Raw genomic sequence first — 60,948 nt, forward strand, 5'->3', positions numbered from 1 at the left:
TTGCATGCATAGTGCATAGAAATCTTGGTGTTCACATAGACATTAATCTTAATAACCAGGTACCATTCCATGGCATAAAGAACACAATCTAATTTTTATCTTTGTCTTTCAATGTATAATAATTACATAAATGTACAGAGTACAGTGTGATAACTTGATACATATATAGATACAATGTGTAATGAGCAAACCAGAGTAATTAGAACATCTCTTTTTTGTTAGAAAATGTATTCATTTTTATTAGTAGTATGTTTATAAATATGAAAATAATAGATTTGTGTGTGTGTGTTCCAAAGGTACATTTCCTAATGGACAGCCACACTTACGCTCGCCTTCTCCCAGCATAATGATACTTCCCTTTCCTATCTTTAACGGCATTTAAACTAATTTAATTTTAATCTATTCTATAGTCACGGGCTTAATTTATCAATAATAATACTATTACTGATAATAGTACTATTATCACTAATTATTCAACATATAAAAGTAAGAAGACCACATTTCCACTGGAATATGAGCACAATCATATCCCAAAATGGCCATTTCGTTACTGCACTTTTTGTTTCATATTAGGTGCCACATAACAGTCTTCTGGAGACTGGTTTGTTTCACTAAGCATGACAGTTTCTAAGTTGTATACATTTTATAGAAAGATAAGTTCTCATTCTTTCTCATGGCATCATTTGGTGGACATCTGTGTTGTTTTCATATCTTAGCTATTGTGAACTAACCTAAAATAAACATGGAGATATAAATAATGCTTTCATATGCCAATTTCTTTTCATTTAGGTGAATTTCTATGAGATCTCTTTTCTGATACCTGCAGAATCTCCATACTGTCTTCCAAAATAATTGTACTAATTCACATTCCCACATCCTCGCCAGCATTTATTATTTATGATTCTCAGATGATAACCATTCTGATTAAGTGAGTTGAAATTTCATTAAAGCACAATCCACTATTTCAACTTCCTTTTTTGAAGTGATTAGGTTGTTTTAACTTTGTATTTTACAATAATTACTCCAAAGAATCAATCCATTTTTAATCCTTCTTTGTGTAGATATGAAATAGGATCTTAGAATAAGTACTTTGCACTAAAACAGGGCCTGGCACAATGGCTCAATGGCTGAAAGTCCTCAACTTACAAAAGCTGGGATCCCATATGCCTGCCAGTTCATGTCCTGCCTATTCCATTTCCTATCCAACTTCCTGCTTGTGGTCTGGGAAAGCAGTAGAGAATGGCCCAAGGCCTTGGGACTTGCATTCACAGGAGAGACCCGAAAAAATCTCCTGGCTCCTGGCTTCAGATTGGCTCAGCTCTGGCTATTGTGTCCTTTAGGGGCTGAACCAGCGGAAGATCTTTCTCTGTCTCTCCTTCTCTCAGTAAATCTGATCTGCCATTCCGATAAAAAATAAATCTTTAGACATTTGATAAATAAAGCATCAAAACATGTTTCACAAGTTTATTTTCTATTAGTAGCACTTTATGAAAGTGTTTACTTAGCTCACAGTTAAGTGATTTTTGTTTGTATCTGAGATTTAATATTGTTAGCCTTGGACTGGTCATATCAGCTGTCTCAATTCTTGCCTAGAATCAATCTATGGATGATGTGGTAGCATACGAACTGCCTAAATCAGGCTTGCATGATGGAGACAATCAGTAAAGGAGAACTCTGGTGACATAGTGGGAAAGGACCAGGACTGTCTGGTGTGTATCTAATGTGAAGACAAAATACTGGGGAGAATTATCCTAAAATACTAACAGCAGATGTCTCTGGCAGGTGAAATACTAACAATTTGTTTTTTAAAAACTTGTTTACCTTTTCATAAATGAATGTATACTTTAATGATCTACATAAAATACTACTTTCAATAGCCCACTCTCTGCTGATAGGCTCTGTTTATTAACCTCAGCCAACTTTGATTCCTCTGGTTTTCCTTAGATCTGTCCTTCATTCTAACAATGTAGCTGGACATTCATCTATGACCTTTTTCTCTGAAGCGTCTAAAGTTACATTCATAAAATACATAGACAAAGGTGATGATTGTAAATATTGCTAAAGTACAAAAAGGCCCCGGAGTAGAAAAAAATAGAATGTTATCTATAAAGTATATCTTAAAAGTGAAAATCTATTAGATTTTTGAAAATAATTTTGATTGTGAGTTGACGGGACGATAAAGCAAAAACAGGCGGAAAACAGCCTCATTTTCTTTAGAAAGAAAATAAGAAAATGCCACCAGAGAAATGAACTTTTGCTAGTTTAAGGTGCAAAAGGGAGACATATGTTTAGTGCAATGGTGAAGCTACCCATTGGGATACCCAAATCTCATATTGGAGTGCCCAGGGTTCGAATCCCAGGTCTTCTGATCCCAGATTCTTGCTAACATTTACATCCTTGGAAACCGCAGGTAGTGGCACAACAGTTCAGGTGCTTGTCATCTGTCTGGGAGACATGGATTAAGTTCTTGACTCCTGGATGTTATGTGCATTTAGGGAGTAAAGCCATCAGATGGGAGATTTTTTTCTGTTTGTTTTAAAGTATAATATATAGTTAATAAAAAGCCTTTATAAGGAGGTAGAAGAGAATGTAGTAAATACTATTGCCAGAAATGGCAGTCTATATGGGCATTTGCTGAAGTACCTCTCAGTGAAAACCAAGATAATAATGAAACCCAGCTGAGAGAATTTAGAGGCCAATAAAACAATTTCACAAGTGTGTGGTTTTTCAGACATATTCAGAGTTGCAATTTATAATAAAATGGGGACATTGGGTTGTCCTTCAAAGAAACCCACTGCTGTGCTTTGGCTAGTTTGAGAGTGTTCACCAAAGGTTCAGAGGATGGACAATCTGTCCTGTGTGGGATTGCTGAGAGGACCGTGGAATCTTGAAGAGCTGAGGCCTTCTGGGAGGTGGTAGGGTCACTGGGGATGATGTTCTTGGAAGAGGTTAAGGTAGACTTTGCAGGATCACAATTCCCAAGAGTAGATTGTTACAGAATTAGCACATCTGACCTCTAAATGTGCTTGACTTCCTATCTCATTTATTTTTTTCCTCTTGTGTGTGCTCCTACCATGATACCATCTCCATGTTCTGATACAGCTCAGGGAGCTCCTCACAAAAGGCAAAAATAGATGGGACTGCTCAATCCTGGATGTTAAGTCTCCACATCTGTGACTAAACCTCTTTTCTTTATACACTACTCAGCACCAATATTTTGTTATAGCAGCAGAAAACAGAATAATATACCCACTTGATTAATATTTTGCAACTCCTACTTGCATCTTTATACTTCTTTAAGGTATAAAGTTTAATTATAAATTTTATGGATGGGTAAATGATCTTAAGATTAAGGATCATATTTGCTACTTAAACTTTTATATACACATACATAATACAGACAGTACATTTTCTTATTACCTGGTTTAATCCGGTGCCACATTTTTATTCCTTTTCATTTTTACCTGTCAATATATGAATTTCAAATGCAATTTGCTTTTAAATTTAGTTTGGACAAAATTAGCTTGCTGGTTTTAATTATAGAAGGCTTTATGAGAAAACATTAAAGTTAATATTCTGTTATTGCATGAAATTCAGAAATGCTTTACTGTTTGAAATTGAAATATCCCTTTAACTTATGTCTTCAAATTTCTGCATATTTAGTAAATACTTAAAATTAATGAGGTGCTGTATTCATCAGAATGTTTCATGGTAAAATTTAGTTGTTTCTCTGATTTCCCTACAATGTGAGATTTAAATCTGAAATTTAAAATCAATTTCAAGTTTATTTAGGTATGGATAAAAATACACAAATATCATTGTTAAAATGTGACTGGATAATATAACAATCCTGAAACATGACTACTTTGCTAATGCAATGCAATGCAAAAATGAGCATTACAGTATTTTTTAAATATATTCTTCCCCCCAAAATGCCAAAGCTGGAAAAAATGATTTCTCAAGGATAATCTTATTTCTTTATCTTGTTAGTATAAATCTGATGAAAACTACAACTTATAGAAGAATCAATCATTTGAGATTTTTGACATACTTTTCATCTCTGATATAATTATATAACTTTTAAAATATTTACTTTATTGCTTCCACTCATCTCTTGATTCAAATGATAGAGTCTTTTTATGCCATGAATTGTTTCATCACATTTGATCTTGATATGGGAAGCTACTCCACTGTCAAATTACAATCTGTAAATAATTGGGTCTGTATTTTTGTTGATAGCTCATTTAATTTTTTTAGCACATAGAAACTGAAGTAAATTATGATGCAGTATCAAATAAGAGATAAGTAAAAAATAATAAAATCTTTTTTTACACTAATAGGAGTTCTTTTTTGTACTGAACCCTTGCTTGGTGTAACTCCTTCTGAGAATAACAGAAGGACCTCCTTAGAGTGAGCCTTGTTGAATGAGGATTTTCTGCCTCTCTGGTTGCAGGCAAATCAATGTGGAGCCCCATAGCACCAATCTTCAACACAGTGGTAAATTGTGTGGTCTAAATATTTAATTCACAAGATGACTAATGCGATTCAGAATTTTTTTTTTTAACTAAGGCATGCATAGATTTAGGCTTTCATTGACACCTATTTTAAATATAGTTGAATATAGCGTTCTTAATATAAGAAACCCTTACAATTTTCCCTAAAGCAGGTCTGAAACAAGAAAATAAAGACAAAGTGAAGGCATTCCTAAGTCGGATTGTTGTGATTTAGAGAAGAAGCAAGGGGCTAGTGTTGTGATGCAGTGGGTTGAGTGCTGGTTCAAGTCCTGGCAGTTGTGCTTTTGGTTTTGTTTTTTTAAAGATTTATTTATTTTTATTACAAAGTCAGATATACAGAGAGGAGGAAAGACAGAGAGGAAGATCTTCCGTCCGATGGTTCACTCCCCAAGTGACCGCAATGACCGGTGCTGCGCCGATCCAAAGCCAGGAACCAGGAACCTCTTCCGGGTCTCCCACGCGGGTGCAGGGTCCCAAAGCTTTGGGCCGTCCTCGACTGCTTTCCCAGGCCACAAGCAGGGAGCTGGATGGGAAGTGGAGCTGCAGGGATTAGAACCTGGCCATTTATATATCTTTTTTAGAGAAATATCTATTAGAATCTTTCCTCATTTCTTAATTGGGTTACCTCAGATTTTCTGTTGTCAGATTTCTTATGTCCTTATGTTTTCTGGATATTGATCTGTGGTCAGAACAATAGTGTGAAAATATTGTCCCCATTCTGTTAACAACCTGTCTTTCCCTCTGTTGATTGTTACATAAGCTTCTAAGTTTGGTGTAAAACAATTTGTTTACTTTTGAGTTTGTTGCCTATGGGATCCTGGAGCATTCAAGGCGAGGACTTTAGCCGCTAGGCCATGTCGCCAGGCCCGCAGTTGTGCTTTTGATTCAGCTACTTGTCACGCTGCTGGGAAGGTAGCAGATGATGGCCTAACCTGTCATCCTTGTGGAAGATCCAGAAGGAGTTCTTTGCACCTGCCTCAGCCGTGGCTATTATGGAATCACATCCAGTAGATTAATTGGGATGGCAGAAGCCTATCGAACCTGTGAAGAAGAGGCTCCAGGAAGCAGAAGTTAGAGGGCCTCCTTGCCCACTGGGACCCTGTTGAGAAGAGGTTGAAAAAGGAAGAGGAAGAGGAGGAGGTGGAGGTGGAGGCCCCACTTGCTCAGAGTGCACCCAGGGACTCCTTGGACATGCTTTTGTACTTTTCCTATAAGCATTGGTGCTCTTTTTTTTTTTTTTTTTGAAAGTGGTAATACCATTGTTTCCACACTAATATTATCATTTTTCCCTGTATCTGGGGTCAGTGGAGAAACAAAGGGAAAAGCCCCACCCAACCTCCCACCCATCCCAGGACCCCAATGGGAGGCGCATTCCGAGGGTCCTGCTCAAACTGTTTTGATGGTTCATCAGTTCTGGATTGCTGCCAATCTCGCAGTTCCAATCACAATGAAACCTATTCAGAGTCCACTGGCTGACAGTCTCTTCATGGTTGGGGTTCTAAGATCAGCAGTTCAGTTGGAGGGATCCCCAAAGAAACTTCATCTGATGATCCCAGACCTGATTCTTGCATGAGTTTGCTAGTACAGAGTCCAACACCGTCCGTCACACCAATGCATTGGTGGTCTTGTTGATAGACAAGCCAAGAACAAAATAATACCCCATATCAAAATAGCTTTGTTAGATTTCCGGGAACTCCCCAACCATACAAGAAATGTGAATTACTAACCAATTAAATCTTGTGACAGTATCCTGAATTTAAACTGTTTCGAGTAATCCTAGTGATGTAGCCTAAGTTTGGACTAACATAATTAAGCCTGGTGATGGTAACTAAGGTTTTGCTGCAGTATAACCTGTTTAAGTTTGAACTGTTGCTCTGCCAAATGTACAAAAACTGAAACCATGGAAAGAATCTCTTGTCAGCTGCCCATGAGAGCTCTGTCTACTCCATTCATGTGGATCCCCTTGCTAGGTACCCAAAAGGAAAACTTGCAGCTATTGCAGCCATATGGGGAATAGGCAATAGGTGGAAGATCTGTGTGCTACCATGTCTTCCTAAATAAGTAAAAAAAAATAATGAAAGAAGAAAAGAAAAAGAATTGAAGTACATTTAACCATGAAGGATTAAAAACAAATCATTCCTGCTAGTGAAGATACCAAACTAGGCTAAATAGTGCTCAAATAGATATGACAAAAACCTTAACGCTACACTAATAGCATTGAAAGGGCTCACATAACACATTTCCAGTGCACCATGGTAAGCATGTATTTTATTTATTTATTTATTTTTATTGGAAAGGTAGACTTACAGAGAGGAAAGACTGATGGTTCACTCCCCAATGACTTCAATGGCCAAAGCTGAGCCAATCTGAAGCCAGCAGCCAAGAGCTTCTTCCAGGTCTCCCATGCAAGTGCAAGGTCCCAAGACTTTGGACCATCCTCCTCTGCTTTCCCAAGCCACAAGAAGGGAGTAGGATGGGAACTGGAGCAGCTGGGACATGAACTGGCACCCATATAAAATGCAGTGGCTTGTAGTTGGTTAACCAGTTGAGCCAACTTGCCGACCCTTGGATGTCCTACTGTTGACAACTTACATTTGTGGGTTTTTGCCATATGTCAAGTGAGAACTCTATCTAATTCTTGAGAGAACTCCTAAAGGTAGGTATGATTTTTCTTTATGCTTTACAGATGAAAAATCTGACGCACAGAGAGGTTAAGTAAATTTCTCACAGCTATGTAGTCATTAAGTGGGATTTGAAACTGTAGACAACCTCCATAGTCAAATATTTTAGCCACCACACTGGCTCAGTTAGCCAACATCTATATTTCATTAGTGGCACTGGCTTGTATAATTTAAGTTATTATAAATTAAGGCTCTGCAGTACAGAAAGCTGAAGGAAGTCACCCCAAATCACTTGGTGAGTTAGTTGCAAAGCCAAGAATTCTTGGTTTCCCATCCAATGCACTTCTCAAAACTATGCTGTCTCCCATTATGTAATATTATAAGAAAGCCAAAAAGTAAACATAGAAAAATAATCAGTGGTAAAAATGACCAGACTGTTTAAACATGACCAAAGTGATTTGATTGTTTTGATTTACGTCATCTGCCTAGAGCCCCTCCTTCCCTGCTCCCCACTGAAGTTTTCTGCTCATTTGGGATGTGTAAAATTCCTCTTTAAATTGGTCTTCTTGAATTTCTCAGACATACCTAATTCTATCATGGTCCAGAATTGTGGGCCTGAGGTTCCCAAGCTGGGTATTTGTGAATGATGTTAGAAGCGTACTTTTGTATGGGTCAGAGATGAAGGAGGTAGCAGACTTCTGATCTATTCATTTGGTGCTGTCTATTAATTATCAGTTAACACAGAATTTACACTGAGTTACCGGGGAGACAGATATGCTTGGAAATAATATGAACAGTCAGTAGTCTCTGTTTTCTTCTTAAGTCATGCTTTAATTTGCTTACATAACCTTAAGAAAGTTGATAAATCTCTTGCTTTAAGATAGAAATGTCAGAGTTCGACCTTGGCTGCTCCAGTGACAGCAGCCTCTGCAGTGGTGGCAACCCGCTTGTGGAGAGTACTCAAGCCAGGTTGGACCCAATGCCCAGGACTCAGCCCATGGGCACTGTCGCCACATGGTGAGAGAGTCCTGGCTGCTGGGAGCCCAGAGAGAAAGATTTCTTCCCCCATGGTGGTACACCATGAGGAAATCTTGGGATGGGATTAAGGCCTCTAGCCCTGCCCTGCAACCACCATCTTATGGCAGCAGAAACTAGGAATGGGAGTTCGACCTTGGCGGCTCAGGACGCAGCAGCCCTCCACAGTGGTGACGAACTGGCTTGTGGAGAGTACCCGAGCCAGGTCAGACCCAATACCCAGGAGTCTGCCATGGGCACCATCACTACACGGTGAGCGAGTCCTAGGCTTTGAGCAGCCAGTGTGTCTATTTGGCACCAAGCTCTGCCTGCTGGCTGCCCTGCAGTGACCTCTGGGGTTCTTAGGGTAGGTAATTGCTGCCTGGGGACATCCATGGAAAAGCCCAGTGTGAGTATAGGTGAGGGATGAATCCTGGGTGATTTCCAGCAATGGGGGTCACAGAACTTTTTGTCAAGTGTGGGGACTGAGACCTGGTGGTTTGGAGGGGCAAGGCCATAAGATCTATTTGGGCCAGACTGATTCACCAGCCCAAATGGAAATGCTGAAATGGGCTGTCAGCATAGAATATCGCTGGCTGCCACACACCAGTCCACACAAAAGCTATGGATGGGGGCCTGTCTGGCAGGGCTAGGTACCAGTACCTGACTGAGTGGTGGAACAGTGGACAGGTCACACTTGGCAGGGTGAAAACACTAACCAGCATGTGAGAGAACCAGGTCCAAGGATAGATTCTGTGGGGGAAGTATGGGCCCAACCATGTGGAAATACAAGTCTCACTGGTTAGCTCATGAGTTGGGATGGTGTTGGGCTGAGCTAGGCGTGTCCATGGACCCTACCATCACTTATGGGTAAAGGAACCGACAACAGTCTGGGCAGGTAAAGGCAGTAGCACCCAAAAGTGCATCCTAAAATTGGATGTGGGGTGGGCCCAGCTGTAACTGGAAGGGATGGACTGGGCAGGGCTGAGCTAACCTTAACTCACAAGGAAGAACAGAAATCAGGATGGAGCACAGATCATGCCAAGCTAGACTCTTACACTGGCTGGTCTGCATGAGCCAGGGATACTAGGCCATAGCATCGAAGGCAATAGCTGAGACAGGTGAGGGACTAAGCCAACTGGGTCAGATCAAACACTGGCATGTGCGTAATTTAGGTCTGGGAATAAACCCAGACGGGGAACTGCGAAAGTAGACCCTTGCTAGGTTCAGGTTCCACCTGATGAATGCGGGGGCCGGAGTGGGGTTGTGTTCTCGTCTGGATATGGCTACAATCTCCTTTGGCACAAGCGTAAACTGGAGCTAGTTACACTTAACTGGGCTAGCGCCAGTACCATATGGTGCTCTGGAGAACCTGGGTAGATGAAGGACTTAGTAAGCTGAATCTCTGCCCCTACTGAGCCATGTGTGAGCAGTGTCTGAGTATGGACAAGACTTGGCTGGGCTGAAACATCCAACAGTAAGAACTGGAATGGATTGAAGGCCAGCAAGGATAGGCCACTGTTCCTGCCAGGACAGGAGGTGGACTAAGTAGGGCTGGCCCATGGACCCACTGGTATGCATGAAATCTGGCACTGGGAGAGGTTCTGATGGAGGAGCCTGGGCAATTCTTCTGACAGGACTTAGTCCCTACAGATGATTGCAAGAATCACAATAGGGAGCAACCCAGACCAGGCCAGGGAAAGGCACCCACTGGCATACATTTGGCACAGCTCGGGGCAGACCAAGCTGAACCAGTTCACATCACCTGTTGGTGAATCCGAGCACCAGAATAGAGTGTGAGTCGGGCCAGGTTCGGTCACAACACATACCAGTGCACATTACGGAAAGCCAAGGTAAGGTGAGCCGGACCAGAAGTGGTCACAGAGCCCAACCAGCACATGTGAGAACCAGGGAAGGAGGGGGCAATTACGGTAGAGAAAATGTGGACTCCCCTGCTGGTCAGCCACTCTCACTGGAAAGCGTGAGTCAGGATGGAGGAAGACCAGTCCGGGCAGGGCTACAACACCTGTGAGAGGCAGGGCCTCATGAATTAGATCAGGGAAAATCCAGGTTGGGCTGACTGTTCTGACTGGTGCAAGCATAAATTTGAGTGGGTAAGTGTTGGTTGAGGCTTTGCTGCAGCATCAGCTGGCAGAGGCTGGCACAGGGGCTAAATCTGTCAAGTTACACTCCAGAACCTCCTGGAGAGTGCATGATCAGGGAGTGGGAATGGCCTAGTAGGGAAATAGTGGGCACCTGCCTGTTGGGTTATCACTCCCTCTGCAGAGTATGAAAACCAGGACAGGGGCAGGGGTGGCTAGATAGAAAGGCACCCACTAGCTTGTGTGTGGACTGGATACTAGGGCTGATTGGGTTGTATCAGGCTTCAATGACCATTCACATGTATGAGAACTAAATGGGATGTGGGACAGACTGAACCAGTCTGAGGTACATACTGGCAAGCATGGGAACCAAGGTAAGGGACAGGTCTGGTGGGGGTTATGGGGAGTCACCTCAACTAGGCTGCAGCTCCCACTGATCTGCTTAAGGCCAGAGAATGAAGTGGGCAGGATCGGGCTGGACTGCAACAACCATTCGTTCGCGTCAAAGACAGGGCTTGAAACAAAACTGACCCAGCAATTGCAACGACCAGCATGTGCTTAAGCTGATTAGGGAGATAGACTGTGCTGGACCCTGTACAAGCAAGCACACACAAGAATCAGGTCTGGGATCACCTCCGACAAAGTTTCTTTGGGGATCCCTCCAAATAAACTGCTGATCTCAGAACCCCAAGCATGAAGAGACTATGTCAGCCAGTGGATTCTGAACTGGAACGGCAAGATTGGCAGCAATTCAGACCTGCTGAACTATCAAAGCTTCTTGAGCAGGACCCTCGGAGCATGCCCCACGTCGGGGATCTGCGATGGGTGGGAGGCAGGGTGGGGCTTCTGCCTTTGTTTCTCCCCTGACCCCAGATACAGAAAAAAAAATTAGTGTGGAAACAATGGTCTTACCCACTTTCCTGTAACCCTTGACCCTTTGTGCCCTAATGAACTATGTAAGATTATCAAAACAAAAATATATTTTAAAAAGCAAAAAAAAAGAAATGTTGGGGAGGCAGGGGCAGCTCAGTGGCACAGCCAGTTAATCTTCCAACCTGTGATGCTGGCATCCCATGCAGGTGGCAATTTGTGTCCCTGCCACTCCACTTCTGATCCACCTCCCTGTATATGACCAGGAAAGCAGAAGAGCTCAAGCCCTTGGGATCCTGCACCCACATGAGAGACTCTCTTTCTAGGCCTTTAAGATTTAGGTGTCATTCAAGGGCTGGAAGTGATGCCTTAACAAGAGCCTCCTCACCTTCTTATACTTCAGGTTGGCAATCTGTATTACCTTTTAGAGGAACTTGATATTTTGATTTGATTTGACTTGAAAGTCAGACAGAAAAACCAGATAGAAACCTTCCAATCTTCTGAATCAAAAGTCTGCAAGAATCAGGGCTGAGTCAGGCAAAATTCAGGAGCCCGTAAGCCAATTCAGGCTCCCCACCTGGGAAGTAGAGCCCCAAGAGCTAAGGCCATGTACCTGCAACTTCCCATAATGTGCATCATCAGGAATCTGGATCTGAAACAAAGAAGCTGGGCACACAAGGCAGGCATTTTGACTGGATCCCGGCATCCCAAGCAGCATCCTAACCATTGCACCAAACATCTGCCCCAAAGCAATATTTCTCCATATTCAACAAACCCACAGAAATGTTCAGGTTCCCTAACCATTTCATTTTAATAATTCATCTTATTCAGGAACTTATATCACAACATCACTTTTTCTTTATATTGATTTCATTTATTTGAAAGGCAGTGTTACAGACCATGCAAAAGACAGAGAGAGAGATCATGTGTGTTTTGGTTCACTCCTCAAATGGCTGCATTGGTTGGCATTGAGCCAAGCTGATGCTAGCAGTTTCTTCCAAATCTCCCATGTGGATGCAAGAGCACTAGTACTTGGGTCACCTTATGCTGCTTCCCTAGACAAATTATCAGGAAGCTGGATGGGCAGTGGGCAGGCAGTGTTCTGGTATTGATATGGCAAGCCAGCACTGAAGGTGTTGGCCTAACCCACACCCCACAGTGCCAACCCAACAGCATCATTTAAAAAAAAGTAGTAACACTAAAATACAACCCTACATATGGTAAAAATCAAATCAACCAGTAAATTTATTTTGATAAATGAAATGACACTTTCATGCCACATAAATGTTCACTAGCCATTCCACATACAGAATAGTTACTGTTGCATAGAAATGTCAATTATAAGGTTTAAAAATGATGATTCCTGGTAGAAGGAAATAGCAAAAGACACAATTCCAAATCTGAAACTTTGTAAGGGTTAAATCTGGAGAATGAAATTTTGTGTAGATTATAATTCCTTTGTGAATTTCCACATTCCTCCAATTTTCATAAATGAACATGAATCACTTCCTGATTTTTCCTCTTTCTGAAAACTGACTTTGGATCACCAATAAATGCAGTTTACTTTTATCTGGAAGAATACCTGATGCTGCCTCTATTGTGTCCATTCCAGACAATCATAGCCCATCTGTCTCTTTGCTGGTATCAACTCTGTTTTCTCAATGTGCTGTTGGGAAGGTCAAGGGCAAGGCCTGATAGGAATCCTTGAACATCTTACTCATCACTCTGTGCAGCACGATTAATTTATTCAATGTAATGCTTTGTCAGTAGAACTGACAATGGGGGGAAACTTTTTCAAATATAACTACCACCACTATTCATGTCAGAATAATTAATGCTTAGGGACAACCAGGCTTCTGAATGGACAGTTACATAAACACTGACAAAAAAGAATGATATCTATACAAATAAGACAAAAAAAGTGATTTTTTTTAAAACTGAAAATAGAAGGAACACAAAGCTTTCATCAGGAAATATTCACCGTTTAAGTTTTATAATGGGTAATTATAAGCCTCACACACAGCACTGAGTATGTAACATCTTAGAGAAGGTCATGGCAAAGAAAGAGAAAGCTGTTTATCAGGGAAGCTTCAGCTTTGCGTGGGTTCAGTTTCATGCAATTAAGTTTCACTTCCTGTAACAGATCTTTTTTTTTAATCCTATCATGAAGAAACTGTCAGTTTATTTCATGATAACTTGTTCAAACTAGGTTAATTTAGTTAATATTATCAGAGCTTATCTCACACAGGAGCTTTGTGCAAAACCTTAAGGAATGTCTAAGCATGCCACTGCTATATGGAAGCATAAATATTTTGTGTTGGCACAAAAACTTAATATGTAAATTTCTACACATTCAACCATGCTCAGCTGAGTTGCTAAACTCAAAGGCTATTATGCTGAATTTTACAGGAACACATGGCTGGAAATGCAAATACGGAGCATATAGACTATTTACAGAACACCTGTCTGCATCAGGCATTCTGTAACGGTAAAGATAAATGGTTCTTTTCACAAATTTTGCATATTCTCAGTTATGCTAGCTTGGGTTCATTTATTTCCAGGTACTTTTAAAATATTTCAGGTTAGGTAAAACTCAGAAGGGTTTCACCAAACATCCTCCTAGCCCAGTCCCTCCTGTTTACATCTGTGTGCTCCAAGCTGAAAGGGGCACCAGAAACCTCCCAGAGATGTGCCAGGTGAACAACATAGGTCCTTTAGACATGTTGTTTAACCTACACTCTGTATTTTCTAGGAGGGTGCAGAAGTTGTCACAAATTGTTGTCGTTCGTTTTGTTCCTCCTTCTTCTCCTCCTCTTTTTAAGTGACCGGAAAGATCTACTCCCTAGTGCTAAGCAAAGCAAAACCCAGAAAGATTAGGAAAGTTTCATTTATTCTAAAGTTAGAGTGCACAAGGTTTTGAATGAGTCTACATTGGATAAGACGTGCCTTCTCAGTCTTACCGTTAGCTTTCTTGGAGAGAGAGTAGAGGGAGAGGAATCATCTGGACTTGATTTTCAAGCAGAAACTCAAGATCAAACTTCAGCTGCAAAAAGTATTGCCAACCCAAATCTGTAGAGGCATGCGCATGTGTTGATGGGGGGAGTGGGGAATGCACACATGCATATGTAGTCAGACATGTGTCTTTAAACAAAAACAAGCTATACATCATACCTAGTGATTATTCAACTCAATTTTTTAGGCTCTCACCCACATCCCTGGTGCAGACTGTGGCTTTGCCCTGGAAGGAATCGTGGAGAACTCAGGAAGTCAGTCTAAACATTACAGAACTTTTTTTTTGGAATTACTTTTTTTTTAACGCCGAAATCTATGCAGAGTTGTTCCTTTCTTACTCAATGTACCTTATCTTAATTGACCCAAATAGACCAGCAAAAGATTAAAAAAATCTTTTTTCACAATTGGTTTAATACAGCCATGTATGTAGCAATTATTCGGTGCATTGAATGAAATGGATGTTTGCGTGAGTAAATGAAAAGATGAATGATTCTGTTTATAAAGATGCGTGGAATGTTTTATGATTAAAACAGTTTTTTCTTAGGTATGCTATAATTATGCATTTTTATTTGAAAATACACTCATATGTTACTGGTTGCCAGAACCTATTCATTTGTCATTCATTAAAGAACGATCTTCGCTTGGTTCTTGAGCATCCTCTAGTGATATTATTTCCCAAATGCCAATGTTTTATGGTGTTAGCATTAGTTTGCCACCGTAATGGTCCCCAATGATTCATGCCCCTTGATACTGACACCCTTAGGGATTCCCTTGCAACATTGAACCAGGACTGGTTCTATATGCCCAGGAAACCATAGAAGTGACCCTATGCGGTCCTTAAGATGCAAAATAGCATTGCATCTTGTACCCTGCTTTCCTGGAGCTCCCTCTCTGGGAAAAGCAAGCTGCCATGATGTGAGGATTCAGGCCCTGGGGAGACCCACAGGGAGAGGAAGTGAGGCAACAGGGTAGCTGTGATATGAAGTTGCCATGGAAGTTCATCTGCAAGCTCTACTCAAACCTGCCAGGGAAATTCAACTGTGACTACAAGAGAGCGGCTTAAGAGAACTAACCAGCAGTGTCCTTCAATTGCTGACTTAAAACTGATGAGCATAACACATTTTATATCAATTCTTGGGTTCATTTGTTACACATCTATATGCAACTGGAATTACATATATATATATAATTCTATAATATATAATTCTGTAATATATATTTTAGCAATTCTAGATTTAATTATCTCCCTTTTTGAGTTTTGGGAATCAATACTGGACTTAAGATCAAACACATAATTAATATTCCAATAAGTTTCTTCCAAAATTTCCCTAGATAATCTTAAATTGTTCTGCGTGTATTCCATGCTGGGTCGTATATATTCCTAGTTGGCTTTGTTATTACTGAGCATTGGAAAGCAGTTATATAGTTAGTGATTAGTCCTGCTTTGCCAGTCATTAGGTGCTTGGTGGATTTCCCTCTTCCCTCTCACTCTCTGGAGTTGTGCTGCTTTCATTCTCCATATCTACCAGTGGCCCCCTAGATTTGGTGGAGTAGTGAATTCATCTAGTAGCATCATATTATATGATGTTTTTGTAAACAGTATGATCATTTTGGTGTTTGTAAAGAAAATCCAAGAGTTTCTACTTCCCCTAAGAGACACAGGGTCCCTGGGATTAAACAGCTTCATTCAAACAAACAAAAAGATAAAATTACTAAGGAGTAATAAGTTCTCTGTAGAGAGACAAATTAGGTGACAAGCTAGAGTCACTGAGTGCCTGCTTTAGAGAACAGACATCCATAGCTCTGGGAAGAAATGAAGGGCAAGACAGGAAGATTAGTGCGGACGGGAGCAGAGCAAGGTCACACGGTGGGGAAGGGCTCTGTGTACGTGGGCCCAAAAGAAAGCCAACAGGCAGGATGGGTGCAAAAAAAGTCGGCGGATCCTGGCAGAAGGCCCTGATCCAACAGGTAGGCTTCTCAGAAATACAAGACGAAACCAGGAGCCGCTGCAAACGAGCAATGAGAAGTCAACAAGCGTTTTAAACTGGTGCTTTGACATGTTTTTAAATGATGCTTTGGCTGCTGGGTGGTCAATGGGGGCAAACAGAAACTTGGAAGTTGTTGGAAGACAGGTTGAATAGTATAGGGTGGGCTATTCCTGGCCAATACTACGGAGATGGCCACTGAAAATACAAACAGCAAGTAAAGGCAAAATATCTTTGGAGGAAGAGCCAGAGGAACATGAGGCAATGCACGTGGGGAGCTTCCTGTCAGGCACGGGCTGCCTTAACACCGTCACTTTCTGGCTTGTGCAGCACTGCTTTAACAAACATCTTAATCCTCAATGGCCTTTGCCCTCTTATTTTGCAAAACAGTAAAAATCAGAAAAAATGAAAATGTTAGTATCAATGATGAAAAGCATGGATCTCCTAAATGTGCTGCTTAAGGACAATGATGTTCATCATTAGACACTAGACTTGTTGAAAGCTATGTTTTATCTTCAGTTGGTTTCTCTATTTGATCTAAAGTGTTAACAATAAATTCAGTGCTAAGTAGTAGAATACAATTAAAGAGTGTTCACAAGGTATGAATATATTGCTGAAAATTGTTTCTGAAAGGAGAGCTTAAAATGAATTTGTTTTGGCGGGCAAGCTTTTGAGTCAGTGGTTTAGACACTCTCATGCGTGGCAGAGTGCTTGGTTTCAAGTTCCTGCTCTACTTCCCATCCCAGCTTTCTGCTGATGTGCACGTGGAGAGGAAGGAGCTGACGGCGCCCTTGCTCGGGTCCATGCCCCAAATGGGAGAGATGTGGGTTCAACTGAGAATTTCAGCTTGGCCAAGCTCTGTTTGTTGTGGGCATTTTGAGGAGTCAGCCCATAGATGGAAGCTCTTTCTATCTCCCCTCCTTTTTCCCTCTCTTTCTGTCTTTGTCCCTTACGCCGTCTTACTTCATTTGAAATAATTGGAATAATTTTTAAATTTGCAGGGGGGTATGAGGGAGGCAATCCCAGTCTCTCAGAAATTGTACCACAAAAATTAAAAATTAAAAATACAAATAAAAAAATTCTCTACCATATTTAAGTCCATGTTCAGCTTTGGGGCATTATTTTTATTAGTTAAAGTATTTCTTGTTATTGTTTCTTTATTTTAAACTGCTAACAAGTTTCCAACTCTGTTTACAAAAAATTTGTTTTATTTATTTGAAAGTCAGAGAAAGAGGCCTTGGTTCACTCCCCGGATGACTGCTACAGTCAGAGCCCAGAACTCCAGCTTGATCTCCAAGATGAGTGGCAGAGGCCCAGGTGTTTGGGCATCTTCGACTGTTTTTCCAAGTGCTTTTAACAAGGAGCTGTCAGAGTACTGAGACTCCAACTGACACTCCAACATGGGATACCAGAATTGCAAGCAGCAGTGTAACACTACCTCCTATTTATTTATTTAAAAGACAAGGGGAGAGACTCATGGAGAGATGTGCCATCCACTGGGTCACTCACCAAAAGCCTGCAATGACTAAAGAAAGCTGAGTTGGTGCTGAGCCTGAGCTAGGAGCTGGGAATTCAATCCAGCAGGAGCAGAGGAAGCCAGTTACTTAAGCTATCACTACTACCTTCCATGACCAGCATTTGAAGGAAGCTGGAATCAGTAACAGGGCCCATGCATTGAATCCACGCACTCTGATATGAATGTCATGACTGGAATCTGAAGCACAAGGCTTAACACTTGCCTGTGCACATTCTTGATACTCTCCCTGCTTTCAAATACATGTAGCCTTTTAATAGCTTCACAGTCTACTAAAGGCTATACACAACCATATATATATGTACACATATCTACATCATCTTATATATATCTATGCATGCAATACAGTATATATTTAGTCATGTATTAATACTTTGATGGCTACTGCTATCTTTTGGGTATTTTTTGTAAGTTCTTCTTTTGTAAAATTAATAAACTGGGTCAAACAGAATTCTTGCCTTACGATCTAGTGAATATGAAAATAAGTAAGGAAATCACCCCAAGAAAAGTGACAAGAGCTGTGACAGGCAACAGGTAGCACACAATTGGATCCTACAGGAAGGTGGGTGAGCTGGGCTGAGATAATCTTGAGTTGCACCAAGGCGGGGCTAACAGTCATGCTGAAGGCCACATGCCAACTGTACATACCAAAATCTTGTTCTGAAGATATCATCACCTTGCTAGGTTGTGAGCCCATACATTCATTCATTCAGCAGGCATAATTTAATACAGCATCTTTTCACTTGCCAATGTGATATGCACAGTAAATCTAATAAAAAATTTAAAAAGACTTTTTTTTTAGATTTTATTTACTTTTCTTGGAAAGGTGAATATACAGAGAGGAGGAGAGACAGAGAGGAAGAGCTTCCGTCCAATGGTTCACTCCCCAAGTGACCGCAACCGGCCGGAGCCTAGCCAACCCAATGCCAGGAGCCAGGAGCTCCTCCAGGTCTCCCACGCAGGTGCTGGGTTCCAAGGCCTTGCGCCATCCTCAACTGCTTTCCCAGGCCACGAGCAGGGAGCTGGATGGGAAGTGGGGTCACTGGGATTAGAACTGGCGACCATACGGGATCCTGGCGCATGCAAGGTGAGGATTTTAACCACTATGCGATCAGGCCAGGCCCAAAATACTTTTATTTATTTTGTAAAAATATAGGTCTGGAAAAAACTGTAAGTGAAAGAAGGAAATGCTGATGAAGCAACCATTATAAGACAGATAAGCAGACAGATATGGTATTTAGACGTTCCAGTAGCTCTGCTCTTGAAGAAAACTGAGTTCCCCTGTATATTCCTTATGGGAACAAGTAAAAGCTGAGTATTAAGCTGATTCAGCAAGTACTAGAGACAATACAAATTCCCTTGTTAAATTAAAAAGATAAATCATTATGTGAATTTAAGAGCTCCTTATTTATTTGAAAATCAGAGTTACAGAAGGGGAGAGGAAGAGACACCTACTATCCTTTGTTTTGCTCCCCAGGCAGCTGCAGCAGGCAGAGCTGGACTACTCCGAAACCACCAGTCAGGTGTTTCTTCTGGGTGCATGGGAGAGCCCAAGTCCTTGGGCCATCTTCCACTGTTGATCAGACATGGAGCAGCCCAGACCTGAGCCAGTGCTTCTACGGGATACTAGTAGACAGTGGCCTAACCCCCTGCACCACAAATAAGCCTCATCCTTGTATATCTTAACAGGTGCATAGATGCTCACCTTGCATCATTGCTTGGATTTATAGAAAAAAGCACATTATGGTGGCATTTATAAATTTCAGGTCCCTTATTAAGGACTATAGAGATTATCATGCTTTCTGATTTCTAGTCTTATGTAAAATTTTTCATCATGTATTTTGCTCCTCTTCTGTATCTCTTTAGCTTTTTTTCCACTCAACAGTGACTTCTTTAAACTTGTCTGTCTTTATATAGCCACTTTATTTTTTATTCAGCTTTATTTTTCATGATATGGTTCCATAGGCAGAGATATGTCCCCTTCCTCCCAACCCACTGTTTTCTCCTATGATATTACAGTAGTACAGTCCTTCAGCAACAAGCACATGTCCATCATTCTGCTATTTAAGTGTATCACGACATTGTAGACATTTAAAAAGCAGAGAGAAACAGAGTTCCTGACTGCTGGTTCTTTCCCTAAATGCCTGCCATGGTCAGGGCTGCTGCAGAGCTGGAGCCAGGAGCTGGTAACTCAATCCATTCCTCGCACTTAGATGGCAGAAACATCATTACTTGAACCATTGCTCCCACCATCCCCCAGGGTCTGCTTTGGAAGGAAGCAGGAGCTGGCAGCAAAACTCAGCGTTTCCACATGAAAACATGGGTTTCCTCACCACTACTCTAAATACCAGTTCCAGTATAGCTACTTTGTAAACCATTATCATGAAAAATAAAAATTAAAAAAGAGTACAAGGCCTCTCCCCATATATATATATGCATATATATGTCATTATGTGACTATAGTTACTGGATATGATCTTACTGAATATGATTTCATACGACTGATATATGAATAACACGCTGTATTGGTTACATTGGAATAAAATATGGGGAAAATGTTATACCAAGATCTTTGCTAAGACTGGAAAATACTTAGCACAATGGAAACATTAGAAAGTGGACTTTCTTCATGTATCATTTGGTTAATGACTTTGTATGTAACTGTAAAGCAACTTCAAACTGATTTTTGACTTGCTAAAGCACCCTCCTTAGTGTAGACCTTTGTCTTAACTGACGCATGCAGTAACAGGAGGTCCTGCTACCAATCAGACGCATCCCTAGGCTTTATCATCTTACTGGCATGGCAAGTACTAGAGGGAAACAAAACCCAACAGTGCAGGCAGGGAGTTGTCACTGTGTGTTTTCTTCAAATCACATTGTAATTGTTTTTGTAATTTCATTTACCTGAAATGAAAGCTCCGCCCAGCATCAGCAGGTTGTACCCGAGGACTGTGTTTGCGGTGTTTCCAAGGACTGGCCCTGTCTTTAATGCCATATGTGCCATATCCTGGGGTTTATTCCTGAAGTTTGTGAGTAACTGCACTTGCAGCATGTCAGATATTCATTAAGATACAATTAGATAGCTTTTACTTCTTTTTAAATTCATTGCAGTGCAGTTGATGGAAACAACAGAATTTAGCATAGCCGTGTTGGCCAAAGCACCTCAGATTATTTTTCAAGTGTTTTTGGTTCAGTAAAATCCCAAATGTATTCTGCCAAGTGCCCCATTTTTCCATGACTTCCAAATCCATGCAAATTTTGGAGAAAATTTAATCCGTATGATTCTGATTCATTCTTAACTCATCGCATTGTTTTCAAAAAACAGCTTTATGGCCAAGAAATTCTAGGGGCAATTTATATGTGTGTGTGTGTGTGTGTGTGTGTGTGTGTATGTTTGTGTGTATGTATGTGTGTGAATTTGTTTTTAGCCAATTTTTCCCCCAATGGAACATTTTCAAGAATTAAAGATTACTTGAGTTTCTCCTCGACTTCATTTTAACTTCCAGTCATTCTTGTCAGAGCTAGCATCCAATGAGAGGATAGGGAATTGGAGACGAGTGCATGTCTCTGCCAGCAGCTGCCTGGCCAGAGCCAAGGCTGACTCAATCAGCATGAGTCTGCTGAAGGATGCCAAGTTTGCCCCTTAATCTTTCTCAGCACTCTGTCGTCTCAGGCCAACTTCTCTCCACTGAGTCACCATTTTTAAAAAATGGCCTTTGTGAATTGGAACTTGATGTGTAAAAAGTGCACACTGGAGTGTGTCTGAACCCTTTTGGAACAATGGCAAGTCGTACGTTGTAACCATTATCTCTGAAAGAAATAAAGCCTCTCTGTAAATGGCGTCCTCTACGTGTATCACAGCCTTCCTAATGAATTTCAACACCGTTTCAGGATCACCAAATCACTTCATAGAGGGCTTTAGGTTTCATACAAAGCCCCCCAAAATGTGTCAAGATGCTGATCACATTAACAAGTAAATAGCAAATACATGTTTATGCATTGGCTTCTACTGGAAGCAATCTGGTTGGCATTTTCTCAAGGGAGTTATTTAAATTTTAAATGGAAAAACATCTCATTTAGATTTCTACAAATATGCTAGGGTTAGGGCCCAGAAGTAATTTATATGTACATGAAACTCTTCATTTAAGCACCTGGGTACTTAACAATAATTAAAATACAAAGTAGACATATTAACTTTCCTTTAAAATTTGCACCTTCTACTTCTTCACAAAGCGTTACAGGAAATTTCTGGAATAGATTGTGAAGTAGTGTGGGAGATCGCCCCTGGATCTCTGCCTGGCTAGTCCATATGGGAGGCCATAGGCACACGGCACACTGTGCCCTTGGCTAACAGACTCCAGCATGGCCTGTTCACACGGAATGCAGCAGGAGCGATGGGTTGCACTCCAGTCTCTCTTCTGTGTTCCTTGAACGAGTTGTGCTGGGACTTTTTCTGTAAACCAACACTGGGAAGTCAAATGTTACATTCATCCTGCTTTTCAGAAGGTGAGGAACCTGCCCTGAGGTACAATTTCCTGTGCTTCCTGACTTAACTTCACTGGGGGATCCAGAAAGATAGACATATCTGTTAGCCAGTCACAATGTTGTTGTTGGCTGGAAGTACTGTCGGGACCGCCCTTCTGCCTGCCCTCTTCTCCTATATAAGCTTGTGACCTCTCTCCAATAAACATATAGCCTCACCACCAGTTTGCAGTGTTTCTGCTGTGGAAGAGGATGGTCACCTCAACCCTTGGTGGCCTGGGGGCCTGCTGGACAGAAGACCACCAAGAAAGTACCTGGGGATACTTTTCCGCAATCACAAAATGCCTGATGGCAAGGCCTTCCTCAATGTATTGCATCTGCCACAAGCTCTGCTCTGATCTTCCTGTACACACTCATTCTTTATTTCCAAAATGTGTTTTTCTTTCTTAAATTTCACTCCCTTGCATTCCAACAGATGACACTAAACATTTATTTCACTTCAATGCCAGCAGTATAATGAATGAAAGCAGGCGATAGAAGGTCTGGAGATGATTGAGAAGTTTGATATATGAGAAATGTCCATATCAGAGTTTCAACAATGATCTGGGTTTGGGTAATTCCCATACCCCCATCCCTGGCCACAAACCTCTGGCACCACATTGTTAATTAAGAGACATTATTTAAATCAGTGGCTCTAAAAATATGATCATTGGAAATGCAAGTATGAGATCCAATCAGAGTTATTGAATCAGAAACTCTGGGAATATGCTTTAACAAGCCCTGTAGGTGATTCTTGTGACATGAGAATGTATGAACTGACCCTAAAACTTACAGTGTTGAGAAATTTAAAACAACAGTTCGCATCTCATTTCTATGTCTTCATCATTCCTATCAATAGCATCACAATCATCTTGATTTGCTGAAATTAATACATTGAAATCAATTTTGCTCTCCCTTATTTTATCTTCTCTTTTAGGCTCTTAGTCTGAAATCCACCTATTTTGTGAGCAAACTTTATATATATATATAAAATGTGAGCCCAGTGCCTAGTAGCTAAAGTTCTCACTTTGCATGCACTGTGATCCCAAAAGGGTGCTGGATCGAATTCTGGCTGTTCCACTTCCCATCCAGCTCCCAGTTTGTGGTCTGGGAAAGCAGTAGAGGATGGTCCAAAGTTTTGGAACCCTGCACCTGCATGGGAGACCCAGAAGAAGCTCCTGGCTTTGGATCAGCTCAGTTCCTGCCATTTTGGCCAAATGGGGAGTGAGTTAATGTACGGAAGATCTTTCTCTCTGTGTGTCCTCGTCTCTGTAAATCTGCCTTTGCAATAAAAATAAATAAATCTCTCTCTCTCTCTCTCTCTCTATATATATATATATATATATATATACACTTATTTATTTATTTATTTGTTTATTTCTGGCTTATTCTAGGTCACATACATTAAATCAGAAGCATCTTCAGTAACCCAAGTGTTATCTCCCCTTATAGCCTTTTATTCTGTAGAGCTGTTAAAATAAAATATAAAATATACATAAAATGCCTAACCTTTTGCTTTATTTGCTGAATTTACCTTTCTTGCCTGCTCAGGAACAGGGACAATGTACTTTGAAATCAAATACAACACTTCTATTGACCTTTGAAGCCCCCACCGCCGTTCTGCCCTGCTGAGCTCTCCCTGGCTTATGCTCATTTCCTCTGCAAGTTGTGGGTTTTTTTTCTCTAAAATGTTCTCCCTTTCCTTCCTCCCACTCTATATATTTTCTTGCAATTGAAAATCCAATCCATGCTATTTGAATCAGGACTCTAACATTATCGTTTGATATTTATTTTTACTCTAAGACACTGTATTGACTTTGCTCTTGGATTTTACTCCAGCATTATTTCAAGTGGATGCTATGTCTATGCTTACCAGGATGTTTCTATAACCTCTTAATAGTCTTTCATTCGTAATGCCCCATCTAAGACACAGCATATGGTCAACTGACTTAAAAGTAGGACACTTGAGATAGAGAAACAGGATGTCCACAGTTGTAGGTATTAGTAGCTCTGGTTTAGTTTTATGGGAGGGAATAAGAAACCTCCTGTCTAATCGGGGTTTAGGTGATTATAACCCCTCATCCAGACCAATTGTTTTTTGATGCTCTCCCATTTGCATTTAGGGTACCATGGCTTACTGTTATTTTGTTTTTCAAGACAAAATTTTTTACTCAACCAATAATAAGTGCTTTTCTGCTCGTGTGTATCTTTCATGTGGGCTTAAATCTGTAGGAAATCGCATTGACTATAAATTTAAAAATCATCCCAAATTTGCTCATTATTTCCATGCCTTCTTTAATAAAATGGAGTCTGTTCTTAATATGTATTTCTTTATGATTTGGTGATATCCTGTGGAGCACTTTAACTTCACAAAGGCAGCAAGCAACAGATGTGGTGGAAAGTCCAGAATTGGAGAAACAGTTTAGATGGAATCAGTGAGAGGACACCCCGTCAGGCGTCCAGAGCAAAGTCAGCCAATGCACAGAGCGCAGAACGCATGGCGCGCTGGCACTGGAGACAAAGGGCTTCTACTTTCGTTTAGTTTCTTATGGATTATTTGGCTGTGATGGAGGAGCATGTCTATCTTTACCATATTGCTTAACATTGTATTTTAAGTATTAAAGGAAAACTTCCAGTAAAGTCAACTTAATAAAGATTTGTGGAGTAAGTGGAAGGGTTTCGGGAAACACCGTCCAGCAGTGTAAGCAGGCAGCGTTTATAGACTGAGAAAGACATGCATGGAGAGAAGCAGCTGATTCCTTTCAGCTTGGCTTAACCTTATTTGGGTATGGTGTGATGAGTCATTTGAGTTACGGGCAGGATCTCATCAGTTGGCATCTTGGGATTGTCTAAAGTTCAATGAGTGTGGTTGGCTGAGACTCTGCTGGCTTTTAGTTAGTTTGTAGTAGCTTATGTACAAAGTTCAGTTTCATTTCAACAAATTTAAATTGATATAACAGGAGTTTTTTTCATCAACGAATCTGCAAATTCTTAAACCTGTATTTGTCAACGATCCCTTATCTGTAAATCTAAACTCTAAAACGCTGCGAAAACAACTTTTATAACCCATAGACGGCAGAGTGTTACCTGACCTGAAAGAATTTAGTGGCAAAACTAAGTTGACATAAAATTATTTACGGTTTAATTTATCCCACTTGTAGTGAAGACTCACATATTTTGTTGCTCAAGCAATGAGTTCGAATACAGAGAGATGTTTTAGACCCTTTACCCATGTGATATAATACGTGGATCCCATCATCAACCCAGAATTCATAATTTCCTGTAAATCAAAGCATAACTAAGCACAAATATTTGGGATTGGAGATTGTGGATTTTCACTGATTTTGTTCTGCTATTATCAGGAACTTTATATTAAGGATCAATGTATTGAATGTCTCTTTAACAACTCGAAGTTCCTGCATCTCTACCAAGAAAGAAATAGGAAAGTTAGATTTGAACAAAGAAGCTTGACTCCAAATGATGCGCAGGGACTTTAAAACATGGTGAAATGTCACAAGGAACAATTTAGAACACAAGGGCGTGTAGTTTTCTGTAGTTTATCCCGTAACTATCATGTGAATGTTTTGAATGAAAAAAAATACACAGGTATGGATTGTGAAGGAAAAAATGTGAAGGTTTAAAATAACGATAAGATAGCTTGATGCAGGTAAACAGTAAGTTGCAAATTAGGAGCCACAGCTTCAGTTTAGAAACTAGCAGGGTTGAGGCTTTTCTAACCAGAAAAGAGGAAGGGAACACACGGCTCAGCATGCTCTGAGGGTAGGCACATTGGCAAGCACCATGGGGTTGGAAACAGATGCAAATTAGGACAGTTTAATGTAGACATGACTCATGCATAATATTGGTGACACTAATATGCCTAACATATTAATTTCATAAACCTGTTGTCAAGCTTGGAAGAAAGAATTGGAGCTGTTAAGGGGTGTGTGTGTGTGTGTGTGTGTGTGTGTGTCCACTGTGCTCCACATTGACAATATTGTAGCAGTTAACAAAATATGCTTTTTATTGTAGTTGTAAAAACACACATGCCATCTCCACACATATACTCTATTGACCTCCTGATTTTTCCAGTTTCATCATATAAAAATGACTATTTTAGTGTATTTCATCCAGTTGAGTTACTGGAATCAGATAAAGGTTAGCTCCCTTTGTTTAATGCCACTTTCCTGAGGTGCTTACTATTTCAATGAGTAATTAGGATGGAACTGTAACAGTAGACAAAATAGTCCATGTGTGTTGGGACTGTGGCAATCAGGCAGTGTCCTGCAGGGAGTCTCTCAGGAAGTTCTCCTTGTTCTCTTTTGGGAGGAAAGCTGGCCTGCCATTGTTTCTAACAGAGCCAGGCATGGGGTTTGAATAGTCATCATTTATGGGGTCCTCCTGCTGCCAAAATTTGAAGCAGACACTGGGAACTGTTAAAGTTACTTGTAGGCAAAATATCCTTTCTCTGTAAACATTGAAATACAAGCAGAAAACAAGGCAAACACATCTTGAAGAAATTGTGTAAATCAATCAAGGCACATTCATAGTTTTATGAATATGCATTTTGCATATTAAAATTGATAACATATCAAGAAGAAAATGATCTGGGCTTATTAAAGATACTTGTTTCACCTTTATCAAACCCTGCTTTCACATCTGAGATGTATTACAGAATGCGTCATTAATGGAAGTACGCAAAGTCCAGTAATGGGCAAGAGAATCTCAAAACATGGGTAAAGTCTGATCTAAAGTGGGTACCAGGCAGATAGCCAATGAACTCTGATAAATGAAGGATTGTAGAGAGACAGAGGTCCACCATTGCATCCTGGCAGTTCTTCCAATGTTTTTCACTGGCTGTATGAGGGCCATTATTTCAGAGAATGGAGACCTTTTGTTTCCTAAGAGAAAGTCGTATCTTTAACATTTGCTTACCTTGTTGTGAAAGGGACTAATGGTTTCTTTTTCTTGAATCCTCTGGCCCTTGTGAATGAAACAGAGAACAGACTCTGCTTCAGCGGGACTGGAGACAGCAAGACTCCTAGCTGAAAATCCGTGCTTCCAGTTTAAGCAAGAGACAGTAATTAGTCACAAGCCAGGGAGAATTCCAAATCTTCTCCTATCTGCAACACCGTCTAAAAACAATCAACTCCTCTTTCAAATGTGACCAAAGTACAAATGGGATGAGAACTTAGTTGTCTAATAAGGATGTTCATTTTGGCACTCAGCAGCTTAGGCTTGGCTCACAGATGGCTTCTGTCTCATTCTGTGTAATCCAATCATCCTGCACTACTGCGACTCACACTTAGTCTCCAGCAGTAATGGGAAAGCTCACTGCGACAACTGCCTCTCCTCCCAGATGTCGTCGATATAAGGATGTGGCTTTCAGCATCTTCGTCACATAGGACGTGTATATGGCGCTGCAGGTCAGAGTTGCTCCGAGCAAGGTAAAGAGAAATTCTGCATTGTCTTTCATTGCTGCTTAGCACGCGTTTAGGTGAATATGTTCTCTGAGTGATTTTTGTCAGTAAACAGCTTGTTTCCCTTTGAGCTAGGGACCATTCAGGAAAAAATGCCACTGTATTGCTTGTATCATGCCATAATGGTGTCACTCCAGAGGTGCTCATGCCCAAGAATGAATCCTAAAACACTTAGAACAGTGGCTGTTTCAGAGGCCCCATTTTATTCAGAAGCAAGCTCTCTGGTATAAACACCTGCACTTCTGCTATCATTTTCTAAAATCATGAACGTTTGTCCTCACTTTTTTCCAAAGGGATGGCTTTTATTTTTGTAGTTTCTAAAGAATGTGCAAGATTTTAAAGGCAAAATCTTGGAACATTTCCAGCTGTAGGTTTGTTACTTTCTTCCTCCCAACCCTAAAGCTGGGGTTAATAAATGTGTTTTATTTCAGTGTAAAAATATCCCTTAAAAAAATCGAAGAACTTGAAACAAGGAAATACATGAAAAGCCTCAAAACAGCTGTGTAAATTCACATATGCTTTGGGTCTGTAAAGACCCAGACTTCAGGGAATGACACTCTGCAAAATCAGAGTTTTTGCTTAAAAATTGAATTATGATAACAAATTAGTGCTACATTCACTTTTGTAAATACACTTTTGTAAATATGCATATTTCCTTAAGCTATTTCTGTTCACTGTCATCACCACATATATGATCAGTAAGAAATGTTGAGTATGTTCATAGCGAAGAATTTTCTAGGACAGAATACATTAATTCAGGCTAAATATTTCTTAAACTCCTTTTCAAGAGGATTTCAAACTGTTCCTTGTTTATATGTCATTTTGGAATTGAGCTAGCAATGATAATTTTGCTGGAGAGATGAAAATTAAAAGACAATATCCGTTGTCTTAAGTAGCTTACACAAAGAATTGGGACTCTATATTTAGTCTGAGTACACATACACACACACAGCCTTTAAAGTGCAGACCTCAGGATTGTTGCTGCAATTCTTTACAATTTTAGACACAGAGAATCTGTGTAGATCAGACTTAGAACATTAGCCCAATAAAGGATGTTTTCAAAACAGGTGAGTTGTTGAAAATTAAATTCGCACAATCCCGTGATAAGTCACAAGCTAGCCTTTCTCAAGTCCTCACTCACTGTCAGTGTTAGCAAGGCAAAAATGACTGTCATGCACTTCCATTAATAGCAATAGCAAAATGTCCTTCGCCCGAAGAAAATTTGAATACACAACACACATTTATTGAGTGCACGCACCGCTCCAGGCTAAATGTGAGAAAAGCTGACTCAAGGCACAGAGTCATGACCAAAGGCCTTTAACTAATTTGCTGTCTGAAGAAACAGCCAAGAGCTGGGAGCAAAGCCCAGGTATGTAGACCATTAAGTTGTTCAAAATACAAAGCCTGGTTAATCGGAATACATTATTCTATACCAGTAGAATATGTATTTAGTGATTACATTTAACTATTGTAAAGTTAGCTTTGTCACACAAATGTTGGGCTTAAAAATCTCAGGGGTAGAACACGTTCCTGTCTTTCCTTGGAGTCTATCAGCTTAACTGGAACTTTTCATTCCTACTGTCACTTTGAAGGGGAGCTATTATCCGAAGTCTGTATGTGCTATAGTCCTGTAAGAGAGCATAGGAATTGTTCAAGGAACTAAAAAGAAAGTGGAGCAGCCGGGATATGAACCATTGCAAGGCAAAGACTTTAACCACTAGGCTACCTTGCCAGACCCTCCTCTGATTTTTAAAAGTACTCTTGTATTCTACGCTATTTTGAAAAAATTTTGGCTTTTATTTATGAGAGAAAATATTCACTATTTGTGTCTTATTTTACTTAACATGATATCCTTTTGTTCTTTTTAAAAAGGATTTTTTAAAAGATTTATTTATTTTTATTACAAAGTCAGATATACAGAGAGGACGAGAGACAGAAAGGAAGATCTTCCATCCGATGATTCACTCCCCAAGTGAGCTGCAACGGGCCGACGCGCGCCGATCCGAAGCCAGGAACAAGGAACCTCTTCCGGGTCTCCCACACGGGTGCAGTGTCCCAAAGCATTGGGCCGTCCTCGACTGCTTTCCCAGGCCACAAGCAGGGAGCTGGATGGGAAGTGGAGCAGCCGGGACTAGAACCGGCGCCCATATGGGATCCCGGGCATTCAAGGTGAGGATTTTAGCCGCTAGGCCATGCTGCTGGGCCCCAGGATTTATTTTCTTTTTATTGCAAAGTCAGATATACAGAGAGGAGGAGAGACAGAGAGGAAGATCTTCTGTCTGATGATTCACTCCACAAGTGACCGCAATATCCAGAGCAGAGCCAATCCAAAGGCAGGAGCCAGGAGCCTCTCTGGGTCTCCCGTGTGGGTACAGGGTCCCAAGGCTTTGAGCCATCCTCAACTGCTTCCCCAGGCCACAAGCAGAAAGCTGAATGTGAAGTAGTGCCACTGGGATTAGAACTGGTGCCCATATGGGACCCCACCGGGTGCAAGGCGAGGATTTTAGCCATTACGCCACCGCTCCAGGCCCTTCCTTTTGCTCTATTCCTTTTGCAGCAAGTAACAGGATATCATTCTTTTTATGGCTGAATAATATTTTATTGTACATATTATAAATACACATATTTTTTATTCATTCATTCATGTATAAACATTTTGATTGATTCAATATCCCAATACAATTTAAATTGTTTCTAAATATAGCAAACAAAGAAAAGCAGAGGCCATTTTTATGAAACTAGAGTTGGATTATTACTTAAGTATTATAAAATAGAATAAAATGTATAATAAAAATCAGTTTCACTGAATATAGATGTAAAAACAGAAATAGTCTGTCAGTAAACAAAATAAATCATTGAATGATCAAAAGATATTTATTCCAGAAATGAAATAGTGCTTATGTATTTGACAATCTAATAATATAATCTATGCATTTCTAACTTTTATTACTAGGAAATCATATAAATCGCATAGGTGCTAAAACATCTCCTAAAATATCAGGGGAAAATAGAAGCATGTGACAAAGTTTTATAACCATTCCTTATTCAGATGTTACATAAAATAGGAGCTGGTGATTACCTCTTCTTTTTCAGCTTATTAATTTGTTTGAAAGGCAGAGGTACAGAGAGGGAGCGACGGAGAGGGAGACAGAGACCTCCATCCTCAGGTCCTCTCCCAAATGGCCACACTTGTTCAGGTTGCATCCGACCAAAGCCAGGAGCCTGGAGCTCCGTCAGGATCTCCCAAGTGGCAGGGGTACCAGCACTTGGGCCATGTTCTGTCGCTTCCCAGGTACGCTTTCAGGGAGTGGGAGTTGAATTGGAAGTGGAGCAGCCATGAATCAAATGGGCTGACGTAGGATGCCTGGATCACAAATGGCAGTTTAACCACTGTGCTGCAACACAGGTATCTGATTTACTCATTAGAGTCAAAATATAAAAATATATAAACACACACACACATACACTGAGTAGTCCTAAAGCTGGCACAATAGATTACTTCATGCAGAATTCCAGCAGTTTTCTGAGAAAGGCCAAGAAAAAGGCAAGGGTATCCACTGATTTCACTATTATTTCTAAATATTTTGGAGGTACTAGTTGGTTCATCAGATTATTATAAACAAAAGAGCTATAAGCATTGGAATGAAAGGTCTGAAATTGTCTCTTTTTACACATAATATCTCATAACATGTTTGAAAAATACAAGAGAATCAATGAAAACATTAACACAAATAACAAAATTCAATAAGCTAGTAGACAATTGAAATAGAAAAATCAGAAGTCTTTAGATATGCAAACAATAGCTACTTTGATGACATAACACAAAATTAGTTCATTTGTGTTTGTAGCAAAAGAAAATTTATTGAATAAACTTAACAAGAAGTATACAAAATCTATTTGAAGAAATATTTAAGTATTCCTTGAAGATACAAAAATAGATTGAATTTGGAGGGTTTTTTTGTCTTTGCATAGTATGAGTGAATATTTTAAAGCCATCAGTTGTTCTCATCTTAACAGCATAGTTTTAGTAAAAGACCAATAAAAATAGCAAAGATAATATATGGGAGATGCTAAGCAGATTTTGAAGTTTATTATGGGAAAATAAAAACTAACACAGCTTTCTTTTTTTTAAGACTTATTTTATTTTTATTACAAAGTCAGATATACTGAGAGGAGGAGGGATAGAGAGGAAGTGGAGCGGCCGGGATTAGAACCAGCGGCCATATGGGATCAAGGCAAGGACCTTAGCCACTAGGCCACGCTGCCAAGCCCAACATAGCTTTGAAAACAGATGGGAATAAGGGATACTTAACCACACCAAATATTTTGCGCATTTTTATTGAAATGTAATTAATCACAAAAACCTACTCATTCGATAATTTTGGGCATCGCTGTAATCAATGGAATAGATGTATTCCTCATCTTCATTAAGTTTCCTTGTGCCTCTGCTCTCTAGTTTTGTCCCTTTTTTTTTTTTTTTTTTTTTTTTTTGGTGGTAGAACAGGTAACATGAGCTCTACTCTTTACCAAATGCCATCTCTACATATAATACAAAATTTTTTATTAGAACACTGTGATATTGATCCATGAATAGAGAGAACTTCAGAGATCAATTAAGAGAATAGAAAACTCACAAACAAAAGGTATATGAAAATTCAATAAAGAAAAGTATAGCTTCTCACCTATTGTCAGGATGTGAAACAGAGCAAGAAAGAAGAGAAAAATAGGATGTGTGGAAAGAACACAAACAGTATGCCACAAGTACGCAAACGTGTCAGGAATGTCATAATTTTGACATCAACAAAAGCCAAGATATTGGGTTGGGTGTTTGGGCTTGCAGTTGACGTACCAGTTAAACCACCAGTATCCAATATTGAAGTCCCTGAATTTGAGTCTCAGCACCAGTACTAGTTCTGGCTTCCTGCTAATGTGTACTGTGGAAGGCAGCAGTTGATGGTTCAAGCACTTACATCTTTGTCACCCATGTGAGAGACCTGGATTCAATTCTCAGCTTTCAGCTTTGATTCTGCCCAAACCTAGCTGATGCTGGCATTCAGGGAGTAAGCTATCACATGGGAACATTCTCTCCCAAACTCTAAGAGATTTGGCGTTAATGGATTATAATATGCAGAAAGTAAAAAGACTATGGGTTACCAAAATAAATGAATATATATAAATTAATAAACATACTCAAGTATAAAAATGTTTATGTAAGATTCCCTTCTAAAATCTAGAGGAAGATTGGAATAATCAAATTATCAATTTAGAATATCAATGTAAATAATTTATGTTGACAAGAAATATCAATGGATGTTAAAACACTAGGTAGTAAGTTTTGGGGAATAGGATATTCTTATAGTCTTAAAACTTATCCTACAGATTAACTTTGATTGCTGATCAATAGAATGAAAGTAGAAATCTGGCACACATCACCTTTGCCAAATGATTAAACTGACCATCATTCATAATTTCAAACAGCCAGAAGATGCAATGAAATACATGAGATTACCTCTGTAGAGTTTTTCTCAAGCTATCTCATGATTACACCATCAGTATAACATTGAAAATAAGTGACAACAAAATGTAATCTATGAGTATTTGATTAGATTCTAAGACATTGGAAAGATTTGAACACGGACACAATACAAATCATACTTTAGAGCCATAAAAATTGTCTTGTGTATGAAAAAAGCTTTGTGGCTGTATAATAGAATATCCTTGGTATAATGAAATTTTGAAAGATACTTCTTGAGTGCTTTTTTAAGTTTTATCTTTACTTTCTACCACTAAGAAATAAAGGTATTGTAATTTCAAACTACCTTTATATATTATACCCATTCATCTTTACACTGAAAATTTCTCTTTTTTTTTAGCCATTGAAAGGGAGAAAATGAATATTAATATAAAAATACATTTGTGGGTGAGACAAAATCTTTTAATAAAATATAGTGTGAATTATTATTAATCTACCGTCCAGTGACTGTTGGCTAGCCTTCTGAAATACTGCTATAAGGTAGCCTCAATTGAAAAGGTTTCTAGGCATTTCCAATATTGTTTTTGAAAACTACACCATAGACATTGTTAATGAGCAACGGAAACAGTGCAAATATGTAAAACTAAGAAATCTTCACCACACTTACATGAATGAAATATAAGAAGCTGCAAAACTCAGTAACCTACACATAATCAGAAAAGCACCCAAGAACTACAGTTTTCTGTTCTTGTGCTGTGCCTGCACTTTGTGAAGAAATTTGTGAGCCATCCTGGCCAAGAAGGCTGACACTGACTTCTGGGTGTGCGTGTGACTGCTTAGGAGCACACCTAACAAACTCCAGGTAGCTGGCACAGTGCTGCAAGACAGAGAGGGAGACCTCTCTTTTTTCCCAAGAACAAATTTTATAAGTATTTTGTTTTTCTTTGCCCATAAGTGTTTGTGCACATGGCACAATTTAAATAGGATTTGCTGTTGTGGCAAAATACAACAACCAAAGAGCCTTATCTTTTTCTCTCATGAGAAATGTGTGAGATACAGTGCAGTTGGAAGGAATATATCTGTGATTTCAGCATCTAACGACGAATAACAGTGGTGAGTGTCCTAGCATTCAAGTTGCAGGTTAGGAGATTGCAGCCATATCAGAGTACCCACATTCCACACCCAACTCTGGCTCCTGACACCAGCTTCTTGCTAGTACTGGGATGGAGGGATGATGGGTCAAGCAGATGACTTCCTGCCTCCCCAGTGGGAGACATGGATAATATTACTGCTTCTTTTGCTCTGACCTAAGATCAACCATTGCAGCCACTTGTGAGGAAAACCAGTGGATGCTACTGAATGAGAATAATGAACAGAGACCCGACGCCACTATTTATCTCTGTGAGCTACAGGTGTTGATCAGAAGAACCTGAAAGTTATTGAATATCAGTTTAATTTACAATTGCATAAATAATGATGCTGATACTGAGTAGTGCAATTATGAACAGCCTTCATTATTTTATTTTACTTTTTTGTTTTCTAAGTTATTTACAATAGCCATTAGTTCAAAGTTAGATGTGTTTATGCTTTTATCTTTGACTACTTTTAGAACTGAATTAATAAGCAATTATTAATTCATTATTATCACATAATATATTATTTATACACATGTAGTTATGTAATTATGTAATTATGTATGTATCATACTTAATAACTTAATTAAATATCACTTATTAATTCAATTTTATTATATAATTATTAATGCTACGCTTTTATAATTCATAAACAAATACAATGTCATATGCATAATCAATAATATAATTATCAATATAATTAACTATAATATAAGGTTGTGTATTATAAATTATTTATATGAATAATTGTTTTATATAAATTACATGTGATTTATGTTATATAATTATATATTTAAAATTATATGTAAATGTTTATTATACTTATGTAACTTGATTGATTCTCATTTATTAATTCACCTTGCAATCCACACCAACAGTTATGTGCTGCATAGTGATGTTTAAGTGTGTAATAGACCAGCAAATTTTATAATGGTGATTTCATTGCATTATGCTATGTTAAATTTAGATTAAGTTAAATGTAACTTAACTGTAACAAGCATGCTGAGGCAGGTCCTTCAGCAGGTGTCCAGGAGAAGACACTGGTCATCAGAGATGCTAGCTATCTGTAGACTACTGTCCTTGAAGATACTCTAAGACGTGCAGGTGGAGGGCGGTGATAGTGCCTAAGGATCCTCACCCTGTGCAAAACAAGGCTAATGTGTGAATTTGTATCATAGTTTCAACACACACAAAAATTAAAGTGAAAAGAGCAAAGTTTAAAGACTTATATTTTTATAGAGAAAGAAGAGAGACAAAGGGAGAGCTCTTCCATCCACAGATACACTGCCGAAATACCTGAAATGACCTGGCTTGGCAAGGCTGAATTCAGGATCCATGAGGTTCTCCTGGGTCTCCTGTCTGAGTGCACGGGTACAAGTCCTTGGGCCATCCTCTGCTGCCTTGCCAGGCAAATTGGCAAGGATCTGGATTGGAAGTGGATCAGCCAAGACTTGAACGGGCTCCACTCTGGAATGCTGGCATTGCAGGCTGCACCTTTATTCATTATGCCACAATGCCAAAACTGAAAGAAATTAAGTAGAAAAAAGTCCATTTGTATAGTTTATGATATGTTTGTGCCATAAGAACAAACTTCTTATGAAAGAATAAAACGGTTTGAAAAGTTTAAAGTTTGTGAAATAAAAATGATAGTAAGATAAAGTTAATTATTATTGGAGATTTTTTTTTAATTTCTGAAGAATGTCTAAATAAATATATATACCCTGAGATTACAGCATGTATGAAGATCACAAACAGTAGTGTCTCAGGCCTTCACATTCATTCGCCTCTCATCCATGGATGCATCCACAGAAACTTGCATCCTGAAGTCCTCATTCATGGCAAGTGTTCATTCACTTCCCAGATACAGGAGGAGGCAGTCTAGAACCAAACAGAAGAGCCTACCATAGCTAAATCCTCACCTTGTAAGCGCTGGGATGCCATACAGACACAGGTTCACGTCCAGGCTGTTCCAGCTCCCTGCTTGTGGCCTGGGAAAGCAGTAAAAAATGTCCCAAAGTGTTGGGACCTGAAACCCAAATGCGAGACCCAGAAGAAGCTGCTGGCTCCTGGCTTTGGATCAGCTCAGCTCCAGCCATTGCGTCCATTTTGGAAGCTAACCAGTGGATGGGGGATCTTTCTCTCTGTCCTTCTCTGTAAATCTTATCTGCCTTTCCAATAGCACGTGATGCCTCCCAGAGTACACATTAGCAGGAAGTAGAATCAGAAGCAGAGCTAAGATTCAAACCCAGACACTCCAGTATGGAATGCAAATATCTCCAGTAGTACTTTACAAACTGCTCTGAATGCCCACCTACCTAATTAGTTCCGAAGTGTTTTTTTTAAGATTTATTTTTATTGTCAAGTCAGATATATAGAGAGAGGAGAGGAGAGACAGTGAGGAAGATCTTCCATCAGATGATTCACTCCCCAAGTAACCACAATGGCTGGTGCTGTGCCGATCCGAAGCCAGGAACCAGGAACTTCCTCCAGGTCTTGACAGGGGTGCAGGGTCCCAAGGCTTTGGGCCATCCTTGACTGCCACCCCAGGCCACAAACAGGGAGGTGGAGGGGAAGCAGGGCTGCTGGGATTAGAATCAGCGCCCATATAGGATCCTGGCTCGTTCAAGGCTAGAACTTTAGCCACTAGGCCACTGGGTTGGACCCAGTTCAGACTTTTTTTTTTTTTTTAACTTCATAGGATAAAAGGGAATTACAGTGTCCTGAATTGACTGAAAACTGCTAACAAGTAGTTGGAAATTAGAAAAGTAACTTGACTCTCCTCCCGGACTTACTTTGATTCTCATAAACAGTGTGGTCATATTAGTTATAATTACACCTATGTCTGAACTTTTCCTGCTGTTTGCCTCACTAATAGCTTAACAGCAACACAGCCTGCTAGTTGCCCGGATTCTTTCTGTGTTTTCTGGGTGCATTCCCCTACCTGAGCAGTTTGTGTGTGGTTTCTTTTCCACAGGCCACTGTGCTGCGTATGAGATGAACTCCTGGATATGATATCCATCTATTTGTATCAGTGTACACTGAGCAGAATGGAGTCCCCCACAATCTAGCCAGCTGTCTGTCAGCAACTGTTGACAGAGACCCATCCAACATGATGCCACCCAGAAGAATGTGACACACGTATCTAATCAGATTCTCATTTCTTGTGTATTTGCACAAAAGAATCTTTTGCCTGACAGAAAAGTTGCAAGAAGAATCAAAGAGAAAGAGACTGGAAGAATATTCCTAGTATGGAAGATTATTGTAGTGGCTCAACAATGCCGCAATATGCTAAACTATTGCCAAAATTAGAGACGCTTTAATTGCTAAAGTTGAGATCCTTTTCTTTTATTAAAAATTTTGTAAAATCTGAAGGAGGTGTGGCATAGCAAGTAAAACAGTTCTGCCTGCACTGCCAGCCCCAGCTACTCCCCTTCCGGTCCTGCTCCCTGCTGAGGCAGCCGCGAAAGCACGGAAGGATGACCCACGGGCTTGGGCCTCTGTACCCGCATGGAAGCCCAGAAGTTCCTGGCTCTTGGCTCTGGGCTTTGGTCATATAGAACTATGTGGAATGACCTCTGTTTCTCTGTCTCTTTCCACCTCCCCCACTCCACCACGCCTTGACTCTGTAAGTCTGCCTTTCAAATAAATAAAAATAGATCTTTTAAAATGTTTAGAAAATCTAACAAAAGAGAAATTACTCATGATGTCAACATATAAGCACAACACGATGAATATTTCTATTTCTGGGGCAGGCATTGTGGTGCAGCATGTCTAGCTGCCTCTTGTAACACATCCTATGTCAGTTCCTGGGAACAAGTCCTGCCTTCGTACTTCCAGCTTCCTGCTGGTATGTGCCCCATGAGACACCATGTGATGGCTCAAGGCACTGGGCTGCTGCCCCCTCACCTGGGAGAACCAAATGGAGTTCCTGGCTCTTGGCTTCTGTCTGCTTGGGCATTTGATGAGTGAGCCAAATGAAGACAAATGATCTCTCCTCTCTGTCTTCCTTTTCCTCTTCTCCCTTTATCGCTCTGCCTTTCAAATAAATAAGTAAACTTTTGAAAGATATCTGTCCCTAGAACAAATATGTGTTTTAGGTTCAAAACCACACTTTAAGAAACGTGGGTTGATATATTGCTTTCTAACAAGCCTGTGCTAAATTCCATTAATAATAATCAGTTTCCAACCCCCTCTATTTCATTTTTAGAACAAATTATTCAGTGTTTAAATGTATCCCAATTAGCTTGGTAGGAGGACAGTAATGGCCCATGGTTTTAGTGTGTATTTCTTTATTGTTCATGAAATAATTGTCACATTGATTTATTTTAATTGGATATTTGTTTCCTTCCCATTTAGCTCAGGAACCCAGATCTCCAAGCTGTCCATCAAATTCCTACTTAAAAATCCCACTTGAGGGTTCAGGAGAACCTGAGACTTCTCTCACCAACTGAACTAGTTCCTAAGTTTGCATACACCTTTGCATAATAATCATCAGAGAGGTTTGTTAAAATGCAGATCCCAGGAGGGGAGGGAGTGCAGCTTGGGAACCCTTGAATGCTGTGTGGACGGACTGACATTGAGTGTGGAAATTATAGACCATGGTAACACTGAAAGCAAAACCTGGGCTAGCTTTCCTCTATGAGGTAGCTTAGCCTGACTAATCACACCAGAATATTTACTTTCTAATTGACATTCAACAAACTAAAAACAAACTGCAGTTCATTTAATGACGTGCTTTGCAAAAAAAAAAGTCTAGTATTTCTGAGCTTCTAACTCTTCATCTATAGAGTTTATTGTAATCTTAGACCAAGTGTTAATTTGAAGGGGGAGAGTCATAAAACAGTCGGTTTATTCTCTTTCTTTAATGCTGTAGTGCAGGATGATTTTGTCTTACTTTACACCGTCATTTATATTACCCGGGAAATCTGAAACAGCTTTGGCAAAATGTCAACATTCGATACTTTTTGGATGATTGATTACTATGTCATTGTTTAGCAAATATTTTTTTATTTGGTGTGATATTCAGTGTGACCTGGATTGTGAATAATTATAGCAGAGATTTCCTAGAAAAATTCTATCAGTTTTAATGCAGCAATGAATCTTTTAACTTATACTCATTGAGTACTATGTGCCAGGAACCATGCCAGGGTACTGCACACACACATATACATATATATGTGTACATATCTATATATGTACTTATATATGAATATACACACATTTATATGTATTTATATAGATATGAAATCCAGCTTATTCTTTTTTTTAAAGATTTATTCATTTTATTACAGCCAGATATACACAGAAGAGGAGAGACAGAGAGGAAGATCTTCCGTCCGATGATTCACTCCCCAAGTGAGCCGCAACGGGCCGGTGTGCGCCGATCTGATGTCGGGAACCTGGAACCTCTTCCGGGTCTCCCAAGCGGGTGCAGGGTCGCAAAGCTTTGGGCCGTCCTCCACTGCTTTCCCAGGCCACAAGCAGGGAGCTGAGTGGGAAGTGGAGCTTCCGGGACTAGAACCGGCGCCCATATGGGATCCCAGGGCTTTCAAGGCGAGGACTTTAGCCGCTAGGCCATGCTGCTGGGCCCAATCCAGCTTATTCTTATGTGAAATGGTGTATCATATACTTTATACCTTTTAAGCAATTAACTTAGAGAGTTACGAAATTTTGTTCAAGACATTCTTTTGTGGCATTACTGAATGCAACAAGAGAAACTCAAGGGATTAATAGGATGAGATGCTCTAAACTCCTGCAGAGCAGATGAATATGAGCTTTTCCTTTTGGACTGCTCAGCCATGCCAGTACAGAAAGTTGCAGGAGAGTCAGCTGGGACCTGGCGCTGGTTTCTTTCAGGTACACTGATTCTGTGGGTCTTCAAGGTTGTCACCTGCACATCCTCTCACTCAAATCAGGGCCCAGCCTAGTGCTTACGAAGATACTGAAATTTAGAAACTACTAGAACTGTCTATTTATAGATGAGTCATTCATAGAGATTTAGTCCTTCCTTAATTTCAACTCACAGGATGCCTTTTGGTTAGGGAGCCGGAAGGAACAATTGGGCCGGCTTTGTGAGGTAGCAAATCAAGTTGCCATTTGCAGTGTTGGCAACCAATATGGGAGCCAATTCAAGTTCTGGATGCTTTACTTCCAATCCAACTCCCTGATAATGGGCCTGAAAAAACTGAGAGAAGATAACCCAATGCCTTTGGGCCCTTGTAACCATGTTAGAAAACTTGAAGAAACCCTGGCTCCTGGCTTTGTCTTGACCTGACCCTGGCTGTTGCAGCCATTTGGAAAGTGAATCAGCAAATGGAGTAGCAGGCTCTCTCTCTTGTGTCTCTTATGTCTTTGAAATAAAATAAATAATTTTTTAAAAATAAATAAATAAAATATATTTTTTAAAAAGAGCCAACAATGTAAAGACTAGTTGTAACAGGTAGTTTTAGGAGAGTGACTTTTGAAACATTTATCATATCTTAATTTTTACAAATTACAATCTGTGTGCAAGTATTTCTCTTTCAAAATAATTTTTGCAATTATGGATAAACAAAAGGAGTGGAACCTTTCTAATTCAATGTTTATTTATGATGCATTTGTGACCTGCATTAGAAAGTAGTAAATCTTCAGTTACAGTCAATTATTGCTGTAGTCGTCCTAAGGACAACAATGCTAGGGAGAGAACAGATAGAGAGCATGCAAGATAGAATAAGAAATCATGAAATCACGTTAGAGGAAATAAGGTGCCAACTGAGAACAGAAACTCAAGAGTTAGCTTTCCTAAGACTGAAACAGTTAGTTATAGACAAGTAGAGTTGAGCCATTCCAGGACTAGAAAGTGCCTATGTGACGCTGGCATGCCAGAAAGGATGAACACAAAGGGAACAGCGGAACCCAGACATGACCTTTTTATGTGTACGAGGGTACTCCAGAAAGTTTCTTTGATGCAAAAAATTAAAATCCATGCATATGTGCAGTCTTCAAAAAAGTGTATGGAGATGTATATTATGAAAATCAATTCAAACGTTTTAAGAAGTTTTGCACCCAAATAACTCATTGTTTATTTTTCTCTCTCTCTCTCCAAGAATGTTTGAAGTCAATTTATAAGAGTAATATTGAGGAAAATATTAGTGTGTTTTTGTTTGGTTTGGCCAATTTTTTTGCTGAAGGTGATATTTTCCCCCCAGAGAGTTAAGTACACTGCAGCAGGAATACAACAAAAAGGCCCTTTAGTGTTGGCAGTAACTCTCCACTTAACTTCCAAAATGTGTTCCAGTGTTAGGCTGAAAAGACACTGCAGAATGCTTAGCCACTCACTTTAGGACGTAGCCGAGGAGAAGAGAGGGAGGTGGTGAAGAGGTGGCAGCGGGCGATGTTGAGAGTCAACAGCACAAAGGAGAGTGGACTCATCAGGGAAAAACTGCATGGACTGCACTGTGGCTGAGGCCGGTGGTCACAGGGAAGAGGCGCTGTTGGCTGAGGCCAACTCTCTCCTGACCCAGCCCACAGGCTGTGCAGCTCCCCTTGCTGGGAGCGAAGCTGCCTGCCTCCTCATTGCTTTTGGACGGTCCAAGAGCCACCTGGCCTCCAGGCCCTGAAACTGCCCAGTGAATCTCTTCCCCCAACACACACAAGTTGAAAGTACTTGTGAACTTCCAGAAATTATATATCCTGGATCCCAGGGGACACCAAGAGCAAAACAACAGCATCCATTACATATCCTATATAGAGATTATGCTTCTTAACTGGCAGTGTTGTAAGAATTAAGCAGAAAAGGCTTATAAAGTGGCAAGCTGGATGCCTTGAACATACAGGGTTAACTCTAATTCCAGCCTGTGCAGAATAGACATTCATCACAGTTTCATTAATAAACACATATTTAAAAGTTTGTAAATACAGGGGCTGGGACAACGGCTCATGCGGCTCATCCTTCACCTCCAAGCACTGGCATCTCCTATGGGTGTCAGTTCATGTCACCGCTGCTCCACTTCCTTCCAGCTTTCAACCTGTGGCCTGAGAAAGCAGTGGATGATAGTCCATGTCTTTGGGACCCTGCACAAGTGTGGGAGACCTAGAGGAAGCTCCTGGGTTCTGACCTTGAATCCGCTTAGCTCCAGCCGCTATGGCCTTTTGGTGAGTGAACCAGCAAATGGAAGATCTTTCTCTCTGAATAGCTGCCTTTCCAATGAAAAGAAATAAACCCTAAAAAATATGTAAATATGTTTACTAGCTAAACTTACTGGGAGCAATTTTGACAAAAATGATTATGAAAAAGAAGACCTATATTAGTTTGGATAAACAATATGGTGAATTTCATTTAACTTTCAACCAATCTGGTGATGGATAACTCATGATCAATTTTGCTTCACCTATACTTTTTGCCTTTTATTTTGAAGCTAACACAGACATTATATATTTTGTCTATCTCTCTCTATATATATATATATATTTTTTTTTTTTTAAGATTTATTTTTATTACAAAGTCAGATATACAGAGAGGAGGAGAGACAGAGAGGAAGATCTTCCATCCGATGATTCACTCCCCAAGTGAGCCACAACGGGCCGGTGCGCACCGATCCAATGCCGGGAACCAGGAACCTCTTCCGGGTCTCCCATGCGGGTGCAGGGTCCCAAAGCTTTGGGCCGTCCTCGACTGCTTTTCCAGGCCACAAGCAGGGAGCTGAATGGGAAGTGGAGCTGCTGGGATCAGAACCGGCGCCCATATGGGATCCCGGGCTTTCAAGGTGAGGACTTTAGCCGCTAGGCCACGCTGCCGGGCCCTATATATATATATTTAAAAATAAAAATGATCTATTTATCTTTAAAGGTGAAGATTTTTAAAGACCACAATAGCATTGCCAGAACCTAAACATGAATAACAAGTCTTTTGTCTTAAATATAAGAGTTAATCATATATATATTTTATATTATTTATTATGATGTTTGGGCTTTTAGAAATATTTATTTATATTATTTGAAAAGCACTTGTACAGAAAGAGAGGAAGCCGGAGAGAGGAAGAGAGAGAGAGAGAGAGAAAGAGAGTCTTCAATCTGCTGGTTCATCCTCCCCCTGAACCCCTCCCACATAGCCACAGAGCTGGACCCATCTGAAGCCAGGAACCAGGCACTAGGAGTTTCCTCTGAGGTCCCATGTAGGTGCAGGAGCTCAAACCCTTAGGCCCTCTTACCCCTCTTTCCCTGGACAGGGAGCTTGATCAGAAATGGAGTTGCCAGAACTCAAACTGGCACCCATAAGAATGCTGTAACTGTAGGAAGAGGCTTAGGTTGCCATGCCACAGGGCTGGCCTCAATAATAAGCCTTTGATATCATTAAATATACAATCAAGGTCAAATAGACAAATGGCTCATAAATGTCCTAATAGTATGTATAGTTGGTTCAGAATCCAAATTTTTTACGAAAGAATAAAAAATTTGGCAGTAGCTAAATATCTGGACTGCTACCTATTCTGAATCTTATATATTGGATTTTCCTGGAGCACAGTAATCATAAATATAGCATATGTTATGTGTTCAGTCATTTGGACAGCATTAAATGCCTTTCTTTTAACAAACTAATACAATTTCCCTCCCTCATCTCAATGCTGCCCTAGATAAAGGATGTCCTTGAGTCATTTCCTCATTCTGTCCAAGTTTCAATTTCAAAACTTCTAAAAGAAAGGGGTAAGCTAGTGTAGCTGATTCAGCATGCGTTTATTTCAATCCTCTAGGTGAGGGGAAGGGCAACACAGGGGCAGGAGGAAGAATACTCACCTACACCACATTTGGACTAGAGATCTGCCACAGACTGGCCACATGACATGAACCATTCTTTACTTTCGTTTCCAAACCTGTGAAATGTAGATTACAGCCAACCAAGCCCAGGATCTTTCAGTGATTAGTTGTGGGGTACCATGAAGGGTGGGTAGAATAACAAGGTATAGGAGCAGTGACTGTCAGGTAGTAAGCCTTCAGTGTGTAAGAGACTATATGGGAAATGTGGTTAAGATTATCAGCTGTCTGCAACACAGAAAGAGAGGGTCTGGAGGCACAGGCAGCTTGAGCAGCATTGTCCAATGTGGTGACAGCTACCCACAACACTCACGGCCCCACAGCACTGCACAGGTAGCTAGCCTGGGTTGAGATGTGTTGTGAGTGTCTGGTTTATTATTACGTAGTAAGAATGAACGATATTAAAATTCATTCATGATTTCTAATGCTCAATGTATTTTGAAATTATAATGCATTCATTATATAAACTTAAATGGATGTTATTAAAATTAATTTTACTCTTTAAGGGTTTCTATGACTGGCTATTATAAAGTTTGAAGCTACATAGGTGGTTTGTGTTGTATATCCATTGGACAGCACTGGGTTATATCGTGGATTAACATTTAAATTATTTTGTACTGACCTTGAACTTCTTAATTGTCCGACTAGTTGAATGAGTCTGAAGATTGGAAATATAACAAAGGCCCTCTCTTCTTTAACACACCAAATTTGTCAATCCCCTTCCTTTACAGCACACATATCTGTCCTCTTTGCTATCTCCCCTATTGACCCTAGAGTACTAAAACTTCACTTAAATGCTTTCCCTACCTAATAGCATCTCTCCAATCTAGATGGCTCCTTAAATCTTTCAGTCTTTCGGCAGTCCTCAGAGACATTAAGAATTCATCATGGCTCAAAATTCCCTTCATAACTGTCCTCGGTGCAAACACCCTCTGACTCACTTCCCCAGCTTAGCACCAAACATACCTTTAGGATTCTTTGCTCTTTAGCCAGTAACCAACTCCTGGTATCCACCCTCGCTCATCCTGAATAGCCCCTTGGTTATGAATGAGCAAGTAGGGGTTAATGTTTTGCCTTGTGGTTAAGAAGCCTAATTTGATGCCAGCATCCCATATCAGAGTGCCTGGATTAGATTCCTGACCTACTCTGTCCCTGACTCCAATTGCTACAGATCCTGGAAGGCAGTAGTGATGGCTCAAGTGATTCGGTTCTGTCATCCATGTGGGAAACCTGGACTGAGTTCCTGACTTCTGGCTCTGGCTCTGGTCCTGGTCCATCCTCAGCTGCTGCCCTGCCCATGGTTAGCATGGCATTCTGGGAGTCAGCAATGAATGAGATCTCAATCTCTCTCTCTCTCTCTCTCTCTCTCTCAAATATAACTTTAAAACAATGTATTCTTTTTTATTAAAAAAAAAAAAACTCCGGAGCAGGATGTGAGCCCTAGCTTTTCATTTTTGTTGTCAAACTCTGTTGAACTATTCTGAAGCTTATTTTCCTTCTTAAGAAGGAATAATTATAATAGAGCCTGCAATTTAGAATTTTTATAAATATTAAATGAGGAAATGCACATATGCTGCCTGATAAACAATAAATTAAGATAAATATTATTGCTGGATGTTTCCTAGAGGAATGTTCCTTGTGCCCTCCACCCCTGCCTGCCCTGGAACACAACCTACTTCTGTTAACTGCTCAGTCGGCGCTCCCTGCTCTGTAGCCGTCTGCTTATTCATCGTTCTTGCCTGCAGATTAGCAGTCCTCGCAGTGTGGATGTAGAAAATGTAGATTTGGAATACTATGACAAATTGTTAGAAATGCAAATTCCAAGAAAATTTCGGGGTCCTCTCAGATCTAGTGAATTAGAAATTCTGGACCTGGGACCCAGCTTTTTGCATTTGAACATGCTCTCAAAGTGAATCTGTTACTTGGACACTTGAAAGCAGCAGCCACAATGGGTCCACAAGGTTGCAGCCACATCTAGTTCAACTTGCATTGTCTCTCAGCCCAGGGACTGTTTATATCAAACACTAACAGATGAACTGATCCTCATGACAATGTGGTGCCTCGGGAGGGTATCAAGCAGGGAAATGTCATGGTCTGATGGTGTTTTAGAAAGTCAGTGCTACAGGCCATGTATACATTAACGTGAGAACTGATTCAAGCAAAGTGAGTTGGCTTAAAGGAAAATTATTATTTGAAAGTATGGATTTATAAGTCAGTAAGTAAAAAATGCATATTAAATCAATGCTTTTCTTTTAAAATTTTTCTCACAAAATCATTTTAAAATGTAGTACTCTGGTACTATACTTGTAAGTGGCGTTTTATATTTTTGGAGAAATGGGATGTCTATAAGGCACATGTGTCAATAAATATATTTGCTCATAAATTATGATTTGATTTTTCCAAAACAGCTCCAAATATTTTATGTAGATTTAATATTTGAGAATTTTCCCAGTAGGGAGCACAATATTATTTTGTTTACAAAGCTAAAAATGTTACAGCAAATTAGTGTAGAGAATATTAAAATGTTATTTAAGTTTCAATACTAACATAAAAAAGTCTCATATTTGTTTGAAAATATATATTAGCATAGAACTATGTTATTTATCTTATTTTGATGGAAATGAAATAAAGTAATCTTTAGAAATATTTCAACAAGAAGATAGTATTAAAAGTACAAAAAATTGACATTGATATGCAATATAGAGAGCAAAGCAAATCCAAAGACAGGCTTCTTTAAAAATTATAGAACTGAGGGAATGGAAGTTTAACTTGGCAGTTCAGATGCCCATCTTCTGCATCATAGCACTTGGGTTTGAAATGTGGCTGTGGCTCCTGACACCAGCTTCCTGTAGATGTAGACCATGGGAGAAAGCAGCAATGGATCAAGTCTTTGGGTTCACGCCACTGAAGTGAAAGACCTGGGCTGTACTCCTCTCTTGGGCTCTCGGGCAGTTCAAGAGTGAAGCTAAAGACAGGTGCCCTGTCTCTGACTCTCGGCCTTTCATAATAACAGAAATCAATTTTAAAAATTATAGGACTGGGCCCAGCGGCGTGGCCTAGCGGCTAAAGTCCTTGCCTTGAAAGCCCCGGAATCCCATATGGGCGCCGGTTCTAATCCCAGCAGCTCCACCTCCCATCCAGCTCCCTGCTTGTGGCCCGGGAAAACAAAGACAGCCAAAAGCCTTGGGACCCTGCGTGGGAGATCAGGAAAAGGCTCCTGGCGAGTGAATCAGTGATGGAAGATCTTCCTCTCTGTCTCTCCTCCTCTCTGTATATCTGGCTGTAATAAAAAAATGAATAAATCTTAAAAAAAATATTATAAGACTGAAGAAGAGCCAAGCTTTCTCTGTATCGAATAGCAATTTTTCATCAACAAATTTTCATCACAATCATTGGATAAGAAGATATTAATCGAGTTTATCTGTGGGAAAGTATTTGACCCAAGTAAACTTTTCAATTTTTTTCTTGACTTCTAAATAATCTTGTCTAAAAAATGATGACTTCTAGCTATTTTCCTAGAACGATTAGTTCAACTATAAGACACTGTTTGTTGCCCACCTCTTATCATTCTTCCTTGCTAATAGAACTGTTTTTCTTTGAAAGATTTTTCTTCCAAATGAAAACATACGTATTTCACTTACATGTCACACATTTAAAAACAGTGATAGGTTATTAAAATGATGGTAGTATATAATATTTAACAATTTGGTTGAAAGTTAGTTGAGCCAAATGCTCACAAAACATGTAGTTCAATTTTAATTTTATTGAAGCCATAGGAAAATAGCAAAGTCACAATATTCTAAACGTATCATGAAAACCCTTTTTACTCTTTTGTTTGTGATTACTCCATATCTGGGTATATGGCCTGATGATCAGTAAGACCTAATGGAAAGTCTGATGGGGGATTTTCAGAAAGATTTCAAATACAAGAAATAGCTTCAGAAATGAAGTCTCAATTTTATTCATTCTTTTACTTCTTCCTTTAAAGCAGAGTATCGGTCACCATGCGTGCTTGTCTTTGGGAGAGAATGTGGGCATGGAAGGATGATTCAAAAGACTGAAGGAAGAGAAACTGAAGGTCATAAAAGAAGAGATTACAGGGCAAGGAATGCAAGATACTAAGGGGCAAATGGAGGATGAAAAGAAGGGTCTGAGAGAGGAGAGATTAGTGGGTGGGGTGGGGTAGGACATAAGCAAGAAGGAAGAGGAATGAGGCTGCTGTGGAATGGAGAGTGGGACAAGATTCTGGAGCTCTTAGAACTTTAAAGTCTTTTTTTCTCATGACCCTCTGAAACCTAACAGTGTAAGCAATTTTAAACAGGTGAAAGAAGTACCTCTTGGTAAATCTTTAAGTCTGGTTCATTCAGCCAATTGATTGTGTTTTGTTGGCGCTCACAAACTTTTTATCTTGCCCCCAGCGGAGACGGCTGCTTCTGTATCCCAATCAATTAAAGATTCAGTAAATTTGGTGAATTGATCATTGAAAAAGTCAGTAATTCTTAAGTGTTCCAAGTGTTGGCTAAACAAAAATGACTTTCAAGTGATTGAAAGGCAAAAAATAAATAATTAAAGTGGAAAGCTTCCATGTGAAATGCTGAAAATTTTAAGAATACATTTTGAAGTATTCATTCTGAAGTTCACAATATTTTGTATTGCTTATTGTATTTTAAATATTTTTCCACCTTAAATGCCTATTTATATGTTTGTGCATTTCCTATTGGTTTATTTGCCTTTTTCCTTTACATGCATTTATGTATTGTATATTCCAAATCTTTTACCGTGACATATGCTACATACATTTTCTCCAAACCTCTTCATTGGCATTTAAGCCTTTAATCCAACTGAAAATTATTGTGGTGTTTGGAGCAAGACTGGAATCTAATGGGATTTTCTATTTAGAAGTCAGACAATTTTTCACAATGTCACTTGCTGAATAATCCATCTGGTCCTTATTAATTTGCAGTGTTTCCTTGGTAAGTATCAGATGTGGCAAAGTCCATTTCAGGTCATCTATTGTGTTTTATCCAATTGCTTTGTAAATTCTTGGAAAGAATTATTATGTGATTATACAGATTTCTTGTTCATACTTTTTGAAATTTCTTGCCTGTTCTCATCTTTTTACTTTAACTGAAATTTAAAACCGTCTTGTCATATTAAAATACAAATACTAGCATGTATGGAGGCGGATGATATGGATTTAGATGCTGCATTAGTCTTTGGCTCTAATTTGAAATATGCCAGTTTGTCAGTCTACAGCTCATTCATTGTGCACTTTTAAGTGCTTCCCATCTTGTAGGCAATAAAAGGCTAGCCAACACAATCCGGCTGTCATTCGTCATCTTTGATTTATGAAACTTCTGGTTGTCAAGAATCAAGAAAAAGCCCAAGCTCTGGGAGCTCACATCACTTCTCTCCACAGGTTGTTTTGAAGAACCTCCTCATTTGTGTCATCCTGTTCTACACTGTGTATTATGTGTGTTTGAGCTTGTGCTGCCTGACACTCAAGTAAGTAGTAACACACTGTCTTCAAACAGAATTTAAAAGCTGACATAAAATATAAAAGGAGTCTCCACTTAATATTTTACATGTCTTCCTGGAGCAGTGGATGTGATTTTTGTAATGGTGAAAAGTTTTAGCTTTTGGCTTAATGTTCCATTTTTAGAAACGATGAAAGTAGCAATCGTAAAATGAAGTGGATAGAGCCAGGCAGGATTGTTCTTACCTGGCTGGAGGTCAGTCATGGCAACAAAGTGAAACTATTACTCCTTAGAATCATATTGAATTATTGTCCCATTTGGAAGAAAACCCAGAGATCATATTCATCCAATTTAAACATTTTTTGACATTTACTGGTGTCACTAAGTCAATATGGGTTTAAGTGCCTGGTGTGCATGAGAAAGCTGTATTCCCGAGGTTTGGCCTTTTGTGGAGAGAAAGTCATTATGACACAATTAAGTAAGGAATTAGAAGTAATGGTTAAATCTTACACCAATTTTTTTCTTTCTGCCTTTGGGGTGACCCATGTGAACACCCCTCCCTGAAATGGAGCATAAGATACCATCTCTACCATTTACTCAGGTCTTTCCTACCTCGGAGCCCAATGCTGTCACCCAAATAGGAGCCCTCTTTCTGTCTTTCCTAAATAAATCATAGTTTGCAAACTAAAAACAAAACAAAAAGAACCAAAACAAAAGTATACCGCAAACAGTTTTTGAAATAGGCATTAGAAAGGAAGGAGGGAGCCAGCATCACCATTTCGTGTCCCAAGTGTTCTACTTCCGATCCACCTCCATGCTGACAGCCTGGGATAGCAGTGGAAGGTGGCCCAAGTACTGGGGCCCCTGCTCCCATGTAGGAGACCTGGAAGAAGCTCCTGGCTTCTGGCTTCTGTCTGACCCAGCCTCAGGGATGCGGCCATTTCAGGAGTGAACCAGCAAATGAAAGGTCTCTCTCACTCTGTCTCTTCCTCCTCCCTTCCCCCTCCCTTCTCTCCCTCCTACTCTTCTTCTCTTTCCCCTTCCTGTATAACTCTGCCTTTCATAAAAATAAAATAAATCTTTGAAGAAAAATGAAGGAGAGGGTGGGGATAAAGTGTTGCAGTTGATTAACTGGCAGAAGAAGGGGCAGTGCTGGTTTTCCAATTCAGGTGGATATCCGCTACACGCTTCTTTATGTTCAAAAATGAGAGCCTAAGCTAACGTGCAGTGAGTGAAAATTGAGGCTCAAATTGCTGTGAGTTCACCCACTCAGTAACACAAGTGCTTTTTTGCGGTGCCGTGGTCCTGACCATTTTTAGGCAGTTTTGGAAGTCACAGCAGCGTTTTGTTTTCTCAACGTTTCCCTCATCTCTTAGCCCTGCTAGGCTGACTTCACCAGAATTGGTTTTGGCCACCTTCTTGCTACCTTCCTAAATCATGTTGAACAAAGTTGAAACAGAATTTCTCGTATTTCACCATTTTATGTGTCACATGGAGGTAACAGACCAGTAAAGGTTTACGGTAAGGGCAAAATGAGATAGCTAATGTATTTCTAATTGTTATCATTTCTCTGTAAGTGAAACCTTTTTTCACGAAATATTTTTGTCTCTATGGTTGCAATTTCTCCCTAAAATCTAGGCTACCTTGAAAGACATGTTTTTTCATAATTTTTCTGAAAGTTGAGTTTACAATTTTAGGGTGCAAAAAGGGGGTTTATTTTAATATTAAGAGAAAAATAATTATATTGAGTGTTACAATGGAATGAATGTTACTTAGCATGCTCTCAGGTAAACCCATTGCACAGGTATCTAGTGATGATGGGCAGCCTCAGCACCTGGAGACTGGAGATGGCAAAGCAACAAAGACTGTTAAGAGGTGTCTGAGCAAAAGAATTCAAGAATTTGTAATTAATATGAATCAACAGCAAATAATGGAACCTTAAATCTCCAGGCGACTGCTAACTGGTTGACCAGCTGCACACAATTACCAACTTGAGCATAATACGTTTTAGATACTTGCTTCATAGGGTCAACATTTTAGGACAAGAAGGTAGCTTAGAAAATAACACCTTCAATTTGGAGTTAAAAAAACTGAAGTTCAAAGCAGTTAAGTGCCATGTCCAAGTTCATAGCTGCAATGACACTAGGATTAGCACACAGGGCATGTCGTTTCCAAGCTGTTTCATCCTATGTGCTGGGAGGTGATCCTCTTAATTTAATGGCAACTGCCAAGGTGGTAGCTGAGACCTCAATTCCGATTAGGCCCTTCTGAGCCAAGTGGACTTGATTAAGCAGGAAGAAAATGTGGGCACAATGTTATTTGACTGTCATCCAAATTCAGGTAGGTTTTAAATGTACTACATGGGTAATGTATTCTTAATGTATTCTTGTATATGACTAGTCATTAAGAGACCTTGGTGTGCACCCTTACAAATTGCCTCCTTCAGGGTAAACTATTTTCATTTGAACATCTTCAGGTTCTATGAGTTGGATGTTTTGGCACCATTTGACTTCAAAACAACTCCCTCGTGGCACAGCACGAATTATAAAGGTAATGATTTTAAAATTCCAAATTTTACCCATTGGTAAACTACATGCATCCAAAAATCAAAATTGTTTCCTTAACATACAGAAATTTTTAAAAAATCAAGCTTTCTTGTTAGCCATGTGTATGTCTTCTCTGAATGTGAAAGCAAATTAGAAAAGTTCAACCAAACTTCACAGAGGAATGGCGTTTTGCGTAGAGATCCAGGTGACTGGATGCCACAACCTAGGACTGATTCCCTGCTCCAGCTTCTCATTGGTGCAGACCCATGGAGGCAGTGTCCCCGTCCTTGCTGCCAGCATGGGAGACATGGACTGTGTTCCCACTTCCCAGCTCTAGCCCAGGCCCAATCTCAGATATTTGAGGAATATGGAAAGTGAAAATCAGCAGATTGGTATACATGTTCTCTCTCTTATGCTTATCAAATACAATAATAATAAAAGTAGCTATTATTTGGGAGCTTGATTAAAATCGAATAAATAGGGGAAGGAACAAGAATTTTTATATGAATTTTTATTTTGTTCTGTGAAGGGTGAATTTCTGATACATGACATATTTTTCAAAAAGGAAAAATGGGTTAATGTAAGATTGCAGAAAAGGGGCTCGGCAGCATGGCCTAGTGGCTAAGGTCCTCGCCTTGATCCCATATGGCCGCTGGTTCTAATCCCAGCAGCTCCACTTCCTCTCTGTCTCTCCTCCTCTCAGTATATCTGACTTTGTAATAAAAATAAAATAAATCTTAAAAAAAAAAAAAAGATTGCAGAAAAATGCTAACATGAAAACTTTAAAAGAGTTTGTATAGTATAACGTTTTTATAGAATAGGGTAAAATACGTGATATCAATGCTAAAAATTCTGAAGAACCAGCAAGAGGCTGTTATTTCCACCTGGGATGACAGATTTTTCATTTTCTGCCATGTACATTCCTGCTTTGTTTTATTGTTCATCCCAAAAAACTTAAAAACAAACTCGCTGCAGAAGAAATATAGAGCGAATACATTAAGAATTAACTTCTCCATCTAAATTTAACATTTCTGAATAAATATTAGTTTTAATTTAAAAAGAACACTTGTTTGTACTGGATATATGTTAACCACATTTGTTTCACAGATGCCCATGGTGAGTTTGTCCAATCCTAAAAAACGTAAATTTTTGATGTCACTTTTCTACGATAAAAGGCTATGTGTTAACTAGTGAAAGTTTAGAATACATCGGTAAGTAGAAAAGAGAAAAAGCAAAACATAAAATGCAAACATGTATTCTGTATATAATTATTCTTAGCATTTTATTAAAATTTTCCATACACTTCTTTTTAAAATCTACTGTCAAGTATTTAAATGTTAAAGTTCTTAGGCAAGCATCATTCAGTCTTTTTAAGAACAAATATGCAAATATCCAAAAATTGCCTGAAGCCAGAGAAACCAGATTTCAAATATGATTTGCATAGAAAATTTGGTCCATTAGAATTACTCAGCTTAAATAAGATTTAGAGCAGCCTGCCCAAATGGATAACTTTCTTGGTGCCATTATTGATTCAATTTTGGATAACAAAGGATATAGTGAGAACAAGAGATATTATTCTAATGAGCTACAAGTCCAACATTTTATCTTCACTTTTCATGCATTTCCCGATTGTAAATTGAATAAGCTTGTTCTCTACCAAGACTATCCTAAATGATAAGGAGATAGTTACAGTATCGAGTCACATGTGGATTCTGTGTGTTTGTGTTGGGTACTTGGGAGAGATTTAAAACTCACTGTTGCTTAATTCTTGCCTTTGGGTCAGTCGGTAAGGATAGGATGATGTCACAGGCTTCTTAGAGAGGGCAGTGTTTTCACATAGCAGATATTAATGGAGATCCCCAGGATGTCTGGCACAGTTTATATCATCCCTTCCTCTCTTGAAACACGAGCATTTGTACAAAGATATCAATAAACCCTTGGCCTGTTAGATCTTTAATTTTGAGCTCAGGGAGATAAGTGTCATAACTCTTAAAAGTTGTTGCTTTGGGAATCTTGGTTTGTTTAACCTTACAGATAAAATGTGCAAGTAATCTCCGAGCCTTGAGCATGGATTTAGGGTCAGGTTTCTTGTCTGTTTCGAAAATGAGGTCACCAGGAGACCAGTTTTAGCAAGGGCACTGGAATGTGTGAGTCCAACTGAAGCATTTTCATTCTAATCTCTTTCCTTTGCATTGCAGAGAGTTTACAAATTCCTTTCATTTTAAATTAATATTGTCCTGATAATTTTTTTTTGGGGGGGGGGTAGACAGGGTAGTATTCTATTCCAAGTTTATAGAGGAAGAAACAGATCTGCTGAATTTTCTTAAACTCTAAAGGCGAGATTGAATACCGGAGTCCTAACTGCAGATTTACATGACTTCCTCAAAGCATGCTTTCTTTCAAGTCATAAAGCTTGAGAATTCGGTGTCAGTATATGCAAATACAGCTTTTGCAAGACCAAAATCACTGTGTGCAAGCAGCTGCAAATTAATCTACAAAATCTCTAAATCCTGCTAAAAAGACAGCTTTATCTCCCTGTAATAATGGGGAGGCCCAGTTGAGGTACTGATGGAGGAAGAAGTAAAATGTTATGGGAGATGGTAACAACATGATAAAACACATTGTGAACGCATCTGTCTTGGCCACAGGAATTCTGATCTGAAAGAAAAAAAATAAGATTTCTCCCTTCAATATTTAAAACTTGTAGAACTAAATATAGTTGAAAAAGAAGTGGGGCTTTTAAAAACACTGTACCTGGGCCTTGCTTACTTGGCGCCTTGCATAGCCATTAAGTATTCACTGGCTACTAGTTACTAAATTACTTTTGTATAATAATGTATAAGATGGCTATTTTATTTACTTTGAAACATATAGAGTTACTGGTGACTAAATTATGTAAACACACCAATCATTTGTTGTGTTTTAAAAGTAATAATGATATTATTTACAAAGGGACTATAATGATATATCACATACATTTGTCACTTTAAAGTTGGATAGGTCTCTCTGAAACCAGCCTGTCTTAAAGCACTGTATCAAAGACATGAGACAAAGTTTAACCCTTTGCATGTTCAGAGCTGTTCAAGAGTTGCACTCCTGGCCTATAAGTTACAAGCTTTTTATACATGTTTTTAAACCAGGAGAATTAGAAGAATGTCTCCATCTATACTTGTCATTTAACTGACTTTTGTTCAACCACTGACATCAGTTATGTGTTCCAAATGGCTATGCAAGCATAGCACTTTATTATAAAATCACAAGAAACTCCGTTCCAAGTTAGGCAATATTTGGCACTAAAGTAAAGTTATGGCTCAACAAAGTCATAAAATTTATTTCCAAAAACTCAGAACTACATTTTTTAATTAATTTTTTTAAAGATTTATTTATTTTATTACAAAGTCAGATATACAGAGAGGAGGAGAGACAGAGAGGAAGATCTTCCTTCCGACGATTCACTCCCCAAGTGAGCAGCAACGGCTGGTGCTGCGCCAATCCGAAGCCGGGAACCTGGAACCTCTTCCGGGTCTCCCACACAGGTGCAGGGTCCCAAAGCTTTGGGCCGTCCTCAACTGCTTTCCCAGGCCACAAGCAGGGAGCTGGATGGGAAGTGGAGCTGCCAGGATTAGAACCGGCGTCCATATGGGATCCCGGGGCTTTCAAGGCGAGGACTTTAGCCGCTAGGCCACGCCGCCGGGCCCACATTTTTAAATTAATTTTTAATGTAACTTTAAGAGATTTGCCAATCAGTAGCAGATCTACATTGATTACCTTGTGACTTCTCTATTTTTACAAGTATTTTACTTCTAAAATGCTAAGTGCAAAGAATATAAAACAAATTGTACAATATTCAGTACTTTTCTGTAACACTAAGGATGATTGTGAGGCAGAATATGCTGATTGTTCTCACCCCAATTTGAGAATTGTTAAGAGATAGAACATGATGACTGCTAAGAGAACATTTTAAAAATTCTTACAAAAAATTTCCTTGCAGAGTAAGTGATCATAGTTTTGTTGCTAGTTCTATTTAGTATCTGTTAGTTTCTCTAGAGCTAGATAATAATATTCTCCCTTTTATGTCTAGTTCTTTTAGTGTCCACAGAGGTCACTTACTTTCTATGTGGATTGCTTTTTGTTCTGGTTGTGGAGGAATGGTTATGGGATTATGCCATTTCAGTAACTATTCTTCATGTTGCCATCACATCAGCTGGTAAGCAAAAGAAAATTATGAAATAGAGAAAAATGTATTAAATCTGATGTACCTCAAACCTTTCCTAAGAGTGGAACTTTCCGACATGCATTTCTCTTCTAATGATTTCACAATACAGTGCAGTACAACACACTACAATACAAACCCATGACGGGGCTCCTCCAGCCACAGTCCTCACCCCTCTTGCTCTGCCAGGCTCTGCTTGCACTCTGCCAAGACATGCACTCCATCTTGAATTCACAACTCTACTGAGTCGTGGGTGCTTCCAATTCTCTTTTCACATTCAACTTGTCATCAGTTTGTACCGGGTTTGCCTTGGTAAGGAGCACCTTCTCCCCGCCTCAAATTCCTTCCCCAAGGCAGGAATTGACCACACTCTGGGGACTGACACTTATGGAAACCTGTACTTTCAGACAAACAAGCTTTCTAACGATAACTACTTAACAAAAACACCCGTTTTGAGACCAAGGGATTTTTATTTCTACCTATGATGTTAGAGGCAGAAGAAAATCGACTCCAATTCCAGCCTCACATCCCACGATGAGGGTAGCCCTGCACAAACTACGTCTTTCACGTAAGTTTCCTTCTCTACAAATAGGGCAATCGAGTGACATTCCAGTGCACTAATGAGAACATCACTAGCCAGCAGGGAATTGAAAACCAAAACAGCAGTTAGATGCCATTGTACCTCTGTCAGAATGAATACAGTTCCAAAGGCACAGGGAGTGACAGATTCTGGTGCCAGTGTGGCGAGGAGGGGCCCCTGGCACACTGTTGATGAGAATGCAAATGAGTGCAGCCATCGTGGAAAACACGATGAACATTTCCTAAAATATGAGAAAGAGATCTGCCCAATGATCCAGGAATCCCATTTCTGGGTATATATTCAAAAGGCATGACCTTGTTGCATCAACATACACCACTGTGTTTATAGCAGCTCTGTTCAAAGTAACCAAAATATGAACGGCATCAAACAAGTTATCCACCATCAAGATAAAAGGATAAGGAAAATACTATCTATGTGTGTGTGTGTTTATAATTAATGGAATATTACTTAGCTATAAAACAAGCAATAAAATTGTACCATTTACTACAAAAAGTTATACATCATGTTGAGTGAAATAAGTTGGACACAGAAAGACGAATACTGCATGTCTCCCTTACCTGTGGGAGCTAAAATTTTAAAAGAAAAGAAAAAAGAAAGACAATGTTTGTGTGTGTCAGAGTTGTTGCAAACGCCATTTAGTCAAACCTTCTTTTATACCTTTGTCAAAGTAGTGATTAAAGTATTATATTACTACTAATGTTTTAATGATCTGAGATGATCACAAAATGCACTGTGTATCAGTGAAATGATCATCTTTTCATTCAATTATTATTTATAACTCTTGCCTGTATCACCACTAAGGTAGGGTATTTCTGCTTTCTACTTGTTAAACTTTCCTTTTTTGAAGATCCATTTATATTTATTGGGAAGTCAGATTCATAGAGAGGCAGAGAGAAAGTTCCTTCTGGCCACAATAGCTGGAGTTGAGCGGATCTGAACTCAGGAGCCAGGAGCTTTTTCTGGGTCTCCCGCACAGGTACAGGGTCCCAAATTTTTGGGCTGCTCTCAACTGTTCCCAGGCCACAAGCAGGGAGCTGGATGGGAAGTAGAGCAGCTGGAATGTGAATTGGTGTCTGTATAGAATCCTGGCACATGCAAGGCAAGGACTTTAGACTCTAGGCTTCCGCACCAGGCCCTTGCTAAACTTTTTATGTGGAGGAGCAGTAATCCACTGATTGTATTGTGAGTTAAAAGTGTATTTTCAGGGCCCAGCGGTGTGGCCAGCAGCTAAAGTCCTCGCCTTGAATGCGCCAGGATCCCATATGGGCACTGGTTCTAATACCGGCAGCTCCACTTTTTTTTATTTTATTAATTTTGTAATAAAAATAAATAAACCTTTAAAAAAAGTGTATTATCAGAGACATGAGCGAATGAATGAATAAATGAATAAGAATGGAAATATCATTACACTCATAGAATTATATCTATGAACTATAATGAATCTTAAAAACTAAAAAAAAAAACTTCAAGAATAAAATAATGAGAAATTGTCTAGCATACAATAATGAATCAGTGATGCATTCATTTTTTCAAAATGAAATCTTCCCTCTAACTTTTGCTTCCTTACTATCTTCCACTATTTTTTAATTATGCTAACAAAAGTATTATAAAAGTAATAATGAGCCACATTTAGGATTCAAACTTTATTAGTTATTAATTTAATGCACTCATGTGTTCATATGTATTCATAAGATAATCTGTCTCCAATCTAGGAACGTATGACTTCCAACTGAATTGTTGCTTTTCAGCTTCTCTGAGAAATTTCAGAGTGTCAGTATGTTAATCTCCTAGCATCAATTTCCTCAGACAAATTACTCCTTTACTAACAAGATCTAACAAGAGATGAATCCGGATGGTCAAATGGACCTTCAGTACTGCTGTAAGTCAGCTTCTGAAACTAATCCCAGAACCTGACAATTCATAATAGCCTTTTTGGGGAAGCATTCCAAATATTTGACTTAACAAATGCTCTTTTAGATTGTAGAAAGTACAGCTTTGGAATGCGCTGATTTCAAGAATATGGATATATTTCCTCTTTGGGACATGGATATGACTTCACAAAAGAGTAGTTTTCATGATTAATTAATTCCATAATGATGTAAATTTTTGCTGATGGTATGTTGGAGCTTTCAATTGACTGGGATTATACTCTGCTGGCTCTGTCATCAGACCAGAGAGGGTATACCTAAGAAGCCGTTGAACTTGACGGGACAATAAGATGCTGGACTCTATGTTTGGTATACGCTTGCAATGGGGAAATCTCAACTGAACTTGAGCTGTGGTTATGCAATAAGGTGGAGGAATCCACCATGGTGGGAGGGTTTGGGGAGGGGTGGGGAGAACCCAAGTATCTATGTAACTGTGTCACATAATACAATGTAATTACTGAAGTTAAATAATAAATAATTAAAAAAAAAAAAACATAATATGCATTTTAACACATTTTTCTTTCTATTACAGTTATGCTGGAATTCCCCTGGACGTCACACTGGTGGGCTGCCTTAGGTATATTGGAATTGTTCCGGTTTGGATTTTTTAATGCACAAAAACTGTTAAGTAGAATAATTTTGGAGGAAAAAATTATTTTAATCTTAGTCATAATTTCTCTTATTATTTTTCAAGATAATGATGATGATGTCTAAAGATAATTAAAACCAGGCCTGGTGCAGTAGCCTAGTAGCTAGTCTTGCATGAGCTGGGATCCCACATGAATGCGTTTGTATCTTTGCTGCTCCACTTCCCTTTCAGCTCACTACTTGTGGCCTGGAAAATCAACTCAGAGTGGCCCAAAGCCTTGGGACCCTGCACCCAAATGGGAGACCCGGAAGAAACTCCTGGGTTCTGGCTTTGGATCGGCACAGCTCCGGTGGTTGTAAGCCACTTCGCAAATGAACCAATGAATGCAAGATCTTTCTCTCTAACTCTTCTTTCTCTATATAAACCTGAATTTACAAAAAAAAAAAAAAGTTAAATAAAACAATAAAAAAAGATAATTAAAACCGTAGCAGGCATTTGGGGCAGTTGTTAAGTCACCACTCTGGATACCTACTTTCCATTTTTGTGTGCCTGATTCTAATTTGGGATACTTCATTTCTCCTCCAGTTTCTTCCTGATGTGTGTTGGGAGGCAGCAGCTGGTGAATCAGGTGCTTAGCCCCTTGTCATGCATGTGGGAGACCCAGGTGGAGTTCTGAATCCCTGGCTGAGCCTGACCCTGCTCTGAAGTTCTGAGCCCCTGGCTGAGCCCGACCCTGCTCTGGCTGCTGTTATTTCAAAGTGAACTAGTGAAGGAAGATCGACCTTGATGTCTTTCAATTAAAATAAAAATGAACATGAGGAACAAAATGCAAAAGAACTTACACCATTTCACTGAAGATGGGCCATCTTAATATTTTTACTTTACTAAATTATCAGTTTCCTTTATAGCTTTTTTAAAAAGATTTATTTATTTTTATTGGAAAGTCAGATTTACAAAGAGAAGGAAAGACAGAGAGAAAGATCTTCCATCTGCTGATTCACTCCCCAAGTGACTGTAACAGATGGAGCTGCGCCAATCCGAAGCCAGGAACCAGGAGCCTCTTCTAGGTCTCCCATGGGGTACAGGATCCCAAGGCTTTGGGCCATCCTCAACTGCTTTCCCAGGCCACAAGCAGGGAGCTTGGAAGGGAAGTGGAGCAGCAAGGATATGAACCAGCATCCATATGGGATCCTGGCACATGCTAGGTGAAGACTTTAGCCACTAGGCTATCACGCCGGACCCTTGACTATATGTCTTAAACAATAATGGATGGTTTAGAAAAGAATAAAAAAAAAAAAAAAAGACCTCTGGAATCCTGGAATCCTGGCATAGTTTTCACTAAACCATAGATTCCTTGGGCTCCTTTCAGGTCTGGTCTACACCAATTTTGCCTACCTTTCTTTTTCCATAATTTAGGCCTTGTGGCATAAAGTAAGGATGGGGCTGGCATGAGTAGGGAGACTAGGGAGACCTAATTTTCTTTTTGAAAGTTTGCAGGGACATGCTTTCAATTCCATTGGTGTTGTGTAAGTGAGTCAGTGTGGGT

The 60,948-nt window shown here is 39.6% G+C and overlaps 1 protein-coding gene across 1 annotated transcript; it reads left to right on the forward strand.

Annotated features, from left to right (window-relative positions):
* Positions 1 to 27,587: 27,587 nt before the first annotated feature.
* TMEM244 (transmembrane protein 244) lies at positions 27,588 to 59,527 on the forward strand. The gene is made up of 5 exons (XM_004587319.2): positions 27,588 to 27,620; positions 49,468 to 49,553; positions 52,002 to 52,075; positions 56,153 to 56,278; positions 59,346 to 59,527. Exons 1-5 carry the CDS (start codon positions 27,588 to 27,590, stop codon positions 59,525 to 59,527), a joined length of 501 nt encoding a protein of 166 aa, XP_004587376.1.
* The last annotated feature ends 1,421 nt before the right edge of the window (positions 59,528 to 60,948 follow it).

The sequence above is a fragment of the Ochotona princeps genome, chromosome 1, assembly GCF_030435755.1.
Source record: "Ochotona princeps isolate mOchPri1 chromosome 1, mOchPri1.hap1, whole genome shotgun sequence".
NCBI classification, from domain to species: Eukaryota; Metazoa; Chordata; class Mammalia; order Lagomorpha; family Ochotonidae; genus Ochotona; species Ochotona princeps.

Coding starts and splice junctions, on each gene's coding strand:
- TMEM244 (XM_004587319.2), top strand. CDS start 27,588: ATGGCGCTGCAGGTCAGAGTTGCTCCGAGCAAG. Junction 49,554..52,001: donor TTGTGCTGCCTGACACTCAA/GTAAGTAGTAAC, acceptor GAACATCTTCAG/GTTCTATGAGTTGGATGTTT. Junction 56,279..59,345: donor TGTTGCCATCACATCAGCTG/GTAAGCAAAAGA, acceptor TTTCTATTACAG/TTATGCTGGAATTCCCCTGG.